This window comes from Arachis hypogaea, chromosome 13 (genome assembly GCF_003086295.3).
Source record: "Arachis hypogaea cultivar Tifrunner chromosome 13, arahy.Tifrunner.gnm2.J5K5, whole genome shotgun sequence".
NCBI lineage: Eukaryota > Viridiplantae > Streptophyta > Magnoliopsida > Fabales > Fabaceae > Arachis > Arachis hypogaea.
In genome coordinates this window covers 36,609,298-36,681,386 of record NC_092048.1, presented here as the reverse complement: position 1 = coordinate 36,681,386, position 72,089 = coordinate 36,609,298, and the positions used below count along the sequence as shown (strand labels likewise).

The following is a 72,089-nucleotide window of genomic DNA, read 5'->3' as shown; positions in this document are numbered from 1 at the left end:
ATCATTGATCAACTTATCCACGCAGACACGCCGATGCATTTTTTCATCACCCAGGCCAAAGACCCGAGAGTTATGCCAACTCTGGGCCACTTTTGTGCCTCTGGCCGAACTCACCCACGCGGACGCGCACCGTACGCGTTCGCACCCATTCCCACATCTCCCATCCATGCGCAGGCGCATATGACGCTCCCGCGCCACTTCCTTACTCTCCCACCCACGCGGACGCGCATGGTGCGCGCACGCGTGGATTCAAAATTTACTAACCCCCAGGGACGCGAAAGCCCTAGCGCAGTCGCACACTCCTTCACCCTTTCCCCCAACGTCTCTCCCTCTTCTCCTCCCTCCATAACTATCATCCTTCATCTTCTATGCAACCACCGCCCAGCCACCTCCGGCGACCATATTCTACCGCCGTCATTAACCGCCACGCAACCTTCTCTTCCTTCCCTCCCTCTTTCTTTCTCTCTTCCTCCATTTCTCACTCACCCCAACTCTACTGCTGCTGCGTCGTGACCCCATTGTCTCCGGCAAGCCTTCACTACGACCATCAATCTTCGTCCGGTCACACTCTCATTCCCTCTTTCTCTCTCTCTCCACTTCTGCCTTGTCCCGGCGTCATCTCAGCGCCACTGCAAGCTCCGCCGTCGGCCGCCGTCACTGGCAGTAGAAATCGGCCGCCCCATTCACCTTCCCTTTTTCATCTCTTGGTTCGTTTCTTCTGCCCTACTTTCAAGTTTTTAACTGCCCTATTTTTACTCTGTTTTATTAGTCTTGTTTAATGATTAGAGTAGATTAATTAATTAGTTATCTTTGCATGTTAGGTTAGATAGAATTGCATGCTGTTAGGTAGTTAGGATGTGGTTAAAAGATTCTAGGCCTGATAAGTGCGATGTTTGTGTTGTTCAAATGTTACATGCTGAATGATGAGTGACATGCTCTGTGTTGTATGTTCTGCTGTGTTGACTTTGACTGCTACTTGCTGAAATTCATTGTCTGACTGTGTTTAGTACTGCCCTACTATGCGTGACCCATGCTCATGTCATACTTGTGCATTTCTGGAATCATATACTTGTTTTTGCTGCTTTATACTATCCGGGAACATCCGATTTACTGCCGGAATGCTGCCCGAATTTTTAAAATTGCTATATGCTTTAACTTGTAACCTAAGAATCAAACTTAGAATTTTTCGAATTGAGTCTTACTCAGCTTCAACAAGTTCAATTCCTAGGTTGCTATGGTTGGCAATTTCCGTGCTTACTTGCATTTCCTGCGATATGCAATGGATTGGTTAGTTCAAGGAGTTGCTTGTCGGATTTCTGTGACAAACAATCCCTTACCTAACTCATCAACTTGAACCTTTTGTGTCTTCACCCTCCAAGTTAAGTCAATTGCCTTTTTAATCATACTGAACTTCCAACTTCACTTTAACTTGTGATTTTCCTCAATAAGGATTCATTTAATTGCAATAATTGGTGGATCTCACTAGTATAATCCTTCTTGGTTCAAAACTGTTTTTAAGTGCTTTTGGTTACATTAGTGCATACTTCACTTTTTCAGTACCAACTATTGCAAAACCCTTTTGACCATGACATTGACTGATGATTTGCTTCCCATATACATGCTTTTGTGCAAAATTTTCATATTTCATCATCAATGACTAAATGTCCCTCATGATTTTGAGTATGCTTACCTTCCATACTTGTGCACTTCTTTTAATTGAGCCAGTAACCATCATACCACTAACTTTTGAACCATTTTTCTAACTTCTAACTTGTTTAACCAACTAACTTCGCTTTTGGTTTTCAACTTAACTCTTTTGATCATTCTTTTCGGTATGATGTTTCATGAGCTTAATACATAAAGCATTGTGCAATTATGGTTTGAATTAATGGTTTGTGACTTAGTTTGGACTCTGAATTTTGTTACTTGCACTCCAAGAATTCTCTTTTCTTCACTCACTTCATGAGTATGTCTTACCTTGAGTGTTATACATCTACTTGGCTAGTTGCTTATATCACATCACATCTGTTTTTAGGATGTCAGATAAAGGAAAAGCCGTAGCTACTCCTCAAAGAAGAGGAAGTGCTCCAAAGCCTCTACCCCTTCTCCTTATGCCAACTATGCTAAGAATCCGCTGAATAACGTGGAAAAAGAGAATCAATTGTTACCATCCACCGACCCAACCAATTTTCACAATCTCTACTGTGAGCTTCGTTTCCCCAAATATCGGAAGACGAATCTGAATATTGAAAAGAAACTGGTCCTTCCCAACGACGTGAGACGCACCATCAATGCTCGTATTTTGGAATTGGAGTTGGATTTTGTTGATAGGAATTTGGGAAGGATAAACACTTTGTGGGTGAAGGAGTTCTACTGCAACTTCTTTCGTGCCACTCTTGATTCAGTCCACCTGCGGGGTAGGGAGATCTTGATTACTGAGGCAGCTATTGGGGAGGCATTGCTTTGCCGACCTCGTACTGACGACACATGTGCCTATCAGCAGGAAGAGATAGTTATCAACTGCATGACCTTTGATTATGAGGCACTGAAGCGCATGATTGCCACACCGAACGTCCCTTGGGTGATGGATTCTGGAAACAAGAAGCCCAAGGGGATGCTATTCACTTATCTGTCGAGAGAGGCTAGGACTTGGCAGCATATATTTGCCCATTATGTCCTGCCCACCACTCACTTTTCAGAGATTCCGATGAATATGCTGGTTCTGATTGGCTGTGTCATGAAGGGAAAGGAGGTAGACTTCCCCCGGTTGATCAGGCAGAGCATGTGGCGTGCACACATCCGTGGCCTACTACCATTTCCCACATTGGTCACCAGCATGATTGAGCTAGCCGATGTCCCATGGGAGGACGATGACGTGAACTACCACCCCTAGATGACGATGACAAGGAGGTTACTATTCGGTGGGGTGGGTGGGTGCACGAGAAGCCTCTATCTAGACACCGTTCTCGAGCTAGAGTAGTGGTGGAGGCAGCTTAGCCTTCATCCTCCGCAGCAGCAGCAGGACCCTCCTCGGCTTCCGCAGTCGCAGCACCCTTGCCACCATCGCCAGCACCTGAGCCGACATACTTGCTAGTACAACGCCTGTTTCGCTTCATGGAGTGCAGCGAGCGTCACATCATGCGACGTCTCGATCGCATAGACCAGGTGTTTGTATCGCAGGTATTGAGCTACCTCCGCTCCTAGACTGTCCCGCCTCCGATGAGCAGGATCAGGAGGAGGAGCATGTTGAGGAGCCGACTCAGCAGGAGGCACCCCAGAGACACAGGCCACCACAGAGGTTCAGCAGCCTCCTGAGGACTCACAGCCTGAGCCTGAGCCACAGCCCGGCGCGCCTATTGACCCCTAGCCCGTGCTTCAACAGTAGCATTGAGGACGATGCTTTATCTTAAAGTGTGGGGAGGTTACCGTTTGTGACCGGTGGATAGCATTTGTGTGGTGAACTTTCGGACATTTATCTCCTAGTTTCCGCTACCTTATTTCATTTTGTACTTTATCTTTAAGATTACTTTGAGATTATTGTATATATTTGTTATCTTGGGATTACTTTATCTTAGTTGTCATATTTTGCACCTTAGATGGTATACATTCCATATTTTGGTTGGATTTTTATTATATAGTTGTTTTAGCCCTTTTGGTTGTGAATTGGAAAAATATTGTGAATTGTTGAAACCTAGTTGATCCCCTTTGCATATGAAATGTGCTTTGATTGGAAAAGGGGTAAACTAAGAATTTTTTTTTTAGTTTTCTAAATCACAACCTTGCATTAGAATAAGCTTAGTCAATATGATGAAAATTTCCAAGAATTCCATTTCTAGAGCACCACTCCAATTGGTTGAAAAAAAATTTTTTTTTACAACTTGCTTGATTAATACACTTTGTGGATCATGTTTTGAGCAAAGAACACAAGCTTGTGAGTTTTGAGCCTAATTGTGTGGTTTCATCATATAACCACGTATTTTCATTCTTGTGTGCATTATTCTCTTCCTATGAGTGTAATCTTTGTTTTGTTTGATTCTTTATGTCCATTACTTTGTGTACACATGCATTTATATGATTGAGGCCATTGTTTAAATAGCTCACTCACCCAAATAGCCTACCTTTTATCTCCCATTGTTAACCAATCTTGAGCCTATGCTTAACCCATTTGTTCTTAATTGTAGCACATTACAAGCCTAAGTGAAATACAATAAAAATCCCTTAATTTGGATCTTTGATTAGCTTAGGCTAGTGAGAGTGTTTCTCATTTGATTGTGGGAGAGTTGGGAACATTGGGTAGAAATAAAAGTGTGTTTTTGTATTTGTGTTGAGAATCTTGAGAATTGGGCACATACTCATATATTAATCATGTGTAAATCATATGCATTGATGTTCTTGCATATATTTTAGTTTGAAAAAAAATGAAATGATAAAAGAAAGAAAAATAATTGCAATAAAAATGGGACAAAAATACCCCAAGGTGAAGTTCAATAATGATCAATGCATATGTGTAGTGATCAAAAGAGAATGCATGAGTGTGTAGAAAAGTGAAGAATGGATAACTAGGATTGTTTAGACTTGTATAGGTTGTCATAAGTTAGGTGGAAAGTTTAAGTTAATCAAAGATTCAAATCTCAAGCTCACTTGACCATATACACCCTACCTTGACCCTAGCCCCATTACAACTTATGGGAAAGTCCTCATGATATTTGTATGCATGCATAAAGTAATTGTTGATTGTTATATGAGAAACAAATCTTGGAAAGCATGATTAGGGGAGAATTGAGTGAATCAACCCCATACACTTGAGTGCCTAGAGCGGATACACATCCGGCGAGGGTTCGATCGCTCAATTACATGTTTCCACCCATGATCATCTTTTCTTGCAAGTTTGTAAAATCTTTCAATGATTCAATTCAATTATGGGTTGAGTTGATTGCTATTGCCTTAGCCCTTGTGTTTGTATATGTGTTCTTGGAAATTGATTTATTTTGACCAAGTGGATGCATTCATATAGATAGATTACATTTAGTTAGCCTGCATTGAATAAATGTTGATACCCTTGCGTCTTTCTTGATTTTAGCATGAGGACATGCTTAGTTTAAGTGTGGAGAGATTTGATAAACCCCGATTTCATGGTTTATCTTGTGCTTATTTTAGGGAATTTTATCACCTTTTCCCACATTTATTCAATGAAATAGCATGGTTTTGTAATTCTCACTTGAATTGTGCTTAAGTGTAAAAACATGCTTTTTAGGCCCTTAAATTGGTGATTTTAATTCACTTTAATTCCATTCGATACCTTGATGTGTTTGTTGAGTGATTTCACATTCATGAGGCAAGTATTGGATGGAAGAAATGAGGAGAAAAGCATACAAAGTAGAGAATGCATGAGCAAACAAAGATTAGGAATGCTTCAGGGGGCGCGCAAGCGTACAAGGCGCGCGCACACAGAAATAACATTGCACATCGACGCGCACGCGTACATGACGCGTACGCGGGGATGAAGAAACAGCCAATCGACGCGCACGCGCACATGGCGCGTACGCGCCGTTACTCGCACGTGACCATTTAAAGGCAAAACGCTGGGGGCAATTTCTGAGCTGCCCAGGCCCAAATCCAACTTGTTTCTGAGTGTATTTCATGCAGAATTGAAGTCCAAGCAAGGGGGAGAAATTATTGAGTCAACATGAGCCTTTAGTTAGTTTTCTAGAGAGAGAAGCTCCATCTTCTCTCTAGAATTAGGTTAGGATTAGGTTAAATTGTCTTGGATCTTGAATTAATTACTTGATTTCATCTTGTTTCTTTTACAATTTCTCATTTCTACATCTTGATTTTCTTAGTTGTAATGTTAATTTCTCATTTTGCTCTCTTGTTTGTTGATGAACATTGTTGGATCTAATCTCCTTTTAATGCAATTTCATGTTTCTATGTTTCTTCTATGTTGATCTTGCTTACTATTATTGACTTCTCACTTATGATAGTTGTGGGTTTCGTTAATTTTAGCATTTTGTGATGTTTACTTTTATTGCACATTAGGTGTTTGATATAATGCTTCCTATAGTTTTTGAGTAGTTCTCTTGACCCTTGGCCTAGGCTAAGGAGATTGAGTGATCTTGAGTCCTTGGGCTTCATTGAATTGGTAATTCCAGAACCCTTGGGGATCAAATTGATAACCATTGACTCTACCCTACTACTAAGTTGATTAGTAGCTAGAGTGCTCAATTATTGCAATGAAGGAATTGCAATGAAGTACTCAATTATTGGCTATGAAAGAACAAAGGGGGGTTTGGTTGATAGAAGGGGCAATAAAATAAATGACAAGAAAAGTAAAGAGAGCAATTAAAGAAAGCAATTAATAAAGAGAGACATTCATGGCAAGGTTTGAGATCATAGGCTTTCTATCCTAGTCATTAATCATAACAATACTTAACAAGAATTTATCTTATTTCGTCATCCCCAATGTTGGAAGAAGGTGTGAGTTATCTTCCATTAGAGAAAGTCAAACAAGACTAGTTAATCTCAAATCAAAAATCCTAATCAACTCACTAATTGAATTAGCAAGAGATTAGAGTAATTGAAAATGATATTAACTAACAACTCTAGATCACCAATCTAGATTGGGTATTAATGACTCAAGATTGCCCAATTAATCTTCCCAAGCCAAGAATGCTCAAAATCTACTCTAAAGTCCAACCAAGCATTTTGTCGAACACTTGGAAGGCATAAAAGGAAAGCATAGTGAAAATGCAAGAAAAATAAATCTACCAACTACTAATTGCAAGGAAAGTAAATCAACAACTCAAATCATCAATAAAAGAACATCAAGCATTAAATTTCATTAAATGTAAACAAAATCCAACATGAGTATTCATAAACATAAAAGAGACATAAAAGTAAAATTGACAAGAGAACTAAGAAGAATAGAGTAGTAGAAACAAGAAATTGTAAAGGAAACAAGATGAATTCAAGAAATCATGCCTAGATCTAAGATGGAACTAACCTAGGAACCCTAATTCTAGAGAGAATAGGGAGCTTCTCTCTCTAGAAACTAAACTACATGATGCCAAAACTCCAAAAAATTGCTCCCCCCTTTACCCAAGTCTTGAATTCTGCATGAAATAGCATTAGAAATGAGTTGGATTGGGCCCAAAATGCTCTACAAATCGCTAGCCACGATTTCACTTTAGTGAATCACGCTGCTCCATCGGCGCACACGCATACATTGTGCGTGCGCATCCCTAGACACGAAGCAACTATGAAAAATTTTATATCATTTTGAAGCCCCAGATGTTAGCTTTCCAATGCAACTAAAACCGTCTCATTTGGACCTCTGTAGCTCAAGTTATGGTCGATTGAGTGCGAAGAGGTCAGGCTTGACAGCTTTGCGATTCCTTCATTTCTTCATGGATTCTCCCACTTTGCATGCTTTTCTCCTCAATTCTTCCATCCAATACTTGCCTTATGAACCTGAAATCACTCAACAAAACACATCAAGGCATCGAATGGAATTAAGGTGAGTTAAAATCACCAATTTAAGGACCTAAAAAGCATGTTTTCACATTTAAGCACAAATCAAGGGAGAATTGCAAAATCATGCTATTTCATTGAATAAATATGAGAAAAGGTGATAAAATCCTCTAAATTAAGCACAAGATAAACCACAAAATTGGGGTTTATCACTACTATGAAGCACAAGTGTAATAGAAGATCCTCACACGCGTGACGGATACGAATGACCACAGGCTAGATTGGAGAGAGTAGCTGGAGCAGCTTCAGCGGATGGAGGCTCCGATGGAGGTGTACCAGTCTCAGATGCGCACCGTTGACATCATCTCTGTTGGTGGAAGCATCACTACTGGTGGCAGCACCGCTGCTGGTGGCAGCCGTCCTGCACAGACATCACCGTCTTCTGTGCTACCTTCTCAGGGCAACGGGACCGATGATGACGACGAGGACTATCTGGATCTGTAGTTATTAGCTCTTCATTTTATTGTTTTATTGTATTTATTTGATGGACTTAACTTTTGATTTATTTGAATATTGTATTATTTATTTAAAATAATAAGTTTTTTTTATGAATTGATCATTAATTGTACCAAAAATAAATTTATATAAATAACTAAAATTGACCATTTATTTTATTTTTTTAAAAGTTGACGTTTGCCGTCGAATTTATCAAGGGAATAATTCGACGGTAATAGTGTGGGCACCAATGTATTTTGGCGCCAACAATATTATCGAAAAAATTCGTCAATAATCAAATAGTTTTTCGAACAAGTAATCTTCTACTAAATTCGATGGTAATTACTATCGGACGAAAAAATTTCGACAGTAAATATTTACCAGCGAGGTTTATATCGTCTGATTGCTTCCGATGGTAAATCCAACAGTATCCAGTATTTTTTTTATAGTGTATACCTTGGATAAGACTTGATTCAAAATAATAATAAACATCTTTTTTAAAATTAAAAAAGGATTTGCTAAATAAAAAATATTGTCTACACTCCAAAAGTTAATTCCTAACCATATATATTACGTATTTTTAATATATATTTTGATAGTTAATTTTTTTAAAAATATATCCTATCATATACTATATTTCTGTCCCCTATATATATGCATTAGGAGGGGATAGATATGGAGAGGTTTTTTTATCTGTGGGGAACGAAAACCCGTGAAATAAACAGGGCGGGGCGGGGAGAAAGATTCTTGCCCTGTGGGTACCTGTATAATATCCGTGTATATAAAAAATGACTAAAATACACTACAAAAAATGCGGAGTATCATCGGATTTACCATCAGAAAACCAATTAAAATTTGACGGTAGTTAAACTACCGTCGGAATGAATCAGACAGTATAAATCTCGCCGGTAAATATTACCGTTGGATATTTTCATTCGACAATAATTACAATCAGATTCTGCGACAAATTACCAGCTCGAAAAACCAATTGGTTACTGGCGAATTTTTTCGACGGTATTGTTGGTGCAAAAAATTGTTGTTTTGCGCACTATTACCGTCGGATTATTCCTACGGTAAATCCGATGGTAATGTCAATTTTTTTAATTTAAAACAAATGGTCAATTTTAATTTTAAATTTAAATTTTTTTTCACACAATTAACGTTCAATACATAAATAATGTTCAATTAATAAATAATGAAAACCTATTTTTTTAAAATAAATAATACAATACTCAACTAAATTACAAGTCAAGTAAATCAAATAAATACAATCAAATAGTAAAACGAAACACTAATAACTACAGATCCAGGTAGTCCTCGTCGGTCCTGTGGCCCTGAGTCGGCAGCACAGAAGGCGGTGATATCCGTGTGCCACCAGCATAGTCGATGTCAGCGGTGTACATTTGGTCCTGGTACACTTCCATTTGAGTCTGCATACGCTGAAACCACTCCAGCGACTCCCTCCACTCTAGCCTGAGTTCATCCGTAGACGTCACATGGGTGAGGATCTCCTAATACCTCTCCCGATAATCGTTTAGTTCGTGAGCCTGCTGGTGAAGGCTGTGTTGGAGCTCCTGCACCTGCAGCCTCAAATCCACGCCTTCCTCAAGGTCGACAGCTCAATTGCTGGAAGTTCCTGGCGACAGGCTCAACGTGGAGGTGTAGCTACTGCCAAAGAACGACCCCAGCCCGTATATGTAGTTCTTGTACGGCGCTGAGGTGGGCTCACGCTAAACCGCATCGGGATCGACGACTGAAGTTGCAGAGCCATCCGTGGCGGTGTCCTCCCCAGATTGCTCAGACTGTTGAGTCGCAACCTCTAGTTGTAACACCCTTACTACCAAAATGTCACGCTTCCGGATGCGCCACTCTGATAGCGAGAATATTACAACGACTTCCATATACTTAACAATAAAATAGAAGCCTTTAACTCAAAATCGTATCACTGTTTTCTTTGAAAAATCGACAATACTTTTTCTTTCTTTTTACAAAAACGCATACATACAAACCAATCACAGCACTTCCTATATATACATAATAATAAGAGCTCTTTATACAAGTAAATACAAATGTTACATACGTATATATCATTGCAATCACGACTCCTACCGCTCTTACAAAAATATAAGAATAACGGTGAGGGGAGAACTTTAACTATATATACAACCAGATGTACAGAAGAAAACTCCATAAGCTACCTCGTCCGTCCTGGAAAGGGAAGCCTGTAGGGTTGAGAACCTAACCACATGGTCTCACCAGAGAAGTTTAGAATTGTCATAAGATATATAAAAAGAAAGTTATTTTCAACCACAGTGATCATCGCTCATCTTATGAAAATTTTCAAAAATCAACAATTACTTATCCAAAATCCAAATTCATATTTTAAATTTACAATAGCCAATCAAACATAATATCCAAAAGATTTTACTACCTACCAAAGAACCATTCTCACCAAACTTACTAAGACATTTAACTTATCCAATTATGGCCTCTTGCCCAAACATAATTAAATCATGGCCTCCGGCCCAACATAGAATCAAATCACGGCCTTCGGTCCAACATATAATTAAATCATGGCCTCTGCCCCAACATACAATGAAACCACGGCCTCCAGCCCAACATATAATCAAATCACAGCCTTTGGCCAAAACATCTATCTACTACAATCATTTCATCCAAACCAACATAAAAAAGTTGGATATGCAATCAAACATTAAACATTCAAAATATGTTCAAACCGACACCAAACGTCGGAAATCAGTTGGTGTCGGTCCTCAAACAAGTTTAAAAAATATACAGTCAATAACCAATTACAAACAAACTTATCAATCTTTTCCAGAGGGAAGAGGAACATTTTCACCATGCTTCTCACCTGCCTCATCATCAACGAGCTCTCTATTAACTACAATCTTAGTCACGTCAAACTTCCCAACATCAAACTCGGGTGAAAAGATCGCTACTTGATTGACAGCATGATCAAAACCAGCAGCAAACATCTCTAATACTTCTTCTTCCAGTTTGTGGATGCGGGAAGTCATCTCACTTTTAGTCTTATCATTTTCCTTAATCTCATTCTGCAGCAAGCAAATTTGATCTCAAAGTTGAGAAACCTCCTCCTCCCTATCCTTCATCTTGGTAGTTACATCTATAATCACACCCTCTTTCTCTTTGACAAACCGCTCAAGAGTGACCAACTTTTTAGAAGTTACCTTTTGCTCTGCACCTAAAAGCTCAGTAGCACGACTAACACAAAGCAAGCGTGAAGCCATAATCTATAGTGCTAATAAAGGAATAATGAAGAACGTATATCAAAAACACAAGCTAAGATGACCAACAAAAGACTACCAACCTGGATAAACTTCCCTATCCCTTCCACACCAATTCGGCATGTCAAACTCATGTCCCTAGGATAATAGGAAACCCTACTGGCAAGCTCACAAATAGGATACTGTTCACTCCAGAAAGATTGAAGGTTCACTCCATCTATGAACCCATGAAGTTTCCTCTGTCTCCTAAACACTGACTTACCACCAGCATCAGCACCATAATCCTCTTCGGATAGGACCTCAAGAGACTTTTCTAATTCAACCATTCTTCTTTTTGGGGAAGGAATAGGCCGGGCAGTGGAGTGAGCAGCATCCCCACTTCTATCCTTCACCACCCCCAATCCACTACCACCCTTTTCACTCTTCTTTTTCAAAAACGACCGTAGCCAAGAGGTACTTAAAGTAGGCACCCTTCCACTACAAACAAACGTGTCCTTATGTCAATAAGCTAGTAATCAACCAACAAAACAACACAAAAATACATTACCTATATAAGCCTTCAGTCCCTCTTTGTCATTTTCTTTATCAAAATTCAACAACTCAGGCATCGACAAACATTCATCATTAGAAAAACACTCTATCAAAAAATTTAGAAACCTATCTTTTCCCTCATTTCTCTCCCCAAACTCAAGAATCTGTATTGGTTCCGGACACCAATACAATGAAAATCTCTCTATCAATTCACCATCCAAGTAAAAAGGATATTTGGTCTCTAATAACCGAACCTTCACAAATATAGATTTGAAGTTCTTAAAAGAATATTTATAAAGCAGGAAAAGCGAGCAACCAGAGAAACTGCTAAAGGTAAACCCATAAACCTTTTCGCACCCCCTTAGATTGAAACAAAGAAAAGAAAATATTCAAAGAAGCAGGAAAATTCAAAAAATCCATCAAACACTCGAACGCCCACAAAAGTGCCCAGAAATTTGGATGTAGTTGCGACGGAGCGCAGTTAAGCTGGGTCAAAACCTTACATTCAAAATCAGTAAAGGAGAATTTCAACTAGAGTTCAGTAAAATAGGGGTATACATATAGAAGTAACCCCAATCCCCCCTCCTTTCACAAACTCTCTCCTCGCTGCTGCAAGGGAGAAGTTCGACAGCAATGCCCGACCCATCCTTAATCAACTTCAGAGCTTTAAACTCACAAAGTGATTCAACATCGCAATTAGAAGAAGTGCGGGTTTTAACCTCAATATGTACCTAGTGATAAGGGTTTTCACTTTTAACTTCCACCTCCTTTTCCTTTTCTTTTTCTTTTTCTCTAGCCATTGTCGAAGGTAAACAGACACAGACAAAGACAAGGAAACTAACCTTTTGAAGTCATGTCCTTTTCACCACTTAAGCAAAAATACATTGGGTCAAACATTTGTGTTTTTTTCCAAGATGAAAACGGTAATAAAGCATCACTATAACCCACTAACTTAGTGGGTAGTTTAAAATATAATTGTTCACATACCCTGATGAAAAGAAGAGCCCAGATCTTACCTAGAGAAATAAACATGAATTTATTACAACTAGGTTCACAAGGTAGAATTATTATTAATTCCTATTTTTAATTATCATTATTATCATTATTTTATTTGTTTTGTTAACGACCAAGCTTGAAGAATAGCAGCGCACGTTGAGCTTGGGGGCTAACGTGTTCATATGCAACCAAGGTATAACTACAAGACAAAAGCTCAACTTGTTAAACATAAGTTCGCCAAGTCAAGCTTAGGGACTATGTACTGTATCCCTGATACATCGGCAAAACTAAGTTATACCTCAGTAGGGCCAAACAAATTCAAAATAATTGATCCCTTATCATAACAAACTTCTCCTCCGAAATCTTGCACTTAGTCAACCATGAATATTTCAACTAACAAACCGATGAATAATTCAGCTATAGCCGCTATAAATCAAAGATTGAGCCGAGGGTAATGGGGCAGAAGATAAACAATATAATAGCCGATATTACACTCAATTTCTTAAAGATTTTTCACTAACTTGAGCGTTGGAGTCTTTTTTGCAGGTACCACGCTTGGGTCCGAGTTCACGGGGATGCTTCACTTCTGAGTCAAAAGCTGCTAGAGTTCCCAAATGGTAGTGTGGAGCCGATCTATAACACGGAGGAGTATCCTTGCCAGAACAAATTATACTTATAATTAAAATAAAATCTAAAATAAATATAAATTTTAATTAATTAAAGATACTGATAAACAACTGGTAAAAAATTTTAAACGTTCCGAAGGTTACTTGAAACTGGGTTGTATTTGGTCTTGGACGTGAGGTCCGGACTTCTTTTGAGGTAGTGTCCGACTTGTTTTGGAGCTAAAGTGCCGCCATCCGAGTTCCTCGTGAGGAGGTGGGAAGTGATATCTACAAGAAATTTTAATGTCTAAGTTAGTATGGGTTTGAGACAGTTTTTTTTAGATTGGATTTCGAAATATATCTAAGGATATCAGTGTATAACCACCTTAAGAGTAGTTTCACTTTTGATTATGGTTAGAGAAACTCTTGAGATCTCTCTTCTAAATAAGCGAGAAATATCTTAAGAGTTAGTTGCTGGTTCAGTCAAGTAAGACTGCTTTCGTCATGCCCAACCTCTATGAGGTCGGATAAAAATAGAAGTCATCCTTTAGGTGAATTTTTTTTTCTTTTCAGTCTAGCTTAATATTTTTGAATTAAGATATAAACAAAGGCTATAACACAACTAAAATACTAATATGAGATAATATTTTGTATTATTATTACTATTAGAATTTATAATTTTTACATGATTATAAATATTTAACTAATAAATTAAAAATTTATTTTTTTAATATAATTATATATAATTAAATATTCGTATATATATACCAAAAATATATTAAAATTAAATTCATATAAAAAATCATAATCATTAACAATATACTATTTTATTGAAAGAAAAAGCTAAAATTACGCATGTCTTCTCTTTTTCATTTTTATTTAAAGTGAATGCTATGGTGCCTTTGAGATTGTGCCTACTTTACTAAAAAAGATAAATAGATAATATTTAATAAATTTTAAATACTTTACGTTTTACTTTAAACATTTTATTTTTTACCTTTAAAAACAAATTAGGCAATTTAAACACCATAAAACTCACCTTTATTTAAACATCTTTCCTTCTCCCCGAGAGCAGCGTTTGGGTCCACATATTCTTCTAATTATTTCTCTTGCTTTTTCGTTTTATTCTCTTAAAATTCTTGCAAGTCACAACCGCAATATTTCATTAGTGGTTTAATTGTTTAAATTTTAAAACATACAAATTTATCACGTCATTCATAAGTCACTTGTGACCACGCATACTATCATGAATATCAAATTATGTTTTACCATTTGTTACTTTAATTTTTAACCAAAAAAAAATTTAAATTAATCTTTTTAGATATTATCAATACAAAATAATTTTATATAAATAATTAATTATATATTATCATATCCGATACAATTAAAAATAACTGATTTTTAAATTTATTATTTAAAAAGTCATTTAAATATATAATTCTAATTAGATATTTGTATAATTTATTTTCACTATCAACCATTAAAATTAATAATTAAACTATTAGTTTTAATATAAAGATGTTTATTGTCATCCGATTATATTTTACAAGTCTTAAAAAACACTGTTTATAAGACTTATAAATAACTGTTGGGAGTGTTTTTGAATTAGTTGATAGAAATACTTAAGAAAAAAGATGAATTGATATATATGGAAAATAAACTTAAAATTAAAGCTAAGGTGTATGATCTGCCTTATCCTGAAACCACAAATGAAAATTTTGATAATCATTAGTTATTTATTTCGCGTGCGCATCAGAATCTCACCAAAGAATAAACGCATGAGTGTTCTTACCAGTGATATACAAATTTGAAGTTGCCGTTGACCTCTTTACATATATTTGTGGTTGAGAACTTGAGGACAATTTGAAAAAGCAAGAAATCTTGATCCAAACGTGGTCCACTTTGCATTAATTAACTTATTATATTTACAAACCCACTTCTGTTAGCTTTCACTCTCAGCCACCCCCTTTTGTTTAAGCCCAATGTAGAAAAATTAAACTACAGCGCTCTGGTCTTCCTATAATATGCAGGGGAAAATAAAATTTTTTTTGGTATTTAAAAATAAAATTATATTATCATAAATAAAAAGCTATATTGCCAAAAAATTTACAAAAAACACTAGCTAGAGAGCCATAGCAAACTTGAAAAATAAAATTTCAAGGATTTTAGTATACTATTGCCTTGTCATGTTCTCATTTCCTCTAATTCTTCCCATAGTAGGAAAGTAAGGAAACATGTAAAAAGAAAAAGAAATTTAATAATAGGCAACATAAACATAAAATAGGAAAAATGATTGAACTCGAGAAGGATCCGAATCTAAGAAACTAAATACATGTAGTTCAAATTTCATGAATATTAGCCAAACAGAAAACCCCTTGAGCAGTAGACAAAGTATGAGTATTGACTAAGCATTACTATTAATCTCATCTTACTACAAACCCTCACTACTAATATCATATAAACCATAAGGTAAGTTAATCAAAGATCATTACCCAAAGTTCCAAGCAGAACTTAAAGTAGGGACCAATCCCGAGATTAACGTTAATCTTGGCTTGCTGCACTACCTTAATGAACGTAACCAAGTTGTAACTATCCTCAAAATAGTACTTGAATGTTGGTAACAAAAAGCATCACATTCTCTTTCTAATTCTTTTGCAAATGAAAAAAAAATACCTTTAATAATGGGGAGAAAATATATTAAAATAAATTTTGTTGAATAATAATATTTATACTTTATATAATACATAATAGAGATATAGAAATTAAAAAAATTAGTGCACAATTTTTTTTAAAAATACTTTTTATTATATACAATTTTAAAAAAATTGCTATTTCTAAAGTCTGAATTCAAAATCTTAGTTAAATTATAAGTAACTTGTTATCAAATAAATGTTCTCAATTAATTATATTTTGATTATTTTTACACATATTTATTAAATAAAAAAGCTAATTAATAGGCACGTTAAGTCTATTAATATATTAGTATTTATAATTCAAAGTTAGAATTATATTTAACTACAAGAAAAATTTAACTACGAATTACCTCTCACTCAATTAAAAAACTCATTTGTTATAGAATTTATGACAACAAATAATTTTTTTAACAAAAATAACAGTTACAAACAAGACTATTTAAGAATTAAAATAGATAATATTAAATAGAGTAAATTATCCTTTTTACCCACGAAAAATTTAAATTTTAACAAATTTATCCATGAAAAATGAAATTAAAATTGTACCCATGAAAGATGGGTTTTGTACAACAAAATTATCTAAACATTGAAAAAATTACCTAAAAATCCTAAATTACTCTTTTTCTAACCCTAATCTCAACACCCATTTTTCAAATCTCAATCCTCCATTTATTCCTTTCATGGATTTCACCACCTCCTTCATCAACACTATCACCACCACCACCACTACTGCCATCACCAATTAGCCTCACCTTTCTCTTGCCCAAGAAGTTCACCAGCTACAGCAACACCTCCACTTCCTCCTCCCCCATGGTGTAACACCCTAACTACCAAAGCTCACGCTTCCGGCTGCGCGACTCTGATAGCTCGGACATTACGACGACACTTATACTATTTAATACTAAAATATGAGCCTGTTTAAAACTTTAAACCGAAATACCGATCCAAAAGATACTTTGCTATACAACGTACATCCATAGATACCATACAACTTACAAAAACTCATAAAGAGTACATACATATATACACTTACATACATAGATAATATTACAAGCATTATCCAATACAGTTCCTATCCCTCTTACAGATTATATCAAGATAAAGGCGAGGGTACAATAAACCATAGCTAAAACAATTCAGAGCATCACAACAACAATTAAATAAGCTCTTCGTAACTTCTGCGCCCATATCCTGAAAGGGGAAAAAATGTAGGGGGGTGAGAACATCATCCTCGAAAGGGTTCTCAGTAGAGGGTTTTTGGGAATTACTGTAATAGGATACGTGAGTATAAACCGTACCAGTGATTAATAACCGTCTTATACCTCCTTTTCAAAAACAACGGTTTACAACAAAAGTAAAGTCTGAAAATCTTTTCTGAAAGAGGAACCATTCAATTCTCAAAAACTCAAAAGCCTTTCAAAACGATTTATCTATGCTGAAACAAAATAGCCTTTCATATTTTATTCCAAACCAGAAATACAAAACCGAAATCAACCATCGGTTCATCTCATTCCAACCACGGCCCTAGGCCCAAACAATCCAACCATCAACCAATCACCACAGTCCAACAGAGTCCCAGTAGCAAACACAAATAGGAAGATGCAAACACAAACAAATAGTTATTGCAAGTAGAACAATTAGCAATTAATCACATAGGCAAACCAAGTATAATATGCACACCCAAACAATGTCACATAGATGCATATGATGCATGCCTGTCCCTAGTGGCTGATGATATCATCTGTCGGTTATATAGCCAACCCGACACGTCCTGGTAGCTAACCATGGACAGAAACACCCATCGCGGAGCAAGTAGGTTTGAGCTACAACCCCATTGCTACTACCCGCTCAACCCAGAGCCAGTGGAATAACCACTACTGCGGCTACTACCCAGGCGGGTGTTTAACAGCTCAACCTGGAGCGAGTGGAATCACCACTACTACCGCTACTACCCAGGCGTCACAGTCTCTGACCTGGAGCAAGTGGGACGAACCACAACCCTTGCTACTACCCAGGTATCTCAAGCATATATTCATTCAGTCCCAGTCATGGATCAACATCCATCTCAGCCATCCGGCTTAAGTTCATAATTCATAGTCAGCCATACGGCCCATAACTCATTCAGCAATCAGCCATAAATCAATATCTTACACAGCCATTCCGGCTCATGGTTCAATCCAGAACCAGCCATTATTCATAATCATACACAGCCATTCCGGCCCATAACAAAACAGCACTTTCACCATTCAACATCATCGAATTTATAAAACCGGCATTTAAACCTCAAATCACTTTTCTCAAGCCATTTCACTTTGAAATCAAATTTCAACTCTTTTCAGCCTTGGCTTTTAAGATCTCATTTCTCAAATCATCTCAGGCTCATAAGCCAAATTTACTCAAAGTAAGTTCCCTTTTTTAAAACAAAGCCACTCTCGGCATTCTCTTTCCAAAACTTCCAAAACCATGGCAAGTTAAGGATTTATTCCAAAGTATTCAAAATCACCCATACAACAATGGGATTTCATAACAAAAGTTTCTCGGCAGAGTCCCAAGTCTTTAGGGAAGAATAACATAACTCATTTTGCCAAATTCATTTAAAATCATTAAAATATTGGCTTTCTGATTTGAGTAAGCAAATAGGATCTAAGCCAAACCGAGTCATGTAATTATTTACTTCTTTCAAAGCCGTTTCCTTTACTTAGGCAAAACCAACTTCAACCCCCATGATAATTCTAGAACGTTTCAACTGTTCAAAATTGTTTTAGTCTTGCAAGAATTCAGAATTCAAAGAGTACTTAAAACCTTTCTCAAAACATTTCAAAATGAAACTTGTCAATAGACATTCAGGTTCTTTCAAAGTCATTGAAACTTCTTTAATTGAAACCCCAAGTCAAATTCAAAGGCATAAACCCTTTTCACATCCAAACAGCTTTAAAACACAAGTTTCATCTAAATAACCTTCTCCTGAAAGAGATACAATGCCTTTCTTAAGAAGCAAGACTAAATCACAATTTCCTCTTTATTAATTCATTTCGAAAGCATGAATCATCCTTTTCTCGATAATTCAAATAAAATAGTAGAAGTCTTTAACTCATCATTTTCTAGACAACATTTCAATAAAGACTCGGATTTTATAGAAATTTCGGCAGCACCTCCCCTAAAACTTGGACTTTTGCCACCCGGTTCGGGTCCCAACTAAACCGTTTCTCATTCCTTTTCAACAGTTCAAAACCAGAAATCAATTCAAAAGCAAGCTAAATCCAACAGTCGCCTCAGTGGCATATCTCAAGGAAACCATTTCAGAAATCAACTCAATATCAACCGATTTAACTCATTTCTAAAGCTTTAAAGAATCGGTTCAGCAATAAATCATTTATCAAAACCAAATCAGTTAAAGCAACCCAGGCTGAATTTCAAGAGTATTCTATCTTTCACATCATCAAAATAATTGACTCAATTCAAACCAATCCTCGACGGATTAAACTCATTTTCAAATCTTTAAAGAATCAACTTCGAACATTACATTTCATAAGCCACGTAACAATTCAGCCAAACCAACATCCATAGTCATTCGAGTCAATCAAATAATACATAAGGCAGGTACAATCACCAAATACACAATATCTCACATCAGTACCCATATGTAATAATTCCAATAATAAACTATAGTTTTCGGAAAGCGCCCCTACCTCAAAACACAAATTTCCATAACTCAAACGCGTCACAGAGTCCTTTTCGCCTCAACCCAAAACCAAAGGCAGCTTCAAAGCACAGCCCCACACGTTTCTGTAGCAGCACAAACAGCTCTAATTTACGACAAGCAATCTCAGTTACTAAATCTTAAGAACATTAATATCGTAAGGCTTTTAATACACGTACGGGACACTAACACGAACTTTCGAAACATAATTACTCACCAAAACAACTAAATGAAGCAGCTGCGATTTCGGACCAACCCGGCAACAGCTCCGGTAGCGGCCAAAAGCTCCGGTGAGTCAACTATAAAAACCACGCAGCATTAAAACCTTCTCAAAATCCAAAAAGGCAGAAACCTCAATTAAAACCCTTACCGGAAGAGTTCTCCGGCGACGGCAGCAAGGTTCTCTGGCGACAGAAATGGGCAAAAGCTTCGGCGGTGCTAACCGAGGCTTGCCGGTGGCAGAAACGGCGACGATAGCTCCACGCAGTGGGTCGCGTTCCTGCACGCGCCACTAGCCCGCATCTCCCACCCTCAACATCGCGCGACCTCTCTCTCTCTTCACTGGGCTCTCTCCTCTGCGACGAGAAAGACAGCGACAGCCCGGCTCCTCACGCGCGGCGGTCTGGCGCGGTGACGGCGCGACAGAGTCTCCCTTTTCCTCTGCCTGGTTCGGCGACATCAGCAGCGGGATGGACTTGACGGAAAGCAGAATGGCGAGGCTAATCGCAGAAGGCGCGACGGCGACGGGCTTCACGGCGAGGAGCGACCGCAGCAACCCAAGCCCCGCGAAGACGACATCGGATGCGGTTTTGGGCAACGCAGCAGCTTCTCCTTCTCTGGCGTTTCTCCTGGACGGCCGTGGCAACATGACCCTCTCCCTCTCGTGCCCGTTCCTCGCTCTCTCATCCTCCCTGGTGCAACACGGCGGCGCGGCGGCAGTGACGCCTACCGGCGCCATCCTTCCTCTCTTCTCAGATCGGCAGTCCCGTTCCCAGTCTTCCCCCTTGCTTTCTACTTTTCTTTCTTTCATAAAAGGAAAATCTTGTATGCATTGCTGCTTAGACAAGGAAAGAGGGTTGGAGCGTGGCTGCTAAGGGCTAGGGGATCAGGGTTTCATTTCGGCGGCTAGGTCAATAGGTTGGTGGGGTGTATGTGTGTAAATTAGGGTTAGGGGCGATATAGTAATTTCACATAAAATTGGGAATAATATAGCAATTGAAACCCAATTTAAATCCAACACTAATTATGTATAGAAAATATTATTTGCTCACTAATTTCACAAATTATTTTCCATAACATGTCCCAACCAAATTAATTAGAAGTAGTATACTTAATTTCTTCATTTTCCAAAATAGTAGTAATAATATTTAAAATATTACTTATCTAATCCAAATCATATAAAATCCTTATTATTTCATAACTATCAACCTTATACTTTAAATATAGAAAATAATCTAATAATTATAAAATTGGATAATAATTATAGCTTATCTCAAATCCGATAAATCAAAACTTGCCTTAATTATCTTTAATAAAATAATCTCTTAAATTAAGGCTATAAATAACTGTAGGATTTGAGACTTGATCATAATAAGACTTTTCAAAGATTCTGGGTCTTACATTCTACCCACCTTATAAAAATTTTCACCCTCGAAAATTGATACAAAATAAAAGAAATTCCATAACAGTTCACCTTTGAACACATTTAAGAAAGAAGCAAAAATATCTCAAAATATAATCATATATACGATTTTCAAATACTTTGATTGTCATAAGCATAAGGATGTAAAGGTAGGAGTGTGATTGCAAAGCAACGTTACAAGATAGGCTCAATGCACAAGGTCATATGATCTCAAAGCTTTACAAAAACTTGAGGTACCAAATAGGATGCAAATCAAGATGGGCGTTCACAAAGCAATGATGACATGGTTCAAACATGTGATAGTAAGGCAAGGCATTGAAGGTTATAAAACATGATGGGGTTAAAACGACGTGCTTATCATCCGCACACTAATCCCATATCAACCTCAAGGCTTCAACTTTCTAACCTCATCAGGCACTTTTCAACCTCATAGCCAATCATAAGCCTAACACCCGCAAGCTCGTTTGCAAGGGACAAAACACCCACAACTCATCATAACGTTACACACCTACCGCTTCACCTTCCATATACACATATCATGTCTTAAAGAACTAACACATCGCGTTACGTATACGTCTACAAGTCGCACGTGATGTCAAAACAATTCTCGAGTCTACTCAGAAGGATACAAGATTTAGAAAGGAGAGTCAAATGTCAAGGATAGCAATAATAGATTTGAGAGAATATATCCAATCCCAGATAACCAAGGATACTCAAGCAATGAAGTTTGCTAGACACAATTCAATTAACAACCCCAAAGATAACCCTTGAATCAAAGAAATCCAATAGGATCAACAAAGAGGAGGATCAGCGCATTAATTTGAACCAAATTCAAATTGGGTCGAGAAGTATGAGGTTTACAGAAGAGAATATTTCAGACCTAAGACAAAGCTCACAGAACTCGAGAGCACGATTAAAATACTTCCGAATACTTTGTTCATAAAAGAATAAAAAACTTGCGGAAAAATCACTTCGCAGTCTGGAAGAAAGTCAAGTAATAAACATTCTTCAAGAGAGTAACAAAAGCATAAACGTGACTTTGCTATAATACAACTTCATGTTGAAACAGATCATGTAGAATTCTAAAAACAAGGTGCACACAAGTTTGGCTAAAAGCTAAAATATTTCCTCAAATATTTTAGAAAGATAATTAGGTGCACAGCTTAACCAAAGGCAATCATAAAACTCAGAAAAGAAATCAAATGCTTGATCAAAAATTCCCAAAGCTCATATTCAAACAAGCGTGTATAAAATCATGGCAAAGACGAAAGAGAAAATTAAACTCTCTTTAGAAAGGAAATTCCGAGGTAAAAATTTGCTTACAATCTGGTAAGGAAATAGGTGGTGCGTTACAAACAAACCAATTTCCACTAAATAAGGGAGCTTTCCCAAAACCTCATTTAAAATGGCGCATGCCAACTTTAAATTAATTTCGTCAAAATTGGGCAATGGTTTCAATCTTAATCAAGCAACAGAAAATAAATTCCATTTAATATTTCTTCAAAGAAAATTCAAAATTCCTTTAAAAGGTTCAAAACAAGACTCCAGAAGTGTTCTTGAAATCACCATCTCAGAAGAACATTCAAGAAGTTTAAGATGCACTAAAAAGGATCTTAATTTAAAGTAGTTCAAACAAGATCCACTAGACATGAAACATTAAACAAGTTTTGAATTGATCCAAAAGTCGTAGAAAAAGACAACTCAACCATTAGTAATCTCTCAAGGATAAATCTTTGACTAAAAACTCTTGTAAAGACAATGAGAGGATAAACGGTGCATGAAATTGAAACAAATCAAGCTGACTCACATAAGAATGAGATTCACACAAGAGGAAAAACCAAGATCAATGGCAATATCCACAAGATGTAAAAGATCAGTTAAAAACAAGGTCAAACATGACATTCATGGAGATGGAAGATTTAATAGAGAATTTAGTCCGTTCATAGGAAGAAAGCTATGAGTCCAACGTTTTCAAAAGAACAACAATGGCATAAACCATGTAGTATGCTAAATCAGACTCAAATCAAAATGAATTAAGTGAAGTTTATCAAACGAAACTCAACCGGAATAAAAGCGAAAAATTCTTCCTTTCCAGGATTTTGGAAAATATCCAAATACACAATCAAATAAAGATGTCTATTGGAACTATAGTAAAATTACTAGAAAATCAAATTGTAATTTAAAGTAAATGCAGTTCCGTAAACCAGTAAAAGTACAGGCGAGGTATTAGAAATAAATAGTTGTTAAACTGTATAAGTAATCTCAAAGTTTTATATATACAAATAAGTATATGTCTATTCAACAGCAATTTTCATAAAATCTCAAAATTGGATGTAATCGCTGTCAAATAAGAGAAAAACTGAATCAACAATTCCTCTAATAATGGACTCGGAATCAGGAGTTAAAATGCACAGCGTAATAGGACAAGCTCAGAGCTATATCAAAGAATACATGAATCAAGAAAAACTCAAACAGAGGAAGATAGATGCAACAAGGATTTCAAACAAGCATATGCACTTAAGATCAAACAGGAATGCATATAAATGGAGGAATAGAGTTGAAAAATCAAGCTGTATTTCAAGAGGATTAGCAAACAAGAACTTCAGGTTAGGGTATAAAAGAAAGGATCGACTCGAATAGAATTCAAGACACACAACTGAATAGCCTCGAGAAATAGTTTTTAACGTCCCCAAGACCCGCAATTCGCTTTACTCAAAACTCGTATTTCATCTATGATAACCCATCAGTGCTTTCATATACATAATTCACTAGTATTAAGCCGGCCAAACTTAATATCAGGAATTATGCAATGCAAGACTAACAGCGTTAATCAATAGATCGTCATGTGCATAAAGCTCTAATTCTCGTCATTCGACAAGACCTAATACATGACAAACGCTCAGAGTATGCAACTGAAGCATAGTTGGTCCATTCCTCAGGCTCTATAGGAAGGACTGCTCTGATACCATAATGTAACACCCTAACTACCAAAGCTCACGCTTCCGGCTGCGCGACTCTGATAGCTCGGACATTACGACGACACTTATACTATTTAATACTAAAATATGAGCCTGTTTAAAACTTTAAACCGAAATACCGATCCAAAAGATACTTTGCTATACAACGTACATCCATAGATACCATACAACTTACAAAAACTCATAAAGAGTACATACATATATACACTTACATACATAGATAATATTACAAGCATTATCCAATACAGTTCCTATCCCTCTTACAGATTATATCAAGATAAAGGCGAGGGTACAATAAACCATAGCTAAAACAATTCAGAGCATCAAAACAACAATTAAATAAGCTCTTCGTAACTTCTGCGTCCATATCCTGAAAGGGGAAAAATGTAGGGGGGTGAGAACATCATCCTCGAAAGGGTTCTCAGTAGAGGATTTTTGGGAATTGCTGTAATAGGATACGTGAGTATAAACCATACCAGTGATTAATAACCGTCTTATACCTCCTTTTCAAAAACAACGGTTTACAACAAAAGTAAAGTCTGAAAATCTTTTCTGAAAGAGGAACCATTCAATTCTCAAAAACTCAAAAGCCTTTCAAAACGATTTATCTATGCTGAAACAAAATAGCCTTTCATATTTTATTCCAAACCAGAAACACAAAACTGAAATCAACCATCGGTTCATCTCATTCCAACCACGGCCCTAGGCCCAAACAATCCAACCAGCAACTAATCACCACAGTCCAACAGAGTCCCAGTAGCAAACACAAATAGGAAGATGCAAACACAAACAAACAGTTATTGCAAGTAGAACAATTAGCAATTAATCACATAGGCAAACCAAGTATAATATGCACACCCAAACAATGTCACATAGATGCATATGATGCATGCCTGTCCCTATTGGCTGATGATATCATCTGTCGGTTATATAGCCAACCCGACACGTCCTGGTAGCTAACCATGGACAGAAACACCCATCGCGGAGCAAGTAGGTTTGAGCTACAACCCCATTGCTACTACCCGCTCAACCCAGAGCCAGTGGAATAACCACTACTACGGCTACTACCCAGGCGGGTGTTTAACAGCTCAACCTGGAGTGAGTGGAATCACCACTACTACCGCTACTACCCAGGCATCACAGTCTCTGACCTGGAGTAAGTGGGACGAACCACAACCCTTGCTACTACCCAGGTATCTCAAGCATATATTCATTCAGTCCCAGTCATGGATCAACATCCATCTCAGCCATCCGGCTTAAGTTCATAATTCATAGTCAGCCATACGGCCCATAACTCATTCAGCAATCAGCCATAAATCAATATCTTACACAGCCATTCCGGCTCACGGTTCAATCCAGAACCAGCCATTATTCATAATCATACATAGCCATTCCGGCCCATAACAAAACAGCACTTTCACCATTCAACATCATCGAATTCATAAAACCGGCATTTAAGCCTCAAATCACTTTTCTCAAGCCATTTCACTTTGAAATCAAATTTCAACTCTTTTCAGCCTTGGCTTTTAAGATCTCATTTCTCAAATCATCTCAGGCTCATAAGCCAAATTTACTCAAAGTAAGTTCCCTTTTTTAAAACAAAGCCACTCTCGGCATTCTCTTTCCAAAACTTCCAAAACCATGGCAAGTTAAGGCTTTATTCCAAAGTATTCAAAATCATCCATACAACAATGGGATTTCATAACAAAAGTTTCTCGGCAGAGTCCCAAGTCTTTAGGGGAGAATAACATAACTCATTTCGCCAAATTCATTTAAAGTCATTAAAACATTGGCTTTCTGATTTGAGTAAGCAAATAGGATCTAAGCCAAACCGAGTCATGTAATCATTTACTTCTTTCAAAGCCGTTTCCTTTACTTAGGCAAAACCAACTTCAACCCCCATGATAATTCTAGAACGTTTCAACTGTTCAAAATTGTTTTAGTCTTGCAAGAATTCAGAATTCAAAGAGTACTTAAAACCTTTCTCAAAACATTTCAAAATGAAACTTGTCAATAGACATTCAGGTTCTTTCAAAGTCATTGAAACTTCTTTAATTGAAACCCCCAAGTCAAATTCAAAGGCATAAACCCTTTTCACATCTAAACAGCTTTAAAACACAAGTTTCATCTAAATAACCTTCTCCTGAAAGAGATACAATGCCTTTCTTAAGAAGCAAGACTAAATCACAATTTCCTCTTTATTAATTCATTTCGAAAGCATGAATAATCCTTTTCTCGATAATTTAAATAAAATAGTAGAAGTCTTTAACTCATCATTTTCCAGACAACATTTCAATAAAGACTCGGATTTTATAGAAATTTCGGCAGCACCTTCCCTTAAACTTGGACTTTTGCCACCCGGTTCGGGTCCCAACTAAACCGTTTCTCATTCCTTTTCAACAGTTCAAAACCAGAAATTAATTCAAAAGCAAGCTAAATCCAACAGTCGCCTCAGTGGCATATCTCAAGGAAACCATTTCAGAAATCAACTCAATATCAACCGATTTAACTCATTTCTAAAGCTTTAAAGAATCGGTTCAGCAATAAATCATTTATCAAAACCAAATCAGTTAAAGCAACCCAGGCTGAATTTCAAGAGTATTCTATCTTTCACATCATCAAAATAATTGACTCAATTCAAACCAATCCTCAACGGATTAAACTCATTTTCAAATCTTTAAAGAATTAACTTCGAACATTACATTTCATAAGCCACGCAACAATTCAGCCAAACCAACATCCATAGTCATTCGAGTCAATCAAATAATACATAAGGCAGGTACAATCACCAAATACACAATATCTCACATCAGTACCCATATGTAATAATTCCAATAATAAACTATAGTTTTCGGAAAGCGCCCCTACCTCAAAACGCAAATTTCCATAACTCAAACGCATCACAGAGTCCTTTCCGCCTCAACCCAAAACCAAAGGCAGCTTCAAAGCACAGCCCCACACGTTTCCGTAGCAGCACAAACAGCTCTAATTTACGACAAGCAATCTCAGTTACTAAATCTTAAGAACATTAATATCGTAAGGCTTTTAATACACGTACGGGACACTAACACGGACTTTCGAAACATAATTACTCACCAAAACAACTAAATGAAGCAGTTGCAATTCCGGACCAACCCGGCAACAGCTCTGGTAGCGGCCAAAAGCTCCGGTGAGTCAACTATAAAAACCACGCAGCATTAAAACCTTCTCAAAATCCAAAAAGGCAGAAACCTCAATTAAAACCCTTACCGGAAGAGTTCTCCGGCGACGGCAGCAAGGTTCTCCGGCAACAGAAACGGGCAAAAGCTTTGGCGGTGCTAACCGAGGCTTGTCGGTGGCAGAAACGGCGACGATAGCTCCGCGCAGTGGGTCGCGTTCCTGCACGTGCCACTGGCCCGCATCTCCTACCCTCAACATTGCGCGACCTCTCTCTCTTCACTGGGCTCTCTCCTCTGCGACGGGAAAGACAGCGACAGCCCGGCTCCTCACGCGCGGCGGTCCGGCGCGGTGACGGCGCGACAGAGTCTCCCTCTTCCTCTGCCTGGTTCGGCGACATCAGCAGCGGGATGGACTTGACGGAAAGCAGAATGGCAAGGCTAATCGCAGAAGGCGCTACGGCGACGGGCTTCACGGTGAGGAGCGACCGCAGCAACCCAAGCCCCGCGAAGACGACATCGGATGCGGTTCTGGGCAACGCAGAAGCTTCTCCTTCTCTGGCGTTTCTCCTGGACGGCCGTGGCAACATGACCCTCTCCCTCTCGTGCCCGTTCCTCGCTCTCTCATCCTCCCTGGTGCAACACGGCAGCGCGGTGGCAGTGATGCCTGCCGGCGCCGTCCTTCCTCTCTTCTCAGATCGGCAGTCCCGTTCCCAGTCTTCCCCCTTGCTTTCTACTTTTCTTTCTTTCATAAAAGGAAGATCTTGTATGCATTGCTGCTGAGACAAGGAAAGAGGGTTGGAGCGTGGCTGCTAAGGGCTAGGGGATCAGGGTTTCATTTCGGCGGCTAGGTCAATAGGTTGGTGGGGTGTGTGTGTGTAAATTAGGGTTAGGGACGATATAGTAATTTCACATAAAATTGGGAATAATATAGCAATTGAAACCCAATTTAAATCCAACACTAATTATGTATAGAAAATATTATTTGCTCACCAATTTCACAAATTATTTTTCATAACATGTCCCAACCAAATTAATTAGAAGTAGTATACTTAATTTCTTCATTTTCCAAAATAGTAGTAATAATATTTAAAATATTACTTATCTAATCCAAATCATATAAAATCCTTATTATTTCATAACTATCAACCTTATACTTTAAATATAGAAAATAATCCAATAATTATAAAATTGGATAATAATTATAGCTTATCTCAAATCCGATAAATCAAAACTTGCCTTAATTATCTTTAATAAAATAATCTCTTAAATTAAGGCTATAAATAACTGTAGAATTTGAGACTTGATCATAATAAGACTTTTCAAAGATTTTGGGTCTTACACATGGATCTAACGCCACAAGATTCAGCTTCAAGTTTCACTCATCAATTAACGGATCCCAACAAGAACAGGCGGGTATACAAGCATGATGTATTTTTGAGTTTCAGAGGCAATGACACTCGCAACAATTTTGTCGATCATCTTTATCATAATTAACCTCATCAGGAAACGAGTTTTCGCCTTCAAGGACAACACGAGGCTTCGAAAAGGGGAACCTATCTCATTCCAACTCCTACAAGCCATCACAGATTCCCGCATTTCTATCGTTATCTTCTCAAGGGACTATGCTGCCTCCACATATTAAATGACTACCATAACTCAATACAAGAAAGAGTTTGGACAGACAGTTTTCTCTATTTTCTAGGATGTGGATCCTTCTAATGTTCGAAAGCATCATGGGATGTACAAAGATGCTTTTGCTTCTCATACAAAGAGGTTTCAACAAGATCTTGGCAAGGTTGAATGCTAGAAGAGAGCTGTGATGGGTTGTGGTTTCTCAAGTAGTGGTGGAGAAGGAGGAACGTGAGGCTGACTGTTGGCGACGGTGGTGGTGGTGTTGGTGAAGGAGGTGGTGAAATCCATAAAAAGATTAATGGGAGGGTTGAGATTTAGGGAAGGGGTGTTGATATTAGGGTTAGGAAAAAGGGTAATTTGAAGTTTTTAGGTGATTTTTCAGTGTTTGGATAATTATGTCAAACGAAATTTATCTTTCATGAGTACAATTTTAATTTATTTTTTTATAGATAGATTTTTCAGCGTTTAAAACTTTTGTGGGTATAAATAGTAGTTTACTTTATTAATTAATAAATAGATAGATAATGTTCTTTCTTATATTAAATAATTTTTAAAGACGAAAAAAGACATTGATAATTTCATGTGTGTTTAGAAAATTAAATTTTTAGTTTGGTAATTAACTAATTAGTTAGTTTAAAAAAGTACATTATCACTACTTACTAATTTTTTATTGAGTTGAGCTATTTATTTTTAGTTTTAATACTAAATCAGATTTAGTAAAATAAATATTTTTAACTAAATAAAATCTTTTTAAAGATAAATTTTTTAAAATATCTATAATTTACTATAAGGATAAAAACAACATCATAATAGGAGTAAATATATGTAGTTATATATAATTCTTATTTTTTTTCTTCAAAATTCCAGTGGGGGCAAGTTCCTCCTCTCCTTATAAGGTAGGTCTATCCCTGTCTTTAGGACAAGTCTCATATCTATTCCAACACACATAGGTTTGTATAACATATATCTGTGCCTCAATCTTTGGTGTTTTGAGTAAGCTTTGGTCACATTAACATTAACCCCATAATAAAACATGATTAAAAAAAAATAAATTTGATACACAAAAGCATATGTCAGTGAGAAAGTGCCTGAGGTGTGCTTCTCGGATAATGTATAGAACCAGAAAACAAAATTCTTCTTTGACCTTTAACAACAATGGCATTATATCACATGGAACAGAAGTTGTCGATGCCTAAATACACAAACATAAAAGATACGATGGCAGCCTAAGAGACTAAGGTACCAAAGCTGACCATCATCAAGCCACTTATTCACTTACTTCTTCGGCAACACAAATCTACATTAAAGCAGCGAGTTGCAGTTGAAATTTTTCTAACACCACCTTCATCTTAGAAATACTTGTTCAATCAGTAACAACACAAAATGTCAGAGAAGCGTAGCAAAGATTGTTAGAAAATTATAATTGATTGTAATTTCCTAATCTATTTATGAGTAATAAATATAATTGATTATAATCATATTAGTTATTTTATATTCTCATTTATTGTTATAAATACTAAATAGAATAAGTCATTATTACTTTTGATTTGGATTTAAATGAGAATAAAATCAAATATTCTATTTTACTAGAGTCTTTAGGATTTAATGGGAACCAATAATCAAGTATGAATAGAGTTCCAAGATTTTAGTTCCCAATATACCAAAATTACTTTGCAACCGTTGTCCTATCAGAGAGTTGTTATTCATCCTAACATAAGAATTTCATAGATTTTGGGTGAGGAAGATTAAAGAACCACAAGAACTAAATTTTCTCAATTATGCTCATAAATTCAGGTACGCTTCCACACTCTCAGCTCTCTTTTTTTTATGATTTAACATGGATGATCTTAGGGTTAAGAAATTTAAGAATTTTCAACAAGGATTGCTCATACAAATGTGGAAATTAATGATGATAAAGGTAAATAAATAGGTGCATTCTGTGGTGGCTATAGTTTTGTTGTTGCTATGGTGACTACAAAGAGCCATCTAATGAGTTGTTGCCACCTGGATACCACGAGGTCTGACTTTTAGTTAGCTAGAGTTAAGCACGCTAAAAGTACTAACACTGAAGGTAAAAATATTAGATGGTCATTAGACTAGAAATCAAATTTTCTTTGCTAGAAAATCAGGGGAAAAAAACAAAACACCATTATTAGTACATAATTGATAAGGATGAAATATAATTGAGTTAAGATTTTCTGGGTTTGGAAGGATAGCAAATTGCAGCAGGCCTTGGGCATTCTGATCATATTGTTTGTAATGGAGAGGACGAGCAAGAATGGGAAATCGCACGAAGCTACCGGAGTGCTAACCGTGAGTGGGTACTCGCGTCGGAGAAAATACGTGTCCGAGGTGGGCTTGTGGCGACCGGCGAAGACAGAGCAACTTATACGGGTAAGAGTGGATTATGAATTCCTTGTTCTTTATTCTCTCCATTCCTGCATTTTGTTTTTCAAGAAAGATTATGGGAAGTTGAGGATGGTGAGTAACATTTGTTCATGGTTGTTATGGTTTGTTCAGGTATTGAGTAGTGTGACATGGAGAGTGACTCGGAAGGTAGTTCAATGTTTTTTGCGCAGTGGACCAACATATGGAGCACGAGGTCGAATGCTGATGAAACTGAGACATTAGGATCTAAGTGATGGAGAACAGAGGAAGTGACTATGACATCATTGGATACCGAGGAAACTGGTATGGTAGTGGATGATGGGGAAGAAGATGGATCTAGTCTGACTACAGTGTAGTCAGATAAAGAGCAAAATATGTCCAACCGCTGCGAGGTAAGGGTAACTGTGGAGGAATTAGCTCTGGTTGAGTTCGATTCCGTTGATGAGGCATATGCAAGGTATGTGGAATATACATGGGTTACTAGGTTTGCCGTTCGAAAGGGAGATTTGGGGAAAGATGAAGAAGGTAATATTGTGAGAAAATTTTTCTACTACAATAGACAAGGATAATGGGATAGAAACATTATGAGAGGGTTGATAGAAAGCGGCCACACAAACCAACAACACGAAGGAACTATAGTGTGAAGTTTGTGGTTCATCTAGACAAGGGGAGTAGGAAGTGGAAGATGAAGTCTTTTGTTACGGATCATATCCATGAGTTATCCCACTGGCCTTTATGAATATAATGGCATCGCATCATAACATGTCGGATGGCAACAAAGCCCATATTCATAGCTTCCATGAGGCAAGTTTTCAAACAACCCAAATCATGATATTCTTTGCCTATCTTGCAGGTGGATATCGAACATTTTATAAAGAAGGATGTATATAACTATATCGATGATGTTTGACGTTCCTACATCGTGGAGGGTGATGTTGCGATGACAATTAGTTATATAAAAGCGAAGACCAAACTTGATTCACTAGCTGTGGTACAATACTCACACTATACCGAGAACCACTTAGGTAATTTGTTTTGGTGTGATGATCAGATGCAACATGACTATGATTGTTTTGGTGATGTCTTGGCTTTTGACTCAACCTATAGAAAGAATTTATACAATAGGCCTCCGATGATATTTTCAGGTACTAACCACTATAGGCAGACTATTATTTTTGTGTTTAGGTTGCTTGAGGATGAGAAGATTCCTTTTTATAAATGGTTGCTCAGGAGTCTTGGATGTAATGAGGCAAAAGGAGCCGATGGTTGTGGTTACAGATGGAAATGAATCGATGAAGGAGGCTATTTGGAGCGAGTTTCCTAATGCAACACACCAACTATGTAGTTGGAATCTTGCTTGGAATACTGTCTCTAACATAAAGGATGCTAATTTTTTGGTGCATTCAAGATTGCGGTATATGAAAACTTTGGAGTTAAAGAGTTTGACAACTATTGGGTGGAGATGGTTGAGAGCTTTGGTTTAGAGAATAACAATTGGATTTAAAAAATGTATAAAAAGAGGGAGCATTGGGTGAATGCTTATCTATGTGATAAGTTTTGTGCTGGAGAGAGAAAAACGTCGATATGTGAGAGAATCAATTCATCCCTTAAGAAATTTATTAGATCTGAAAATTGTCTTCTTGAGCTTGTAGAGGACTTGGATTGTGTGGTGAAGGATTATCAGAATAATGAGTTCATGTTCGACTTTAAATCTTTGTATTCTGAACCAATGATGATTACAGGGTTAGAAAGTATTGAGAAGGCTGTAAGCAAGGTGTACACATGGGAGATATTCTTCGAGGTTAATAAACAAATATGGGCGGTGACTGCATTAATTGTGCTTCACAATGAAAGTTATGGCAACATTGAGAAGTTTATGCTAAGGAAGTTCTGAAGTCCCCATCAAGTTCATACTGTGTTGTACGATAGTAGTTCAGAAAAGTATGAGTGCTCGTGCAAGTTGTGGAATAGTCTAGGAATTCCTTGTAATCATATATTTTGTGTGATGAAAGAGCTTGAGAAAGAAGTGTTGCCAACCCAGCTAGTGCTTTGAAAATGGTGTAAAGATGCCAAGTCCTCATTCTCAGTTAGTGTGGAGTCAGCAGTAGATCCAAAAAAGGCATTTTCGGTATGTTATGAGTCCTTGTGGAGTGCATGCATGTCGATATGCTTTCTGGACGCACAGGATGGAGACACATACAAGAATGCTCTTACTCAAGTGCCGAAACTATCGAAGAAAATTGAGACAGTGTGCATGTGAGGTGGAAGTGTCTTATTAGCGAGAGTAGGCGAGGACTATCATAACATTTTTTATTCAACTATTGTGAAGTCAAAGGGTGCTCCCAGGGGTAGCACGAACGCAAGGATGGGAAGACGATGCAAAAGGTGTCATGAGCTTAGGCACGACCAAAGGAATTGTACAGCTGATGAGCGGAGATTTTATACGCTTTTTGGAGTTAATTTCATATAGATTTTAGTATGTTTTAGTTGGTTTTTAGTTTATTTTCATTAGTTTCTAGGCAAAATTCATATTTCTGGACTTTACTATGAGTTTATGTATTTTTCTGTAATTTCAGGTATTTTCTGGCTGAAATTGAGGGAGCAGAGCAAAAATCTGATTCAGGCTGAAAAAGGACTGCTGATGCTGTTGGATTCTGACCTCCCTGCACTCAAAATGGATTTTCTGGAGCTACAAGACTCCAAATGGCGTGCTTCCAATTGCGTTGGAAAGTAGACATCCAGGGATTTCCATCAATATATAATAGTCCATACTTTGCTCAAGGATAGATGACATAAACTGGCGTTCAACGCCAGCTCTCTGCCCAATTCTGGCGTCCAGCGCCAGAAACAAGTTGCAAGTTGGAGTTCAACGCCAGAAAAGGATCCAAAGCTGGCGTTGAACACCCAAAACAGCCCCAGGCACGTGAAAGCTTTAGTCTCAGCCCCAGCACACACCAAGTGGGCCCCAGAAGTGGATTTTTGCACTATCTGTTATAGTTTACTCATTTTCTGTAAACCTAGGTTACTAGTTTAGTATTTAAACAACTTTTAGGGACATACTTTGTATCTCATGACATTTTAGATCTGAACTTTGTACTCTTTGACGGCATGAGTCTCTAAACTCCATTGTTGGGGGTGAGGAGCTCTGCTGTGTCTCGATGAATTAATGCGAGTATTTCTGTTTTCCATTCAAACATGCGTGTTCCCATCTAAGATATCCATTCGCGCCTAACTATGGAGAAGGTGATGATCAGTGACACTCATCACCTTCCTCAATCCATGAACGTGTGTCTGACAATCACTTCCGTTCTACATCAGATTGAATGAATATCTCTTAGATTCCCTAATCAGAATCTCCGTGGTATAAGCTAGATTGATGGCGGCATTCATGAGAATCCGGAAAGTCTAAACCTTGTCTGTGGTATTCCGAGTAGGATTCTGGGATTGGATGGCTGTGACAAACTTCAAACTCGCGAGTGCTGGGCGTAGTGACAGACGCAAAAGGATAGTAAATCCTATTCCGGTACGACTGAGAACCTGTAGATGATTAGCCGTGCGGTGACAGCGCACCTGGACCCTTTTCACTAGAAGGATGGATGGTAGCCATTGACAACGGTGATCCACCTACACACAGCTTGCCATAGGAGGACGTGCGTGCATGAATCAGAGGACAGAGGAAAGCAGAGATTCTGAAGACAAAGCATCTCCAAAACTCCAACATATTATCCATTACTGCATAACAAGTAACCTTTAATCCACGCTCTCTTGTTTATTCGCAACTCAACTGATAAATATAATTGACTTCCTGACTAAGAATTGCAAGATAACCATAGATTGCTTCAAACCAACAATCTCCGTGGGATTCGACCCTTACTCACGTAAGGTATTACTTGGACGACCCAGTGCACTTGCTAGTTAGTGGTACGAGTGTGAAAAGTGTGATTCACAATTCGTGCACCAACAGTGAATGGTGAAGGACCCGACGGTGAGGTTGGTATTTGATTAAGATGTTTCGTATATTTTAGTTTTTTAATCGTGAATAGTCTACTTTGGTTTTTAGTTTATTTTCATTAGTTTCTAGGCAAAATTCATATTTCTGAACTTTACTATGAGTTTATGTATTTTTCTGTAATTTCAGGTATTTTCTGGCTGAAATTGAGGGAGCTGAGCAAAAATCTGATTCAGGCTGAAAAAGGACTGCTGATGCTGTTGGATTCTGACCTCCCTGCACTCAAAATGGATTTTCTGGAGCTACAGAACTCCAAATGGCGTGCTTCCAATTGCGTTGGAAAGTAGACATCCAGGGATTTCCATCAATATATAATAGTCCATACTTTGCTCAAGGATAGATGACATAAACTGGCGTTCAACGCCAGCTCTCTGCCCAATTCTGGCGTCCAGCGCCAGAAACAAGTTGCAAGTTGGAGTTCAACGCCAGAAAAGGATCCAAAGCTGGCGTTGAACACCCAAAACAGCCCCAGGCACGTGAAAGCTTTAGTCTCAGCCCCAGCACACACCAAGTGGGCCCCAGAAGTGGATTTTTGCACTATCTGTTATAGTTTACTCATTTTCTGTAAACCTAGGTTACTAGTTTAGTATTTAAACAACTTTTAGGGACATACTTTGTATCTCATGACATTTTAGATCTGAACTTTGTACTCTTTGACGGCATGAGTCTCTAAACTCCATTGTTGGGGGTGAGGAGCTCTGCTGTGTCTCGATGAATTAATGCGAGTATTTCTGTTTTCCATTCAAACATGCGTGTTCCCATCTAAGATATCCATTCGCGCCTAACTATGGAGAAGGTGATGATCAGTGACACTCATCACCTTCCTCAATCCATGAACGTGTGTCTGACAATCACTTCCGTTCTACATCAGATTGAATGAATATCTCTTAGATTCCCTAATCAGAATCTCCGTGGTATAAGCTAGATTGATGGCGGCATTCATGAGAATCCGGAAAGTCTAAACCTTGTCTGTGGTATTCCGAGTAGGATTCTGGGATTGGATGGCTGTGACAAACTTCAAACTCGCGAGTGCTGGGCGTAGTGACAGACGCAAAAGGATAGTAAATCCTATTCCGGTACGACTGAGAACCTGCAGATGATTAGCCGTGCGGTGACAGCGCACCTGGACCCTTTTCACTAGAAGGATGGATGGTAGCCATTGACAACGGTGATCCACCTACACACAGCTTGCCATAGGAGGACGTGCGTGCATGAATCAGAGGACAGAGGAAAGCAGATATTCTGAAGACAAAGCATCTCCAAAACTCCAACATATTATCCATTACTGCATAACAAGTAACCTTTAATCCACGCTCTCTTGTTTATTCGCAACTCAACTGATAAATATAATTGACTTCCTGACTAAGAATTGCAAGATAACCATAGATTGCTTCAAACCAACAATCTCCGTGGGATTCGACCCTTACTCACGTAAGGTATTACTTGGACGACCCAGTGCACTTGCTGGTTAGTGGTACGAGTGTGAAAAGTGTGATTCACAATTCGTGCACCAAGTTTTTGGCGCCGTTGCCGGGGATTGTTCATGTTTGAACAACTGACGGTTTATTTTGTTGCTTAGATTAGGAAAATTTTTCTTTTTGGTTTAGAGTCTCTTATTATTGTTCTTGGTTAAAATTTTATACTTCTTCAAAACAAGTGTTACATTTACTGCCCAATTGGCTAGAGCGTTGGTCTAAGTCCGTGGCAGTTTGGTATACTCTTTTTAAAAAAAATCTTTTTCAAAAATAATAATTTCTCTATTAAATTTTGTGCCAAACTTTAAGTTTGGTGTTTTCTTGTTGATTTCCCTTTTGGTTTTCGAAAATTTTAGTTTATTTTTCTAAAAATTTTAAGTTTGGTATTCCTTGGTGTTTTCCCTCCAAAATTTTCAAAAACAAGGAGCATCAGATCTAAAAATCCTAAATCTTGTGCCATCTTATTGTTTTTCTCTCTCCTCTTTAAATTCAAAAATATCTTTTCTCTCTATTTTAAAGCAAATTTTCGAAATTTACCTTTAAAAATTCAATTTTTTTTTAATATAAAGCCTTTTTCAAAAATCATCATATCCTTTTTAAAACTTCCTAACCACTTTCTCTCTCCTCAATTTTTCGAAAATTTTCAACCATTTTTGTTTATTTTATTTTAATTTATTTCATTTTCGAATTAAATAAATAAATAAATAAATAAAAATAAATTTTTTATTTGACATCATCTCCCTTTCTCCATTATGGATCTAAGTGGAAATGAACAGTCCAAGAGGACTCTGGGGTCATATGCTAACCCCTCTACTGCTTCATATGGGAGTAGTATCTGCATACCCTCCATTGGAGTCAGTAGCTTTGAGTTGAATCCTCAGCTCATTATCATGGTGCAGCAAAGTTGCCAGTATTCCGGTCTTCTACAGGAAGAACCTACAGAGTTTCTGGCACAATTTTTACAAATTGCTGACACAGTACATGATAAGGAAATAGATCAGGATGTCTACAGACTATTACTGTTTCCATTTGCTGTAAAAGATCAAGCTAAGAGGTGGTTAAATAACCAACCTAAGGCCAGCATAAGGACATGGAAACAGCTGACAGAAAAATTCCTGAATCAATACTTTCCCCCAAAATGGATGACACAGTTAAGGCTGGACATCCAAGGCTTTAAACAAGGAGATAAGGAATCTCTTTATGATGCCTGGGAGAGATACAGAGAGATGCTACGAAAATGCCCCTCTGAAATGTTTTCAGAGTGGGTTCAGTTAGACATCTTCTATTATGGGCTTGCAGAAGGAGCTCAGATGTCTCTAGATTACTCAGCTGGTGGATCTATCCACATGAGAAAGACAATTGAAGAGGCTCAAGAGCTCATTGATACAGTTGCCAGGAATCAGTATCTGTACCTAAGCAGTGACCCTTCCATGAAAGAAGAGGTTAAAACAGTAACTGCTGAACTCAGCCCTGTAAAACAAGCTATTGAATTCGATCAGCAATTGGACTTTCTAACAAAGCAGTTAGCCGAATTCAAGGATAAACTACAAGAGACAAGGATGGCTAATATAAATATGGAAGAACAATTGAAGCAAACAAAGCAGCAACTGTCAAGACAAATAACAGAAGAATGCCAAGCAGTTCAATTAAGAAGTGGAAAAACATTAAATACCCCACCTCAAGGCAACAAAGAGCTAAGGAATGAGCAAACCACCCGAAATTCACCTGAGGACAGTAAGAGCCCAGGGAAAAGTGATTCTGGCACTAAAAAGCCAGAAATCTGGTGGAAGGCTGGCGCTGAACGCCCAGACCATGCCCAAGACTGGCGTTCAACGCCAGTAATAAGCAAAGACTGGCGTTCAACGCCAGAAACAAGCAAGGATCTGGCGTTGAACGCCCAAAAGGGGCACAGTTCTGGCGTTCAGACGCCAGGAACAGACAAGGAGTTGGAGTCTAACGTCACTCCAGCTTCTAACTCTGGCACTCAATTACCAGGGAGGGATCAGATACACACAAGTACTGATGACAACCCCTCTAAAAAGGCTTCTTCAACCACTTCTGTAGGCAATAAACCTACAGCAACTAAGGTTGAGGAATATAAAGCCAAGATACCTTATCCTCAAAAACTCCGGAAAGAGGAGCAGGATAAGCAATTTGCTCGCTTTGTAGATTATCTCAGGACTCTTGAAATAAAGATCCCATTTGCAGAGGCACTGGAGCAAATACCTTCTTATGCCAAGTTCATGAAAGAGATCTTGAGTCATAAAAAGGATTGGAGAGAAACAGAAAGAGTTCTCCTCACTGAAGAATGCAGTGCAGTCATTCTGAAAAGCTTCCCTGAAAAGCTTAAAGACCCTGGGAGTTTTCTGATACCATGCACATTAGAAGGTAATTGCACCAAGACAGCTTTATGTGATCTTGGGACAAGTATCAACCTGATACCTGCATCCACTATCAGAAAGCTTGGTTTAACTGAGGAAGTTAAACCAACCCGGATATGTCTCCAACTTGCTGATGGCTCCATTAAATACCCATCAGGCGTGATTGAAGACATAATTGTCAGAGTTGGGCCATTCGCCTTTCCCACTGACTTTGTAGTGCTGGAAATGGAGGAGCACAAGAGTGCTACTCTCATTCTAGGAAGACCCTTCCTAGCAACTGGACAAACTCTCATTGACGTCCAATAGGGGAAAATAACCCTGAGAGTCAATGAGGATGAGTTTAAGTTGAATGCTGTCAAAGCCATGCAGCACCCAGACACATCAAAAGACTGCATGAAAGTTGATCTTATTGACTCTTTGGTAGAAGAGATCAACATGGCTGAGAGTCTCGAATCAGAGTTGGAAGACATCTTTAAAGATGTTCAGCCTGATTTGGAGGATTCAGAGGAAATGAAAGAGCCTCTGAAATTTCCTCTGGAAGAGGAAAAGCCTCCTAAACCCGAGCTCAAACCATTACCACCATCCCTGAAATATGTATTTCTGGGAGAAGGTGACACTTTTCCAGTGATCATAAGCTCTGCTTTAAATCCACAGGAAGAGGAAGCACTTATTCAAGTGCTAAGGACACACAAGACAGCTCTTGGGTGGTCCATAGGTGACCTTAAGGGCATAAGCCCAGCTAGATGCATGCACAAAATTTTATTAGAGGATAATGCTAAACCAGTGGTTCAACCACAAAGGCGGCTAAATCCAGCCATGAAGGAAGTGGTGCAGAAAGAGGTCACCAAATTACTAGAGGCTGGGATTATTTATCCTATTTCTGATAGCCCCTGGGTGAGCCCTGTCCAAGTCGTCCCAAAGAAGGGAGGCATGACAGTGATTCATAATGAAAAAAATGAACTGGTTCCTACAAGAACAGTTACAGGGTGGCGCATGTGTATTGACTACAGAAGGCTCAATACAGCCACCAGAAAGGATCATTTTCCTTTACCATTCATAGACCAGATGCTAGAAAGACTGGCAGGTCATGATTACTACTGCTTTTTGGATGGCTACTCAGGCTATAACCAGATTGCAGTAGATCCCCAGGATCAAGAGAAAACAGCATTCACATGTCCATCGGGAGTGTTTGCTTATAGAAGGATGCCATTTGGGCTGTGTAATGCGCCTGCAACCTTCCAGAGATGCATGCTCTCTATTTTCTCTGATATGGTGGAAAAATTTCTGGAAGTCTTCATGGATGACTTCTCAGTATATGGAGATTCATTCAGCTCCTGTCTTGATCACCTGAAACTTGTTCTGAAGAGATGCCAAGAAACCAACCTAGTTTTAAACTGGGAAAAATGTCACTTCATGGTGACTGAAGGGATTGTCCTTGGGCATAAAATCTCAAACAAGGGAATAGAGGTGGATCAAGCAAAGATAGAGGTAATTGAAAAATTACCACCACCTGCCAATGTTAAGGCAATCAGAAGCTTCCTGGGGCATGCAGGATTCTATAGGAGGTTTATAAAGGATTTTTCAAAAATCGCAAAACCTCTAAGCAATCTGCTAGCTGCTGACACGCCATTTGTGTTTGACACAGAGTGTCTGCAGGCATTTGAAATGGTAAAAGCTAAGCTGGTCACAGCACCAGTTATTTCTGCACCAGACTGGACATTACCATTTGAGCTAATGTGTGATGCCAGTGATCACGCCATTGGTGCAGTATTGGGACAGAGGCATGACAAGCTTCTGCACGTCATTTATTATGCTAGTCGCGTTTTAAATGATGCCCAGAAAAATTACACAACCACAGAAAAAGAATTACTTGCAGTGGTTTATGCCATTGACAAGTTCAGATCATACTTAGTAGGATCAAAAGTGATTGTGTATACTGACCATGCTGCTCTTAAATATCTACTCACAAAGCAGGATTCAAAACCCAGGCTCATCAGATGGGTGTTGCTTCTGCAAGAGTTTGATATAGAAATAAGAGACAGAAAAGGGACAGAGAACCAAGTGGCTGATCATCTGTCCCGGATAGAGCCAGTAGAAGGGACGTCCCTCCCCTCTCTTGAGATCTCTGAGACTTTTCCGGATGAGCATTTATTTGCCATTCAGGAAACACCATGGTTTGCCGATATTGCAAACTATAAAGCTGCAAGGTTCATACCCAAAGAGTACAACAGGCAACAAAAGAAAAAATTAATCACTGATGCAAAGTACTACTTGTGGGATGAACCCTATCTCTTTAAAAGATGTGCAGATGAAATAATCCGTAGGTGTGTTCCTAGAGAAGAAGCGCAGAAGATCCTATGGCATTGCCATGGATCTCAATATGGAGGCCATTTCGGGGGTGAGCGAACAGCCACCAAGGTCCTCCAATGTGGCTTCTATTGGCCCACACTCTATAGAGATTCCCGAGAGTTTGTACGTAACTGTGACAGTTGCCAAAGAGCTGGTAATCTGCCCCATGGTTACGCCATGCCTCAACAAGGAATCTTGGAGATTGAGTTGTTTGACGTATGGGGAATTGACTTCATGGGACCTTTCCCACCATCATTCTCAAACACTTATATCCTGGTGGCAGTTGACTATGTATCAAAATGGGTTGAGGCCATTGCCACACCCACCAATGATACTAAAACAGTGCTGAAGTTCCTCCAGAAACATATCTTTAGCAGGTTTGGTGTCCCTAGAGTACTGATCAGTGATGGGGGCACTCACTTCTGCAACAAACAGCTTTACTCTGCCATGGTTCGGTATGGGATTCGCCACAAGGTAGCTACTCCATATCATCCACAAACTAATGGGCAAGCTGAAGTCTCTAACAGAGAATTAAAGAGAATCCTAGAACGGACAGTAAATACCCGTAGAAAGGAGTGGGCACGGAGTTTGGATGATGCTCTGTGGGCTTACAGAACAGCATTCAAGACCCCTATAGGGACCTCTCCATACCAACTTGTGTATGGTAAGGCATGTCACCTGCCCGTGGAACTGGAACATAAAGCCTACTGGGCAACCAGATTCCTAAACTTTGATGCCAAATTAGCAGGAGAAAAAAGATTGCTCCAGCTAAATGAGCTAGAGGAATTCAGATTCACTGCTTTCGAAAATGCCAAGCTTTATAAAGAGAAATAAAAAAAGTGGCATGATAGAAATCTGTCATCTAGAATCTTTGAACCAGGACAGAAGGTTCTGCTGTTTAACTCTAGACTCAGGCTATTCCCCGGGAAACTGAAATCCCGGTGGAGGGGACCATATGTGATTACAAGTGTATCACCATATGGTTATGTGGAGCTTCAAGATATTGATTCTGATAAGAAGTTCATTGTCAATGGACAGAGAATCAAGCACTATCTTGAAGGCAACGTTGAGCAAGAGTGCTCAAGGCTGAAGCTAGATTAAAAGCTCAGCAAGGTCCAGCTAAAGACAATAAAGAAGCGCTTGCTGGGAGGCAACCCAGCCATGGGGCATCAATCCTCTAAGCATTTTGCCCTATTTTTATTTTTATTTGTTTATATAAAGTTCATTAATAACAAGGTAAAAAATCAATTGCATAAGTTCACAGGGTTACAAAAGGAATCTGCACACAAAACAGAGAAAAAGAGCTCACTGGCAAGAAAACGCCAGTAAGAGCCTGTTTTGGGCGTTCAGCGCCCAAAAGAGGCATCCCGTAGGCGCTGAACGCCAGTAAGGATAGCTATCTGGCGTTCAACGCCAGAAAAGGGCAACAACTGGGCGTTGAACGCCCAGGAGAGCAGCATTTGGGCGTTGAACGCCCAAAACAGGAAGCGTTTGGGCATTCACATGTTTCTTCTTCATATTTTTCATTCTAATTTTAATTTCCATGTTTCAAATCATGATTTCTTGCATACACATGTTAAGAACCCTGATTTCTAAAATTCTTAATTTCTAAAAATCCTACTTTAAAAATATCAAATGTATCTTAATCCATAAGCACAAATCCTCTTTTTTAATCCAATTCAACTCTTTTCCAAAAATCTTTTCAACTCATCAATATCTTTTTCAAATCTCCACATTATCTTTTTCAAAATCTAGATTTATCTTTTTCAAAAATTTTTCATATCTTTTCAATTTTAAACTATATCCTCTTTTATCATATCTTTTCTAAATTTTCGAACCCACCCCCTCCCTTTAAATATGGGTTCGGCCTCCCCCCCTCCATCAACAATTGCACCTAGATCTCCTTCTATCCCTCTCCTTTCTTTTCTTTTGCTTGAGGACAAGCAAACCTCTAAGTTTGGTGTGTTTATCCGTGATCACTAAGATCATGGCTCCTAAGGAAAAACAACCCACTTCAAGAGGCAAGAAAGAGAGCGTTCCAAAACCACTTTGGAATCAAGGGAAGTTCTTATCTAAAGAACATTCAGACCATTATTACAAAATAATGGGTCTAAGATCAGTGATCCCGGAAGTTAGATTCGATCTGAAAGAAGACGAATATCCGGAGATCCAGGAGCAAATTCGAATCAGGAACTGGAAGGTCCTAGCTAATCCTGAGACGAAAGTGGGAAGGAATATGGTCCAGGAGTTCTATGCTAACATGTGGCAGACAGACAAGCAAAAACTATCTGGAACTGCTTTCTATGAATATCGGACCGTGGTCAGAGGAAAGATTGTTCATACCAACCCTGACAAGATCAGGGAGATCTTAAAGCTACCTCAGCTGAAAGATGATCCAGACTCTTTTAACAGGAGAATGATGAGAACAGACAAGAGCCTGGATAAGATTCTAGAGGATATATGTATCCCTGGAGCCAGGTGGACCACCAGCATGAAGGGTGTCCCAAATCAACTCAAAAGAGAAGATCTCAAACCAGTCGCCAGAGGATGGCTGGACTTCATTGGGCATTCTCTGCTGCCCACCAACAACCGTTCTGAAGTCACTGTTAAAAGAGCAGTGATGATCCATTGCATCATGATGGGAAAAGAAGTGGAAGTTCATCAACTGAATTCTACAAAATTGCTAATAAAAATTCTAAAGAGGCCAGGTTGGCTTACCCAAGCTTGATTTCTCTGCTCTGCAAGGACGCTGGAGTAAGGATGGGAATAACTGAGTATATCTCAATTGAGAAACCAATCACCAAAGCATCAATGGAAAAATAACAAGCACAGGATGACCCCATCAAGAAGAAAACACAGGAATTTCTCCCAGAAATCCCTCAATCTGAATATTGGGAGTATCTTGAAACATCAGTTACCAAGATGCAAGAAGCTATGGAACAAATAATAAAGGAACAGAAGGAACAAAGTCAAATTCTTTGCTATTTGATTAAAGAACAGGAAGAGCAAGGGCGTGACTTGAGGGAATTGAAGCGCCAGAAGTTATCTCTTGAAGGACCAAGCACCCCACAGATCCGAGGAACATCCACTTCCCAGAACAAAGGTTGTTAAATTCCAATTTCTGCTTTAACTCTGTGATAGTTGTCGTTATAAGAGTTTACCTTAGGAGTCATATAATAGTAATTAGTGTCTATTTTGATTTTACCTCCAATTAAGTTATAGTCTATTTTTCTCATCATCAGCAAACATGAATAAAATAGTAGATCTTTTGAATAAGAGGCAATAAAATTCGAGTTTTTAATAAGAAAAATTCTAATTAGTAACATGTGGTGGCAATGCTTTCTGTCTTCTGAATGAATGCTGAACAGTGCATATGTCTTTTGAATTTGTTGTTTAAGATTGTTAAATATGTTGCCTCTTGAAAGAATGATGAACATGAGACATGTTATTGATAATCTGAAAAATCATAAAAATGATTCTTGAAGCAAGAAAAAGCAGCAAAGAATAAAGCTTGCAGAAAAAAAAAGAGAAAGAAAGAGAAAGCAAGCAGAAAAAGCCAAAGCTCTTAAAACCAAAAGGCAAGGGTAATAGAAAGGATCCCAAGGCTTTGAGCATCAGTGGATAGGAGGGCCTAAGGGAATAAAATCCTGGCCTAAGGGAATAAAATCCTGGCCTAAGCGGCTAAACCAAGCTGTCCTTAGCCATGTGCTTGTGGCGTGAAGGTGTCAAGTGAAAACTTGAGACTGAGCGGTTAAAGTGAAGGTCCAAAGCAAAAAGAAGAGTGTGCTTAAGAACCCTGGACACCTCTAATTGGAGACTTTAGCAAAGCTGAGTCACAATCTAAAAGGGTTCACCCAATTATGTGTCTATGGCATTTATGTATCCGGTGGTAATACTGGAAAATAAAGTGCTTAGGGCCACGGCCAAGACTCATAAAGTAGCTGTGTTCAAGAATAATCATACTGAAATAGGAGAATCAATAACACTATCTGAATTCTAAGTTCCTATAGATGCCAATCACTCTAAGCTTTAATGGATAAAGTGAGATGCCAAAACTGTTCGGAAGCAAAAAGCAACTAGTCCCGCTCATCTAATTAGAATCTGAGCTTCACTCAAAAACTCTGAGATATTATTGCTTCTCAACCTATTAGTCTTCTATTTTATTTGTCTAGTTGCTTGAGGACAAGCAACAGTTCAAGTTTGGTGTTGTGATGAGCGGAGATTTTATACGCTTTTTGGGGTTAATTTCATATAGATTTTAGTATGTTTTAGTTGGTTTTTAGTTTATTTTCATTAGTTTCTAGGCAAAATTCATATTTCTGGACTTTACTATGAGTTTGTATGTTTTTCTGTAATTTCAGGTATTTTCTGGCTGAAATTGAGGGAGCTGAGCAAAAATCTGATTCAGGCTGAAAAAGGACTGCTGATGTTGTTGGATTCTGACCTCCCTGCACTCAAAATGGATTTTCTGGAGCTACAAGACTCCAAATGGAGTTCTTCCAATTGCGTTGGAAAGTAGACATCCAGGGCTTTCCAGAAATATATAATAGTCCATACTTTGCTCAAGGATAGATGACGTAAACTGGCGTTCAACTCCAGCTCTCTGTCCAATTCTGGCGTCCCGCGCCAGAAACAAGTTGCAAGTTGGAGTTCAACGCCAGAAAAGGATCCAAAGCTGGCGTTGAACGCCCAAAACAGCCCCAAGAACGTGAAAGTTTTAGTCTCAGCCCCAGCACACACCAAGTGGGCCCCAGAAGCGGATTTCTGCACTATCTGTTATAGTTTACTCATTTTCTATAAACCTAGGTTACTAGTTTAGTATTTAAACAACTTTTAGGGACTTACTTTGTATCTCATGACATTTTAGATCTGAACTTTGTACTCTTTGACGGCATGAGTCTCTAAACTCCATTGTTGGGGGTGAGGAGCTCTGCTGTGTCTCGATGAATTAATGCAAGTATTTCTGTTTTCCATTCAAACATGCGTGTTCCCATCTAAGATATCCATTTGCGCCTAACTATGGAGAAGGTGATGATCAGTGACACTCATCACCTTCCTCAATCCATGAACGTGTGTCTGACAATCACTTCCGTTCTACATCAGATTGAATGAATATCTCTTAGATTCCCTAATCAGAATCTCCGTGGTATAAGCTAGATTGATGGCGGCATTCATGAGAATCCAGAAAGTCTAAACCTTGTCTGTGGTATTCCGAGTATGATTCTAGGATTGGATGGCTGTGACGAACTTCAAACTCGCGAGTGCTGGGCGTAATGACAGACGCAAAAGGATAGTAAATCCTATTCCGGTATGACTGAGAACCTGCAAATGATTAGCCGTGCGGTGACAGCGCACCTGGACCCTTTTCACTAGAAGGATGGATGGTAGCCATTGACAACGGTGATTCACCTACACACAGCTTGCCATAGGAGGACGTGCGTGCATGAATCAGAGGACAGAGGAAAGCAGAGATTCTGAAGACAAAGCATCTCCAAAACTCCAACATATTATCCATTACTGCATAACAAGTAACCTTTAATCCATGCTCTCTTGTTTATTCGCAACTCAACTGATAAATATAATTGACTTCCTGACTAAGAATTGCAAGATAGCCATAGATTGCTTCAAACCAACAATCTCCGTGGGATTCGACCCTTACTCACATAAGGTATTACTTGGACGACCCAGTACACTTGCTGGTTAGTGGTACGAGTGTGAAAAGTGTGATTCACAATTCGTGCACCAACAGCGAATGGTGAAGGACCCGACGGTGAGGTTGGTATTTGATTAAGATGTTTCGTATATTTTAGTTTTTTAATCGTGAATAGTCTACTTTGTTATGTTTTGTGATGTTTGTTCAAAAGTTCTGCATTATTATTGTGGAGTTTTTTTTTTGTGTTTTTTTATTTTGCATGAAGCAAGAATAATTAATTTCTTGTCTTAGAGTTCTAGTAAAAGGGTTAGATGAAATTAGGCCTTTGGTGATGGAACAGTTTGTGGAGAATGAAGTATACGTTATCTATTTCTCATGGTGAGGCTTTATAATCAAGGATGTTTCCATGTAGAGTACCGTTAATGTTTTTTAATAGAGTATGCAGGTTGAAGATGTAGGTGAACTTGTGTTTGGTAGTGAACTCTAAAATTTCTTTATCTCCTGAGTCTAGTGTATGCTTTAATATTCAACATTCTAGTATGAGTAAGACTGTGTTTCATGCTGTTTGAAAGTAGTTAGGGTGACGATAAATTGTTAATGATATTTTTTTAATTTTAGATTTGTCAATGTTTGAGCTGTTGAAAAAGATCTTTAAACCTTTGCATAAACACTAAAATTTTACCATAGCACATGGTTGTTTTGATGTTGCGAATGTTTTTTTCACTGATGATTTTCATAGCAGCAAGTTTGGCTTAGGGGAAAATTCACAGAGAAAATGGTAATGTATTAAGTGTAATTACTTTGGCAGTGCTTGTGTGAAACTGGAAAACTTGACCTTGATTTGGATAGCTGTGTGTAAATGTCAGTGAGTTGGATTACTGCAGCATATGCTTGACTTTGCTAGGTATTTTTTCTTTTTTTGAAAATGATGTTTCAATAATTGTTCAACTAAATATATTGCTCCATGAATAAAAGTTATAGTAAGTGTTCTTAAGTTGGACCATTAGTTATACATATAGTTGGACCATTAGTCCTTATCAATGTTTAGTTTAACTGAATTGAATAATAAATCAGATTCCAAAAACTGTACAAAGGACTAAGTTTAGGTTAATAAATGGTATTGTTTTTTTTAGATGTTAAAAGTTGGCTTGTAACTGTGATTCGGTCACTAAATGGTACTGAGTTTCGAAAATTCGCTTGCACTTGTGATTTATGCTACCAAATGATAGTAATTTCAGAGGTTGGCTTCTACTTATGGGATAACAAATCACTATGTATATTTGCTTTTTTAAAAAGACGTCTTTCTTTGGATGTAAATCGTGGCAAAACCATAATTCAGACATTAAGGGAGCCAAATTTTTATAATTAATTTGATTATTTTTTAAATTACAATACCGTTACCTTTATATTTTTACTATAATTAAATTATTAATATCTATAAAATTATCATGTAAAAATAGATAAAGTCATACTCAAATTATGTACTTATGTTCAACACTCAAGAAAAAACATAAAATGAAGATAACAACTATATTATATATATTGAATTTATATCACTCATATAATTATGCTAAATATCAATTGAATTGGCTATATGTAAAAAGTATCTTAATATATGAACATGAAGTAGATTTCAATCTTATCTAGTGAATTGTTCTCAACGTTTACATTTTAGGTCAGCATTATCGACTTGTAACAAAAATTGTTAAGACTTTGAATACAAGATTCCATGTAATAGAGTCTTTAAATTTAATTTCAATCTATATACAGTAGATGCGAGTTTTGAAAAGTATCTTATTTCGTTAATCGTATGTTGCTACCTAGGCAACGTCATGTGTTTAGATGTGTGAAATTTCGGAGATCAAGCAAAATTTTGGAGACTGAAAGAGTAATCGGGAACAATAACGTCATCCTTAAAGTAGTAGTTCGAAGATATACTAAATTCAGCTTAATGAATTTATAGAGGTCCGAAAGACATGGTTTAAGTCTAACATAAGCATGCATATGTTTAGTTTTTCTTTACAAAAGTTGAGTGTATCATCCGCACACTCTTTGGAGACTTTGATTGTTACAAGAAAGGTGCTTATCTAAATGAACCTCATTTGTAACTCCTGACACCGTAATTGTATCATTAATGACAATCACTATGTGTTAATTTCTGCCGATAGGATTGTGCATCATATTTGATTCTTCGTTTTAGAAAATTTGTAGAGTCATAATTATAAATGAACATTGTATGAGCATGTTACCTTTGCAGGTTATAAGTGTCATGGGTTACCCAAACAGGCACATTAGTTTAGCCACAATAGTCGTACGATCAAATCTCCACAAATGAATTGTCCACTTCAAAAGCAGATGGTATTCATACTATTATATCGTATGTAGTCGTCATTCAGCCTTTTGGAATTCAAGCAAGCATTATCAAAATATTTTGTGTGAACATGAAAGTCACTTTGTAGGTGGAGAACCTTTGGTGAAGTTCCTCCAATATTATAATGTAGCTTGGAAGACCTCGATGCACTTCTCATTATGGTATTTAAGTTCTATGTCAACAGCGAGCCTCATACAGCTGCACTCAGTAATTTTCTGCAAATTAAAAGGGGTTTTGTTTAACATAATTTCTCAAAATTATACAAAAAAAAAAATCTTCAGTTTAAGGGTATGTAGGTATATCCAGGCTCATATGAGTTCCACAGGTGATACATCACCATTTACTACGCAATGTATATGCCACAGTCATTGCTAGAACAAACAGTAATTCAATTATATTTTTTAATTATTAACACAACATTTTAAATTAAGCTAAGGATAGTTAAAGAAAATGTAATTCCAGATGTTGTTTGCCTTACCCATTCTAAAAGAGTGTTGATTCGAATAAAGATATCATATTATAGGTCATAAGGGTCAACAAGTTACATATCATTTAAAAAAAACAAATGCCATAAGGTAATACACGCGCATGGAGGGTTTCTGCTGCAGAAATCTTGTATTGTTGAGTAAAGAATAAATTTAAAATAACATCGATACATTTATATGTTAAAGAAAATGCAAGCAATTGGGCCTAAGTGGCAAGCATTTCCCACAAATAGAAAAATAGAGGACCAAGGCATTGTGCTTTAAAGCTGTGTAAGGAGTTTAAGGGTTACCTTCCTAGGTCCTGCCTAATCACCTTAGACACCTTTATCTTGTAATTACTACACAGTACCCTGGGTTTCTTTGGGTCGTCATACCAGTTGTCATTGTCCATCACCTCCTCCAAAGAAATGACCTTAAAAAAGCATACAAAAAAAATATGAGTCATTTTGAAGAAAATGAATTATATAAAAAGTGTTTAACAAGTGTGCTAGAACTTACCACTTTTTTAAGCTACCAAAGCTGCTTAGGTTTGTCATCTTCTGAGGGCAATGAATATAGGTACACTAGGTCTTGGCGAATAACATCAACCACAAGCATAAACCAATGCCGGTTGCACCATATGGGACATTAAATATGCAAGAGAAAAATAGTAACAACCAAGTCATGACATGCTCCATCTATTTCGTATGTCTAATTTTTCGTAAATGTATCTAGACATACCTTACATATCCTATTGGCTTTGCCCATAAAGTAATCTCGAATGGCCTTCAACGTTGCATGTGGAATGGATCCCCTTCTGGTGGTAATGTGTTGTAATGTTAGACACAATATAAAACTAAAGTTGCAGACATTACACAAATACTAACGCACTAAATTAAAGCTCATACTGTTAACGAAAGTTTACTAAATTGACTTTAACAGGCTGTTAACTTAAATTTTGTAATTTTTTTAATAGAAAAATTGGTAGCTAAGGTAACCCAAATTACTGTACCGAATGTAACGGATTTCATAGAATGGTTAAGGTCTTTAACATGAAGCAGCTTTTTTCATACAAAGTTTATGGTTCTGAAGGTAACTTCTATCAATGTCGTGTTCTTAATTTTTTATATGTAAAAGAAATAAATACATGAATGAGCTTAATAAAATATAAACATAAAGTTAGCTTGCATTTTTCGAGTACAAAGTAATTGCCTGATTTCTCTGTAAACGGTTTTGTTATAAAACAAAGAATGGGCAGCTGAAATTAACATGCTAGTGAAACTAATTTATAAATTGTTTATAGTTGAATCAGTATATGAATGAAGTGAACTAGAAATTATCATATTCTAGCTTTGCATTTTGTACACTTTAAGATGTCAACACTTAATGGTCGGTTTTTGAATAGAAACTTCACAAAAGTATAGTTAAATGGCTAATGAATTAGTTTTGTTATTCATCAAATTATAATAATTGCACCGATGAAATCAGAAAAAATTGAGATGTCATCCATACAACATTTCGTAGATCTATATAATTTCTTACGCAATAAATTAATTCTGACTATGTAAAACAATTTCCATCCATTCAACTTGGCATGATATTAAATTGTAATGGTTAATTTCTCAAACTAAAATAATATGTAAAGGAAGTCAATCAAATATTGACATCTGCCGATAACACATGTTGCAGACCAAACTTACTAATTCATGAGTAAATTAAGGGTAGGTTTCTTAAACGAATTTTTTGCAACTCAGCTTTGCATGTTAGTGATTTTGCTTCCATTAATTTCTTTTAAATAACTTAAATAGATGGATGTACTTAGCCAGACATTAATATATAGTGCATAGTTATGTTGTAAATCTTACCAACTATGTGGTCACTTCATCAAAGTTAAGTTTTCGAGGATAGTGCTGTAAGTGATGCATAAATTTTCTGTCTTCTAAGTTAGTCACAAAACGTGAAACACACAACATGTATTGACTAATAAAGCACATAATCAATTGAGAAACTAATGAGTGCACAAGGTTCACTCATAAAGAAGGTTATTGGAAGGAACCAATGGATCCGTGTGGAGTTTTGAGCCAACATGCATGCAAGAAGAATTAGCACTTGTAAACAAACCAAAGAAACATGGTTTAGGCATTAAGTTCATCCAAGTTTGTAAGTGAGTTGGAGTTTGCTTAGACGAGTTGTGTAAAGTTTTTGGACTCATGTCATCAACCACGGGCTTCTTAGGCTCCAGAGTTCTAATAGCACCGCTGGTAATGGCATAGTGTGGGTTCAGAACAAGGAGTTTGCTATAATTTTCAACGTCATTCAGCATGATTTATTTCGATAAAATCCAACATGAAGTAAAAAATGAATGGCTATAACAAAATGCATTAAAGCTTACTCTTTATCAAGTTTTGTGTTTAATATGTACGCAACAACGCACAGATCAAGCCCAACAATCTTCATGTCGTTAGTGGTGAAGAAAGTTAGCACCATACCCTGCAATGAAATTCATGCATGTCGTTGTTAACATTAACATAGAATCCATTACAAGTTTTTAGTGCATACGAGTTACTATAATTAAGCTATGCTTGTGATTAGTATCTACGCAAGGATTTTTTTTCCCAATCTCCTTCCCTCACTAGCTCCTATCGACATGCCGAATTTGTAGGAAGTTTGGTTGCTCTGCATATTGAAGTCCTGGGATAGAGCTTCTACTAACATAAGTTTTTTCTCCCTTGTTTCAGATCACTCTGGAAAACAGCATCCTCTTTCCCCTAGGCTTATCCCCCTTAGTGCTTGGTGTCGATCTAGAATAGGTTCAGTGTTGTTGTGCTTGAAACAAAGTTTGCTGCCTTTGGGACTAGAAGGTGGCATCAGAATCGACAGGTAGTCGAGGTCATCTGTGGTTGTGATGGGGTTAGTTGTTTTCTTCTACTTGTAGGTCCTTAAGGTGGCTTTTCTTTTTCCCATGTTCCCTTCAGTTGTGGTAGTATTTCTCAATTTCGGAGAGTTGCTTCCAATGTGGGATGATATAGCTTGCTGGTTAATAACCTCTTTCACTAGGCACATATATTTCTCATTCAAGAGCTTATAGTTATGAATGATAGACCTCACATCTGCGATCACAACATGGATTTTACTGACATGTTTGGCCAAACACGCAATGCTGTTTAGGTTAGAAGCTTCCTATGACCCTTCCCCCTGCAACAAAACCAGGGTTCCAAAGTTAAATTATAACAGATGTGTTTAATAAGTTAGGGTATATTGACTGAATCCATGAAACAGAATATATAATTTGATGCTTACTTGTTCGCTGGCCCTCCAGCAAAGTTGTGCGGCGACTCTAGATGGCCTGGGCGATGAGCATGCATCGGGAGCAACCGGAGCCGGCGACAAAGCAGGGTTCTTGATATGTTCAAAGTCCATTTGGGAAGCAGCGTATGTAGTTAAAATTCTTGCTCAAAACAACCATGACGGAAAAATTGAGAATGTTATTGGAATTTGCTAGTATTCGGCATGTCTTGTGGTTAAAAGTGCGGTAGGAATATGCGTTTCCACGACAGATCAACATCGCTAAAAAATACAAGATCACAAAAATCCCAGCAAATGAAACTATCACAGCAGCTACAAGTTTTGAGCGTGATAGCTGCCAGCGGTGACGAGACACGGCGCAGAAGCACATCACATCCCTAGAAGCATGTCATTCGTTCAAATAGGGGAGAGATTTTCTTAAACAATAGGATTGGTAAAAAAGTTCTCCCATCGTGTGTTGGTGGGGTTAAGGGGTTTCAATTGTTTTATCTGGGACACGCAAGAGAATAAAAACAAGATATAAGGTTATAAGGTTAAAGACAGGATAATCTTATGCAAAAAAAAAAAGGAAAATATATGTGAAACAATTTGGTAAGTTATTAAAGAGGGATACCCTCTCCTGAGCCACAAGCATTACAAAAAAAGGACTGAGACCCACCATAATAATTTGGGCCCAACTTGACATGAGCTTTAAGGGTCAGAAACCATCATTCGAGACAGAACTTTAGAGACCTTTGATTATGATATTAGTTACCTAAAATAGCATACAAGTGAACCGTTTAATATTTCCTTTGGTAAGAAAAAATAAGAGTTACTGTGAAATATTTTGGGCATGGCCGTAAGAGACACAGTAACAATTTGTTGAAAAGATACACCCTCTCCTGGCCTAGAATTAGAAAAAAAGATCGTCGAAATTAGTTCGACTTGCACATTCCAGTTGGACCATTATGACTAAAAAATCCCAAAACAATGTGCAGCGTTAACAAATATGAAACGAAAGATTAAAAAAATTATAAATTTTTTCTACAACATTTTCGGTCCAAGCTAAAACCATCCTTGAGACTCAACTACATTCGTTCGGAAAAAAAAAGTTAGAATTTTTTGCATACTTCACCAGTTCAATGGTGCCGGAATACGATTTTATTACCCCCCAAAATTTTATCAAATAAATATTGACAAAAGTATTTTTTAAGATTACACATGCAGTTAATAGGACATTAATCTGTGAGATTAGTTAGAAGATAATGGCTATGCATTTGATATTTGAAACTAAAAAAATAAATGTAGGTGAGGCATTTATTGTTTTCATCCGAAAAAGGTACCGATATACAGATCTGAAAATGTTATCTTACAATGCAAAGCCAACATATTAAATGAAAAAAATAAATGTGGGGCTCATTACAAGGATGCTAGTGTGACCTATCAGTTGATGTATGTCCCACCATGGGTGAAAACAGAGGGTGTTCGGGAAAAGAACACAATAAAGCTATCATTCTTTGGCATGAGTATCCTTTGTAGTCAACATTCTCATAATGCAGTTGTCAAAATACTAGTAAGATAGAATGCATGTAGGCACCTATTTGAAGATGGGGATTTGTTAGGCTTGGCTATCACAACCTTCACGGGTGGACCTAACGCGTAATGTGGTAGATCACATGCTCTTTGTGGATGAAAGGGAATCGAAACTTTCTTCTGATGTTCACACTTAGAGAAAGTACTTGGGTTGTATATATGTAACCACATTGTAGTGTAAATCCTTTGGAGCGATCATTGGTTGAGAAACTCCATAGCTACCACTAAGGAAATGAAATAGTGTGAATGCTTGTCTCTTCTTTATTTACTTATGGCTGAGAGTTTATTACAGCTCTCTAGTAGGGGTGTTCGCGGCGTGGTTTGGTTCGGTTATTCAAGAAAAATTCATCTGATCCGATGTTATATTAATTCTGTGTTTTAGTTTGGTTTGGCTTTTTTACCAAAGCCAACCAAACCAAACCAAACCAATTAAAATCCATTTGGTTTGGTTTGAGTTTTCGATTTTCAATTCATTAAAAAAACATGTCTTACTTATTCACAAATGGAACCATAATCAACCAGACTAAAAAAAATCAAGACACAACAAAAAAAAACAAGAAGAGACTGAATTAGAAATAAAATCAAAATGAATCAGAAAGAACAAATAAAACCAGAACAAAAAAAATCAAAAGAGAACAAATTCAGCAAAATCAGAATCAACAGAATCTAAAGTGCTGGTTGATTTCAGCAGCTACATTTCTTCCACCTTTCACCTCCTTCCCCCAAATGCACTTGTTGATTCCAAGTTCTGAAAAAGCAAATCCATTCAAAACAATAAAATTATAACAGAATCATAAAAATCTTCTCAACTCATAATGATAACAACAACATATGATCAAGGAAATAGAACCGTACAGATAGAAATTAAAAAATCATAATTATAACAATAAACTTACAAACATAACATCAAGAATTATTGAAACAGAAATTCAAAATAGAATTGATAAAATAAAACCCTAATAAACAAAACAAAAAATAAATAGAACAAAAATCAAACTCTGATAAACAAAACAAAAAACAAATAGAACAAAAATCAAACTCTAATAAACAGATAAAAAATCAAACCCTAAATTATCACTACAATTTCAAAAAAAATAGAATCCATCAATGAAGAAATAAAATAATAATAATCAACAACAAATACTCAATAGATTTAACAATAATCAACAACAAAAAGTCAACAAGAAAATAGGTTGAATAGAAATCGAATCAACCTGACCGGGAGGCTCCATTCTTGAGGAGTTCGTGATGAAGATAGAGAGTGGCTGAGCTAAGTACAGGACGACGGCGTCTAGTGCGTGCTGCTGCGATTCGTTAAGGATAATGGCAGTTGATGGTGCGTGGAGGAGACAGCATGCTGTTGGAGAGGTGGTGTGCGGAGTCGTTGAGGATGAGGGAGAGCGAGAAGTACTACAAGCCTACATGAAAGGGAAAAGGAGAGGAAAGGACCGCGATGGTACTGTCCGGCGGTGTCGATGGCAGAGAAGAAGGAGGAGGTTCGACGCTAGAGAGAAGATCGAGGGAGTTAGGGTTCTGGAGTGGTTGCGACTAGTTTATGCAATTTGGTTTAAGGACGGGGGCTATTTTTATATTAGGGTTCTTAAGAACACTGGTTCAATTTGGGTTTTTTTGTTAGAACCGAAAATTAAATTGCAAAAAACTGCAAAAAATAATTTTTTTTCGATTTTTTGGTTTTTATTTTGTTCGATTATCGATTTTTTTTGTTCGGTTGGTCGATTTTGTTCATATTGGATCGGTTTTGAACACCCTAATCTCTAGTGTGGAAAAACCTTAGGATAATCCAATGTAGCACATTAACATCCAGTCACTAACATTATCCGACTGTGGAGAGAATACAAATTGATGTGATATTAGCGAATAACAATTGCAAATGAGTTGATATGCTCTTGAATTGATACAGATTCCTTTGTCATAATTGTTTCCGATTGTTATCGAATGTTCCATCGAGAGATCCAAGCTTTGAATATAGGTGCATAGTACTTTGTCTCTCTTCATCAGTGATAGCAAAGAATTATTTCTATACGAATGGTTAAACTTTCACTATCAATATAGTTACATTTATCAATCAAATCTTACAAGCAAAAGAAGAACAACCCAATATCGAGCACAAAACCCTAGTATCTCAACATGAATGAAGAACCCTTAGGGTGAGGACAGGCACGGACCCAGTAAGAGCCATGAGGGGGCACTTGCCCCCACTGGGTTTTCTTTTTCTTTTTTAAAAAAATAGTTATATATAATAATGTATCTCTACTTTAAATTTTAAATGATCCTATTACAAATAAATTACACTCAATTGGTTAAAGTTCCAAATTAACTTTTTTATTTTCTATTATTTTGACAATTATTTAACCTAATTAAATTTAATTTTTGTATTGTCACTCTTTTATTTTTATATTTTTAACATTTTTTTCTATTTCTTGTCTAGTAGTCATCTTCTGTTCATCAAAAGGTAAATTTTAAATTCTCCATATTTTTTTTATATAACTTTCTATGATTCTATGTATCTTCCAATTTCATTATTTTTATTTTTAATATTTTCAATTACAAATTTTAATTCAAACAATTATAGTTTAAGTATTAATCTAATATTTCTCTTCATGACTTTATATATTTTATTTTATTCTCAATTTATTCATCTTTATTACTTATTTTTTATCTTTTGTTCTATTATATGTACTTGTATTGCATATAAAATTTTAAAATAAATTAATTAATTTACTAATTTAGAATATATTTTTATTTTTGAAAATAGTAAAGACAAAATATTTTAATTATAATACATAATTAAACAAATGAATAAAATCTTTCGTCTAACATTATATCAAAATTAAATTAAAAAATATATAACAAATTTAATTATTTTAAAAAGAAAGAAAGAAAAAAATTGTAAATCAAAGTTATATTATTTTATATAAACATACTTTTATATACAGATTTAATTTTTTTAGTATTTATATATAATTTTAGTGTTAAATTATAAATACTAGTGTGTCATTAGTTGTTAATGTGTCAATTGAGTTAATTTTTTATTATTAAATGTGTATAAAAAATTAGTTAAAATAACAAGTTATCTATAATTTAATTAAAATATTTTAAGTTCAACTTTTAAAAAAAATATATTTTTTATAAATTATATATAAAGAATAGTATTTTAAGAATAAAAGTGTTCATTAATTTTTTTTAATTTTTATATCTTTATATAATTAATAATGTTTAACAAAATTTATTTTAGTGTATATATTTTTATCTCCACTCCTAAAATTTTATGGATCCGTCACTGGGTGAAAAAATACTTCTTACTTATTAAATGGAATAGTGCCATTCACGATGGTCTCATTCATCAGTCTAGGTTGTCATGTTACATAAATTCTATGTACGTTTCTATCTTCAATTTATACTAAACTTTGTTTGCTTTGCGAGATTTAAAATTTGAACATATGAATAAAGAAATATTTAATATCACATTATGCTTTCATTTTACTTCAATAATAAAAATTGTCTGTTAACTACATTCCATGAAAAACCAACACTATATATCGTCGTATCAAGAGGTTTTGCTCGTGCGAGTATAATTAACATGAGTAAAATTGGAATAAAATTGTTAATTTTTTAATTTAAGAATTTTAAATCGTTATTTTTTTAATTAAATATTTAATTAACTATACAAGTATGTAATATTATAGTTAAATCTTTACAATAATACACGTATTTTAAGTAGAGTGGAATTAAATTCATTATGGTTATATCTTGGATATTCACTATTCAATTTATGCACAACTTTTCAGTTGTGTCATATTTCAGGTACACATGGGGTATTTTTTTTTAACTTATATAATATTCTGGGTATACAATACTCAATTTGCGTTTTTAAAAATTTCTTTGTCACATTTCTGAGATGTGTACGCATATTTAAAATTATAAATTATCTACATATTACACATTTTGATAAATATTGTATTTATTTAATTTAAATAAAAGAATTAGTCATTATTCGTCCATTCAAATAGGAAAAAAACGTACCGAGGTATACCCTCGCAAAAATCACAGGGTATTGCTACACATCAACAATACAGTGCCTAAAGTGAGAAACAAAAGGGGATAACCCCTTTCCATAAAACTCATCTTTCTCCATTGGGCATTAACCTCGTTGTGAACCACATCCAACCATCTGCCCCATATCATGTCTTTCAACCCTGCCCAAATCGAGAAGGCAGCATCCATAGACCACATCATGTACCCCAAGGATCTGACAACGCCATTCACCAACAAAATGCACAATCAAATGCTCCAAATGATGACATGTGTGCACTCTCCTTAGCTGATCGCCACGACAACGATAAACTGTTCATCTCCCTTACGTGATAAGTATAAGTAATACGTCCAATGCCGGCGAGTTGTGTTGACTTTCTTTCTTTTTTCTCTTCATTGTTGATATGTGTATGCCACATGTTCAATTTACTACAGGGATGCAGTTTGTGCTTGAACATGATTGGAGTCAGGTCGTTGTTTGGAAGATCCGGCAAACGACTCTGCGCCTGCTTTTTTCTGGCCTACATCATTCACAGCCACAATACCAGATGCAGACATGAAACTCAGAATCTAGGGGCACCGTTCATTGATTCCTCGTGGCCATCCCTTTTGGGTCACGAACTGGCTACATTACTGCTGTCGGGAGATATTCCACAGAGGAGGACTTGGCGCGATAGGATGTGGTGGCACAACTAATCCGAAAACTAGTCAAGGTTACCGGAGCAGACATCAACCATGACATGTTGGAAGACTTAAGAAGTCTCAACTACGAGCTCCAATGGGAGGTCGACAACCTAAGAAGTCGCTACCGTGACGTGTCTAGCTCATACAAGTGTTTCCACTGCCTCCGCTATGGGCCGGACTGGGTTTTGTCAGACTCGGATAGCCACAAGTGGCAAGTTGATGTCAGAGGATTATATCGGTTCGGAATTTCTCAAAATAAGAATTTCTTCCATTCCAAGTATAGTCCAAACCGACAATGGATCCTCCCAATCAAAGTTTAATTTTCAAATAAAAATAACTGAGTAATTAAACCTCGGGTTGTTCTCCCTAGGAACTAGTGACAAGAAGAGTACAATTTTGGTTGTGAAAAGCAAGGAGTTTTCAATGATTGAATAAACAATTAAGAAATAAAAGAACACTCAAAATTGCAATGAATATACTAATAAAGGAATAAAAGAACTATGTATGTAATATGAACAAATAAAAGCTTAAAAAAATGGAAATGTGGTTCAAAGCATACATGGAACCTTGACTTGGGATGAGTTATGGAATCCTTTCTTTGTCAAAACCACAACTATGATAATTATGATGGATTAATCTCACCTAGTCAATTCTTAACATCGAAGAGTAAGTCAAGTGAGCATAATTGTTATTAATCCACAAATCCTAGCTAACTTACTAATTATCTTAGTAAAAAGCTAGCGTTAGTGGAAACAATAACAACTAACAACCCAAGAATTATCACTAAATGTCAGATATTATGACTCTAGTATTCCATATACTCATTTTCCCAAGTCAAGGAATGAAATTCTACCTCATAATCAAAATTGGTATTTCATCAAACACATGATAGGCATATTCACAAAACATGAAAAAATTGTAAAAATACTCAAAACTATGAACAACCAAGGAACAAAATCAACATGGCAACTCAACAAACATAAAATAACCATCAAATATCAAATTCATTAACTCAAACTCGAAATTGCAAAACTATGTATATATTGACAAAGTGCATTAAAATGTAAGAAAGTGTAGAACAAGTAATGTAATAAAAGAGGAAATTAAGAAATACTTACAAAGGAAATAACTAGAATCCAAGATCAAAATTGGGAATTGTAAACTTGAAATATAAACCATAACTAAACTCTAAAAAATTGAGAGAAAACCTAAACTAAAACTACCTAAAACTACCCTAAGTGTGTTGTATGGTCTATGGTATTTAGTTGGTGTTGCTTGCCCCTTCATATATGCTTCAGCACCTTCAGAAATGGGCCAAAAAGCACTCAAAATCGCGATCCCCGTGACTTTTTAATGAAGTCACGCGCAGGGACTTGTGCGTACGCACAGAATGTTGTGCGTACGCACACGTAGCTGTGTGCTTCTCCTTTGTTTTCTTCATGTTTTCTCCCAATTGCATGCTTCTCTTCCACCCTTATCAAGTCATTTCTACCTATTACACCTGAAATCACTCATAAAATATGTCAAGGTATCGAATGGGATGAAAGTGGAATAAAATTGATTAAATTAGGCACAAAATAGCATATTTTTACAATTAGGCACAATTTAGAGAGAAAACACATAAGTATGCTATTTAGGTGAATAAATGTGGGTTTTTATGTTGAAATCCACTCAAATCAATCTAAAATTTATCGTCAAATGTGGATTCATCAATTCCCGCACACTTAAACAATAGCATGTCCTCATGCTAATAACAATCAAAGGAGAAGGGTAAAAGGGCAAGCAACTTATTTAATGCACTATTTACATGCATGCAACTATGCTAACTGCTATTTACCTATATCTATACTATGGTTCTCTATTGAGTTTGGAAAAAACAAACAAGAGATTTCCAATTAATCCAAAATAAATCATTAGGGCCAAGAAAAGGAATTAATGAAATATGATCAACATCCAAATATTTGATTTGAAATTTTCAAAAATCAATTCCACAACTTGCAAGAAAACCAAGATAAAAGATGGAAACATAGAATCGAGCAATCGAACCCCTCACCGGATGTGTATACACTCTAGTCGCTCAGTGTTTAGGGCTTAATCACTCAATTCTCCTTTAGTCATGTTTTCTAGGATTTGCTAGTGTTCATACACCGGTCCGAGCTACAAGGTCCGAGTTAGCCAAAGACAACATGATCGACCTCTTTGAAAGGTTGGCCCATTACCGACCTCATCACAAAGAGTTCGGAAGATTGCAACAGAGGCCCAAAACGAAGGATCACCGCCCAAATAAAAGCGGCTGACCAGAAAGATAAGGATCTCTCCCACCAAAGATAAAGATAAGATAACCAACTTATCTTAAAGGAAGATCATCAAACACTACTATAAATACACTGGAGCACCCAGGTATAATTCATATTCTAATTCTACAAAAACTTGCTTAAAACCCGTACTGACTTAAGCATCAGAGTCTCTTGTAGGTACCACTACCCTTCGGTGCCCAAGGAACAGCAGCATCTCCTGCGCCAACAAGTCAGACGCGGCAGCCCAGTCCAGATCAGAAGATCTCATTCAAGATCGACCTCTCTGTTTCAGGTAATCCTCGGAACATTGACGCCATTGCTGGGGAACCTAGAAGTCATCCTATCAACATGGAAAGCAACCATGTCAACGACCATAACACTGGATTGGAAGAAGGAACGCCACTTAAGAACACGGGTGCCACACCAACCTCCCCAAAGGACGCACACCAATCCAAGGGAAACAAGCAACCTCAGAATGCAGAAATCTTAGATGTCATCCGTGAACAGTAGGATTGCCTCAAATAGCTCGAACAAGAAGCTGAACGTCAGCGAGAAGCCGAGCGAGATCTCCGGAGAGAAACAAGACGACGTCGAGAGTTGGAAGACAAGCTCCTAAAGTTCGAAGCCGACTTCAAAACTAAGACCTCTCATCGTGAGGATAGCCCTCACAAGGACCAAGATCCGTTCACAAAGGAAATCATGAAGGCCAAAGTCCCAAAGGACTTCAAAGCTCCTGACATGACCCTATATGACGGAACGTCCGACCCAAGCCATCACCTCAGCAACTTCAGAAGTTGGATGTACCTCACGGACACCTCAGATGCAACTCGTTGCAAGGCCTTCCCGACCACTCTGACCAAGACAGCGATAAAGTGGTTCGACAGTCTGCCTTCAAGATCGATCACAAGCTTCGATGACCTTGCCAAAAAGTTCCTCGCCAGGTTCTCTATTCAGAAGGATAAAACCAAACATGCTCCAAGCTTGCTAGGAATAAAATAGGGAGATCAGGAAAGCCTCCGCAGTTACATGAAAAGATTCAATAAAGCATGCCTTGACATACAAAGTCTCCTAACAAAAGCGGCCATCATGGGACTCATCAACGGCGTACGAGAAGGACCCTTTAGCCACTCCATATCCAAAAAGCATCCGACATCTTTGAACGAAGTACAAGAACAGGCTGAAAAATATATCAATATAGAGGAGAATTCTCGATTAGGAGAAGCCTCCAAGATCGGATTCTCCTACCCACCTCGGGATAAGGATAAGGAGTCTAGGAAGAAAGAAGACCAATCCACAGAGAAGCCCAAGAAATACCATAACTATACCCTCTTCGGGTATCCCTTGTAGATGTCTACCGAGAAATATGCAACACTGAGAAGATCACGCGCCCTCGCCCGATTAAACACAAGAGAGGAGGAAGTCGGACAGAGTGTTGCGAATACCACTGAATCTTCGGGCATCCTACCAACGAGTGCTATGACCTGAAGAATGTCATAGAAAAACTGGCCCGAGAAGGGAGACTAGACAGGTTCCTAGCCAATAGAGCAGATGAACCAAAAAAGAGAAGAAGGGATGAAGAGGGTGGACGAGTTGAGCGCCCCCTCACACCCCTGAAAGACATGTTCACATGATCAGTGGAGGATTCATAGGAGGAGGGATCTCCAAATCATCCCGCAAAATACATCTTAAAGAGGTTTACCACATAGACGAAGGGGACAGGTCACCCGACCTCTCCACTATCACCTTCACCAAAGAAGATGCTGCGGGCATCATCCCCGGGCATGACGACCCCATGGTCGTTACCATCATACTCGCTAATGCCAATCTCCATCGAACATTAGTCGACCAAGGAAGCTCCGCGGATATCCTGTTCAAATTTGCCTTCGACAAGCTCGATCTGCAAGAAAAAGAGCTCAGAGCATACCCGAATAGCCTATTCGGGCTCGGAGACACCCCAATCCAGCCCCTAGGTTACATCCCAATACACACAACCTTTGGAAAGGGAACCCGCTCCAGAACACTGAGCATTGACTACATTGTAGTTGATGTAAGCTCCGCATACAATGCCCTTATAGGTCGGACACTTAATCAGCTCGCGGCAGTAGTTTCCACTCCGTACCTATATATGAAGTTCCCCACTCCAGAAGGGATAGCCACCATCAAAGGAGACTAAAAACTGGCACGGCACTGTTACAATGAAATCCTGAATCTAAAGGGTGACCCTAGAGGAAAAGAGTCCAATACCATTGAACTCGGCAGAGCCCGGGCTCGAGAAGAATTCCGTCCGCAACCAAGGGGTGAAACAGAGGAAATCCAAGTCGGGGGCACCGAAGATAAAACAACAAACATAGGTGCAAACTTAAAAGGAGACCTAAGGGAGCTACTCATACAACTACTAAAAGATAATGCCGACCTCTTCGTATGGAAGGCTACGGACATGCCCGGCATCGATCCCGGACTAATATACCCTGGATCTTGGCCAGTGCAATAGAAGCATAGGAAGCTCGGCTCGGAGAGATCGCAAGCCGTAGAGGAACAGGTATAGGCCTTGCTAGAGGCAGGTTTCATAAGGGAGGTAAAGTACCCATTATGGCTAGTCAATGTCGTACTTGTCAAAAAGTCAAATGGGAAGTGGCGGATGTGCACTGATTACACCGACCTCAACAAAGCCTACCCAAAAGATCCCTACCCACTCCCGAATATAGACACACTAGTCGATGCTTCATCAGGATATAAGTACCTCTCCTTCATGGACGCTTACTCGGGATACAACCAAGTCCCGATGTATCAACCCGACCAGGAGAAAACCTCATTCCTAACTCCAAGAGCAAACTACTGTTACGTAGTCATGCCCTTCAGACTCAAGAACGTAGGGGCTACAAACCAAAGGTTGATGAACAAAGTTTTTGCCATTCACATCGGAAATCTGATGGAGGTTTATGTAGATGACATGCTGGTAAAGACACAAAGAGAGGAAATGTTATTATCCGACCTCGCTGAAGTGTTCGACACCATAAGAAAGTATGGGATGAGACTTAATCCCACAAAGTACACTTTTGCGGTAGAAGCTGGCAAATTCTTGGGCTTCATGCTTACCCAAAGGAGGATTGAAGCAAACCTGGATAAATGCCAGGCCATACTCAGCATGAAAAGCCCGACCTGCGTCAAAGAGGTACGACAACTCAACAGAAGATTAGTGGCTCTATCTAGATTCCTAGCCGGATCAGCCTTGAAATCTCTCCCCTTCTACGCAACACTAAGGAAATAAAGGAAGTTCGAATGGAACCCATAATGTGAACAAGCCTTCCAAGACTTCAAGACATTCCTGGGACAACCACCCATCCTAGCCCGACCCCGGCAAGGAGAGGAGCTTATCCTATACCTCGCCGTGGGAAGCCGGGCGGTAGCCTCAACCCTAGTTAGAGAAGATGAGAATAGACAACAACCCATCTACTTTATCAATAAGGCTCTACAAGAGGCTGAACTAAACTACCAAAAAATAGAAAAGTTCGCATATGCCCTTATACTCACTTCCCGACGACTCTGACCATATTTTCAAGCCCACGCCATCAGAATACGGACCAACCAACCCATAAAAAGTATTCTACAGAAAACTGACTTAGCTGGAAGAATCCTACAATGGGCAGTTGAGTTGTCCGAATTTGATCTTAAGTATGAAGCTCGGACAGCCATCAAGTCTCAATACCTGGCCGACTTCATCACAGAATACACCGATACTCCAGGCACCTCCGCTAACTGGAACATCTACGTTGACGGCTCATCAAACAAAGCCAGGAGTGGAGCCGGAGTAATCCTAGAAAATAATCAGGGGACCCAACTCGAGCTCTCCTTAAAGTTCGAGTTTCCCGCATCGAATAACCAAGCCGAATACGAGGCCCTACTGGCTGGTTTGAGGCTGGCTAGGGAAGTTGGAGATCAAAAGCTTACCGTCTTTAGCGACTCGTAAGTAGTCACCTTGTAAATAGAAGGGAGCTATCAGGCTAAAGATCCCACCATGAAAAAATACCTAGACAAGACTAAAGAGAAACTCAGGAAATTCATGGGATACGAGATCCGGCAATTACCTTGGGAACAAAATGCCCGAGCTGACGCACTCTCAAAACTAGCCAGCACCAAACCAGGGGGCAACAATAGAAGCCTCATCCAAGAAACATTACAAAATCCGTCAACTTCGGAGGAACAGAAGGTCCTAAACATATCGGACCAAGACCAAGGATGGATAAATCCCATAATTAACTACCTCAAATCTGAAATACTTTCCACAGACAAGAAGGAAGCAAAAAGGCTCATAAGGGAGGCACAATACTACACTTTGGTAGACGACACCCTATACAGAAGAGGGATCTCAACACCCCTCCTCAAGTGCGTCCCGACCTCTGCCACAAAAGAGGTCCTGGAGGAGGTTCACAGCGGCATGTGCGGCAACCACCTTGGGGCACGAGCTCTTTCCAAAAAGGTACTCTGAGCTGGTTTTTACTGGCTGACTTTACAAAAAGAAGCAACAGAGTTCGTCAATACGTGCCCCCCATTTTAGAAGCACGCCAACTTCCATATATCCCCACCCGAAGAACTCATCTGTGTCACTTTACCCTAGCCATTTGCAAAGTGGGGGCTGGACCTCCTCGGACCATTCCCCAGGGATCAGGGCAAGTCAAGTTCCTCATTGTAGGTATAGACTACTTCACAAAGTGGATTGAAGCAGAGCCATTAGCCACTGCCACCGCCCAAAGAATTCGGAAGTTTCTATATAGAAACATTGTCACAAGGTTTGGAGTCCCATGCTCCATCACCACAGACAATGGCACTCAATTCACCGACACGGGCTTCAGGAACTTGGTAGCCGACCTGAAAATCAAGCGCCAATTCACCTCTGTAGAACACTCACAAGCCAACGGACAGGTGGAAGCCGCTAACAAAGTCATATTGGCCGGGTTAAAACGGAGGCTACAGGACGCAAAAGGAGCTTGGGCTGAAGAGCTCCCGCAAGTCCTCTGGGCATATCAGACAATGCCACATTCTACCACCGGGGAGTCACCCTTCCGACTTTCTTATGGAATAGAAGTAATGATCCCCATAGAGATAGAAGAAAGATCCCCTAGGGTGGTCCTTTACAATGAAGACGCCAACTCCCAAGCACAAAGGGAAGAGCTCGACCTACTTCCAGAAGTCAAGAAAGAGCTCGGATTAGAGAGGAAGCGCTAAAGCGTCGAATGGCTTTAAGATATAATCGGAAGGTAATCCAGCGAAGCTTCACCACCAATGATCTTATCTTAATCCGAAATGATATCGGAGCAGGTCGGTCAGGAGAAGGGAAGCTAGCAGCCAACTGGAAAGGGCCATACCGAGTTACAGAAGTACTAGGAAAGGGTTACTATAGGGTGACCGACCTTGAAGGGCGGGAGCTACCAAGGTCATGGCATGCCTGTAACCTAAGAAGATACTATAGCTAAGAAAAAAGATCTTAGGCCAAGGCACACTCTTTTTCCTTAAAGGTTTTTTAATGAGGCGCCATGCCAAGATCTAAAAGCTGCCCGAGCTAGAAGGGTAAGCACTCACATGTACACACTCTTATTTATATTTTTATCTCATTACTTGAATAAAATTTGTCGATTCTCTAAAAAAGTTTCCTACCAAAGACGCATTAATTTACACTCAAAAACACAAAATTCAACACCCGACCAAAAGAGGTCGACAAGGTAAAGTGATAAAAGCTCGAGTTAATGCAAGAAGTTATAAAAAATAACCCATATAAAGTGACCTGACGAGGTCATACTAGAAATGGGATTACTAAAAATAACTTGAGAAGGCCTGACAGAGAAGTCGGACCAATGAAAGGATCACTGAAAGGGGAACAACACCATACAAAGGCCAAAAAGGTTAAAAAACCTAGGCCCAAAGTGCTCAGCTAAAAAGGTAAAAGCCCTGAAAAGGAGCTACTTAAAGCAAGAGCACGATCTAAAGACGGAGCTAAAAAGTTGTCCAAACAAACTATAAAGAAAAGGTTCCCCATGGGAACGCTACCTAAAAAGTTCTTAGAAACTGACTAAAAGCCCGGATAGCAAAGGAATAAAGGTCGACGTCAGCTAAAACAAGGCACGATCCAAGAGACAAATACTGCCTTGAAAAGGGGAACAAACTAAGGAATCCCAGGGTATAAAGAACCCATGAAGGGATCACGTCGCTAAAAAAAAAAAAGCACGGAGACTATATAAAGGTTGAAAGAACAACCTCCAAATAAAAGTACCTCATCACAAGCTAAACCAAAGCATCACCCAAACAGACTGAAACGCAAGAAATTAAAACATTAAAGGCTTAAAGGCTTTCTAAACAACAACCCAAGAGTTTAAAGTGTTTTTAAAACAAAAGTTGCCAAGAAGCAACTAGGAAAGTATCAGAACAGTCAGCTAAAAAGATTTGCAAATCCAGAATTTAAAAGGTCCACAGGCCGGACCACAACAATACATAGTAAAGAGAGATACAAGAGAAAATTATAAAGGATCCAAAGTTGCGTCAGCAGCTGCATCCTGAGGAGAAGGAGGGATCGTCGAGATAGGGGTGGCTCCAACAATTCCATCCGGGCCACTCAGGATCTCCAGGTCAGGCTCAGGCTCAGGAGGGACAGATAAACCCCATTTGTAGAGTTTATCTTGTGCTTAATTTATGGGATTTTATGACCTTTTACCCACATTTATTCAATGAAATAGCATGGTTTCATGGTTGTCTCCTTATTTGTGCTTAGATGTGAAAACATGCTTTCTAGTTCCTTAATTAGCTAAATTCAATTCACCTTTGATTCCACTAGATGCCTTGATTTGTTTGTTAAGTGATTTCAGGTTGAAAAGGCTATGAATGGATCAAAGGAGTGAAGAGGAAAGCATGCAAAGTGGAGAAATCAAGGAAAAGCAAGGATTTGTGATAAGATCAACGACGCGCACGCGCAGCAGACACGCACGCGCAGCAGACGCGCACGCGTGGATTGTGAGGTCGCATGGCGACGTGTACGCCAACATGACGCGTACGCGTGGATGGAAATTGGTCATTGCCAATTCTCATGTTGTGGTTAGTGATTAGGATAGAGATCCTTGACCACCAAACCTTGCCAAGGCCTCTTTAGTTGTTAGTTTATTTTCATTTCCATTTACTTTTCATGTCTCTTATCCCAAAAACCCCCAAAACATACCTTATAACCAATAACAAGACACTTTATTGCAATTCCTAGGGAGAACGACCCGAGGTCCAATACTTCGATTTATAAATTTAGGGGTTTGTTTTAGTGACAAACAATTTTTTGTATGAAAGGATTAATGTTGGTTTAGAAACTATACTTGCAACGAGACTTATTGTGAATTCTAAACCACACAAAAGTCTAATCATCAAAATGGCGCCGTTGCCAGGGAGTTGCAATGGTGTTGTGTTATTGGTTATTGTATATATGTGAATATTGTGAATATGTTTGCCTTTTGCTTCTGTTCTGAGGGTTACCTGAAACGGTAGGTCGATCTCGGATAAGATCTTCTGTATTGGTCGGAGATGACGTGTCCGGCTGGCTGGTGGCGGCCGGAGCTGTTGTGTTCGACTCGTTGGACTGGCTGCACTTCTGATCCTTGGTCACCGGAGGGTGGGGGGTACCTGCAAGAGACTCCGATGCTTAAGTTAGCACGGGTATTAAGCAGGTTTATTGTAGAATCAGAGGATGAGTTATACTTGGGTGCTCCAGTGTATTTATAGTAGTGTGGGCTGACCTTTCCAATAAGATAAGTTAGTTATCTTATCGTATCTTATCTTTGGGTGGGGTCAGCTTATCTTCAAGGGAACCGCCTTTACCACTTTAGGCTTGGACTGCCTTTGGATTTGGGTCGTGTTCCTCTATTTGGGCCCTTTATTGGGCTTTCCCGTCGATTTGGCCGACCTCTTTGAGAAGAGGTCGGGTAGCCTGACCTGAAGAGGTCAGTCGCTTTGTCGCCAATCATCCCAGGTCGGATAGCTCGACCCAGGGTGTGAACAGTGCCCCTGCTTGAGCTCGGTCTTTTTTGCTGAGGTCGAGTTCTTGACTTCGGTCCTTCTCTAGTGAAGCCGAACTCAAGCATTTTGTCGATTCCTTTCTTTGTAGAGCCTTTTTGAATGTGGAACGTTTTCCTTTAAAAGCGCGCGCTTTTATATCGGCGCTTTGGGAACGTGCGAGGGTTTAATACCCTCATTAATTGACTTCAAATGCCCTGTTTCCCATGGTTTTTATTTTGAACTTTGCCATCAGAAACGGTTTCTCTTCTTCGTTCCTCTTCGTAACTTCTCCCTTTACTCTCTCATTTTCCGTTTTTCCCTAGAGTTTCGCAGTTTCTTCCTGCGACCCCTGCTCTACTACCGCTTTCTATAGAAAAGGAGTGATTCTGAATTTCACCCTCCGTCTTCTTCCGGCAAGTTTTTTCCATTCGAGGGGTGGCTCTGTCGCTTCTTGCTTCTTCAACTTTCTTTCGAGGTTTTCTTCTATTTTCCAGGTTCGATTTTTCCTCCTCTGTCATTTTTTATGTCTGAATTTGATTTTGTTTGGAGAAAGTTTGGATCTTTCTGCTTTTACTGCGCCTGATTGTTGCGTGTTTTGGAGTTTCTTCGTCTTTTGTATGAATTTTTTTGTCTTTCCTGTTGCTTGATGCTTTTAGGGCTTTTGCATGTTATCACCATTTCTGCTTGTGCTTTCGATGATGGTTTTTGTTTATTTCTGGAGGAAAGGCTATGTTTTTGACGATTCTCTGCTTGGCATGTTTGGTGTTGTCGAAGCTTTTTGTAAAAAGATAGTGGCTTTGATGACTTTTTGTATATTTTTTATTTGGGGGATGTTGAGACGTAAGCTATAGATTTTTCCTGAGAACCTTGCTTTGTCACTGCATCCAAAGGATGCCCCAGGACTTTGGTTTGAGTCTTGGGATTTTCCTTTTCTGTTTATTCGTCTGTATCATATTAGTCGAGTTGCTTTGCCCCTCCTCCGAGATATTTTTTAGTAATCCAATCTTCTTTTCTTTTTGTAGGATTAGTTGGCCTCATGTCTTCTCGCAATAACATTGTAGAGATGTCTTCCAAAGTTTCCGAGGGGATGTCCGATTGGCTGGACTCCCTTGTCCTAATGTGTGTCTCTGTCGTGGATGCTGAATTTTGTGTAGAGCTGAGGAAACGTCATAGGATCTGTGGTAACAGTGCTCGGGAGAGGGATTATGAGCTTGTAGCTCCTGACTCTGATGAGAGGGCTTGTTTTCCTACTTTCGTCGAGGGGGAGTGTCCCTTCTTCTACGCCTATGAATATTTCTTCATCCAGTTGGACGTTACTTTTCCTTTTACTGCTTTCGAGACCGACTTGTTGTGGTCATGTAACATTGCTCCATCCCAGCTTCATCCAAATTCCTGGGGTTTTATCAAGATATTTCAACTGCTTTGCCAAGAGTTAGGCATAACACCTTCTCAAACTCTTTTCCTCTATCTTTTTGTCTCGGCCAAGCCCGGAGGTTCTTCCAAAAAGAAAGCTTCCTGGGTTTCTTTCAGATCGGCCCAGGGGCATAAAGTTTTTGCTATGTATGATGAGTCTTTTAAAGATTTTAAGAATTATTTCTTCCGAGTCCGTGCTGTTGAGGGGGTCCGCCCCTTTTTTCTTGATGAGAATGACGAGCCTGCTTTTTCTCTAGAGTGGCAAAAGAATGTGAGAGTGCCACGTTATACATGGGAGATGCTTAATGAGGTTGAGCGGGCTTTTGTAGTTGTTCTTGAAGATTTGTGGGGGGAACCACCCCATCTGGATACAAAAAAAATTCTTGAGTGATCCATCTTTGGTTCGAACTGCTTTGGGTACTGTCTGACTTGTTTCTATACTTGTTTCTGAGTTTTTCTTCTCATATGTTGTAACTCGTCATTATGGTT

General features: G+C 38.2%; 1 long non-coding RNA gene across 1 annotated transcript; it reads right to left on the bottom strand.

Moving 5' to 3' along the window:
* Positions 1-55,600: 55,600 nt before the first annotated feature.
* On the bottom strand, positions 55,601-57,348 carry LOC114925029 (uncharacterized). Its single transcript, XR_003812851.2, has 2 exons — positions 56,346-57,348; positions 55,601-55,879 (listed from the first exon to the last, which is right to left on the bottom strand). It is a non-coding gene; the product is annotated as an uncharacterized lncRNA (long non-coding RNA).
* Positions 57,349-72,089: the final 14,741 nt, after the last annotated feature.